Source organism: Peromyscus eremicus, chromosome 5 (genome assembly GCF_949786415.1).
Source record: "Peromyscus eremicus chromosome 5, PerEre_H2_v1, whole genome shotgun sequence".
Classification (NCBI taxonomy): Eukaryota; Metazoa; Chordata; class Mammalia; order Rodentia; family Cricetidae; genus Peromyscus; species Peromyscus eremicus.
In genome coordinates, this window is record NC_081420.1 from 76,736,178 (window position 1) to 76,808,089 (window position 71,912).

At 44.2% G+C, this 71,912-nt stretch overlaps 1 protein-coding gene across 4 annotated transcripts; it reads left to right on the forward strand.

The window, feature by feature from the left end:
• Positions 1-12,404: 12,404 nt before the first annotated feature.
• On the forward strand, positions 12,405-60,509 carry Ankrd26 (ankyrin repeat domain containing 26). 4 transcript variants are annotated; one of them, XM_059263746.1, is made up of 12 exons: positions 12,405-12,445; positions 15,483-15,572; positions 19,422-19,570; positions 21,894-22,103; positions 26,192-26,357; positions 32,693-32,751; positions 33,162-33,261; positions 39,122-39,330; positions 48,013-48,220; positions 48,718-48,830; positions 54,391-54,520; positions 60,161-60,509. In XM_059263746.1, exons 4-12 carry the CDS (start codon positions 21,913-21,915, stop codon positions 60,377-60,379), a joined length of 1,395 nt encoding a protein of 464 aa, XP_059119729.1. In that variant the 5' UTR covers positions 12,405-12,445; positions 15,483-15,572; positions 19,422-19,570; positions 21,894-21,912; the 3' UTR covers positions 60,380-60,509. The 4 variants fall into 4 exon arrangements, with proteins under 4 accessions (XP_059119729.1, XP_059119732.1, XP_059119731.1 ...); XM_059263749.1 differs by lacking the exon at positions 19,422-19,570 and having other exon boundaries at positions 12,408-12,445; XM_059263748.1 differs by lacking the exons at positions 12,405-12,445; positions 15,483-15,572 and adding an exon at positions 15,664-15,714.
• Positions 60,510-71,912: the final 11,403 nt, after the last annotated feature.

The following is a 71,912-nucleotide window of genomic DNA, read 5'->3' on the forward strand; positions in this document are numbered from 1 at the left end:
AATTATACACAGGAAACATTAGAGTATTTCCAAAATAAACTTAGGACTACATAAAGTATGTTAAAGAGACACTGTATTACACTGTTCACGCGATGAAAGTCTCAACTCTCTCCAATTGTCTGTATTGCCTTTGTGGGCATCATCGTGGATGGACCATGTACTTGCAAGAAGCAAATAAGGAAAACGGTGTCTTGGCTCTCAGCTTCAGAGGCCTCTGGTCATTTGGCCAGAAGGAAAGAAACTTGACCCAGGACAGCCAGGGCCAGTACCACACAGGCCAGTTCACCATGTCTTGGCTGTCAGCTTCAGAGGCCTCAGTCCATCATGACAAGGAGGGCAAGGTGCAGCTGAGCGGTTCACACCCCACTTGGTCCGGAAGTAGAAGAGAAGAGGGTGCTTGGCTGGCTTTGTTCTGTGATTCTGTCCACACCCCAGACCAAGGGATAGTGCTGAGCACATCCAGTGTGTGTGGGTGTGTGCCCTTGGTGAGGGGTGGGGCAAAGTCACGTATTTTTTTTTTTTTAAAAACGAAACTTACATATACATTGCTCACAAAGTCCCCCATGTTTCCTTAGATTTTCTTACTAGGACATGACTTATTGTTTTTCCAAGCGTTTTAACCATTTTATATTCACCAGCACATGTGAAGGATGGAATAGCCCCTTGCCTTGGTTCTATATTTTAACAACAACAAATTCTTCTTCTTCTTCTTCTTCTTCTTCTTCTTCTTCTTCTTCTTCTTCTTCTTCTTCTTCTTCTTCTTCTTCTTCGTCTCCTCTTCTTCCTCCTCCTCCTCCTCCTCCTCCTCCTCCTCCTCCCCCTCCTTCTCCTTCTTTTTTGCTTTTTTGAGACACAGTTTCTCTGTGTATCCCTGGCTGTCCTGGAACTCACTCTGTAGACCAGGCTGGCCTTGAACTCACAGAGATCTGCCTGCCTCCACCTCCCGAGTGCTGGGATTAAGGGCCTAAGGGCCCCCACCTCCCGGCTTTTAACTTCCCATTCTAATATGTGTGTGTGTTGCCTGAATTTGTGGGCTTATGAGGATTTCTCTAAAGCAGGATTATGACTGGTGTCTTTCCACCTGCTTATTTCCCATTTTTCTATGTTTGCTGAAACATCCTTTCAACTTCTTTGCTATTTACAATTATGTTGTTTGCTTTTGCTTAGGGTTAAGAGTTTGTTATATATTCTGGATGCCACAATTTTTTCTGAGTCTTTGGCTTAGGTTTGCATGCTCTTCAATAGTATCTCATGAAGAACCGCAGTTTAAAAATTAAATGTATTCCTATGAACTCTTTGAGAATTTAATACAATGTAATTCTTCATATTCACTTTCTACTCCTCCTAATTTCTCCAAGATCCACCCACAACTCCCTGGCCCCTCATGTTCTTGCCCTTTTAGAAGAATAACCCATCCTGTCCAATTTATGTTGCCCATCTGTTTCTAGGTGGAAATCCAGTCTGTTTGTGTTGCCCATACACTTCTGCATGTGAACCATCTGCTGGAGCACGGTTGACCTCCTAGTGACCACCTTCTTAAAGAACACTGACTCTGCTCCAAGCAGCAGTCACTGACAACTAGGGGCGGGACTCCAGGCCCACTTGCCCCTCCCACACTTGGATATTTGTCTGGTTGACTTTGTGAAGGTTTGTGCACGCCATTACAAAGGCTGTGAGTTTGTATGTGCAACTTCCCCGTTGTGTCTGGAAAACACTATCGATCTTTCTGCCCCCTCTTCTGAAATCATCCCTGACCTAAAAAGCGTGGGTGAGGTACAGGTTTCCCATTTAGGGCCGAGTACTTTCCAGTCATGTATTTCCTGCACTCAGACCAGTTGTGGGGTTCAGTGTTAATCATCATCCACTGCAAAAAGAATCTTCTCTAATGAGAGTTGAGAGATGCACTAATCTATGGTTATAGCATAACTCATTAGGAGTCAGTTGGATACTAAGTCCATTGAGCAGAAAATGGCAGTGGATGCTCCCCTTGGGTCCTCTAGCTATGCAGCCACATGTTCTTGTCATGGATAAAGGTGCTGGGCAAAGGTTCCAGTTAGAATGTGGTTGGTTACCCCCATACATCCATGTTTCTATTGCACCAGCCCACGAGTATTTGCAGGTCCATTATAACAGCATTTTTACATGTTTCTTCACTCATGAGGTTTGATGGTATATGTCAGGGTAAAGATTCCATCTGTTAACAAGCCACAAAGATATACATCCATGCTTTCCTGTAGAAGTTTGTTAGTTTTTGAGACAGGGTATTCTTTTGGGGCCCTAGCTGGCCTGGAACCCCGTATGTAGACCAGGCTGGCCTTACACTCACAGAGATCTGTCTGCTTTTGCCTCTCGAGTTCTTGGATTAAAATAATGCACCACCACATCCAGCTTTTCTAGAAGTTTTATGGTTGGGGTTTTACATTTGGATTTATGATCCATTCTGAGTTCCCTTTGTGTATGGTGTGGAGTACAGACCCATGTTCACTTTCTGATACAGATATGGGCTTCTTCACATGCTGACAGCCACATTGTTTTGATTATCATAGGTTTGTGTTTTCAAATCACTCCCCATTCCTAACTTGATTTTTTCAGGGCTATTTTGACAATTCTTGAACATGATCAGTTACTTATGATTTTTTTTTTTTTAATCTCTGGCCATCAAATACCTCCCCCTTTTTCATAGAAGTCAAGTGCTGTGGCACTGAGCTCAACTGGCAGATTTCCTTGGGAATACTGGAACCATTAGGGGGGGGGGGAAAGGCCAAGTATCCTGCTGTTAAATGGTTCTCTGGAGAATTGCCTCTTAATAACAAATATGTGAACTCTTGAATGAAGTCTCCCCATGTCTAAAGATTGTTCTATTTTCTGAAGAATCTTTTGTAGTTTTTAGATATTTTAATAGGTATTTCAGATAATTTGCCAAAGTTTTATCTTCTTTTGAAGTCCACTTACTGCTTATTCATCCACTTTTTCATACCTAGCTCTTATCCCAGTGAAATCTAGTCTTCAGATGTCGTTGGTAAAGTATTTACACTGCACTGAAGGTGACTTTTCCGTTATTCTCTTCTGCTGTGTGCTTTTCCTCCACATGGGGGCAGTGGTGAGGCTCAGCAGCTTTTGGAGAGCTGGGAAGTGGGGAGGAGCCGCTGAAGGCTCCAGGCCTTTTGTCTGGATCTCTCTCCAGTGTCTTTCCCTGTACTGTCTCTTGTGCAGGCACACTTCAGAATAAAGGAGATGACGTCAGCGATCCCTAGGTGCACAGAACTGAAGGAGTCTGTAACAGAAACTATGAACGCCTTGCAGAGACGAGTAAGGCAAGCAGGAACACAGCCGCGCTTCGTTTCGACAAATCACACAAGATTTTAAATCACTATAAAACTGCAACCGCTCTATAGTTCCTTGTGACACAAGCACACGAGGCTGACTCATCAGATCACTGGCTTGCTAAACATTGACCCAGATCCTCTTGGTGAATGAGTGGGCTGGCCGGGGTATGAACACGGAATGTCTCTGGAGCAGAGACCACTGGGAACACAGAAAAAGAGAAACACTGAGAAAAGAGGAAGAGATGAGGCACCAGGGAGCCAGGGAGGATGAGGAGCTAGAGAAGAGGTTGGCTGCCAGATAACACAGAACAGTGACAAGAGAGTGTGATGTTCGAGTTTCATTCTGTCGCTGGGACAAGCACCAGGACCAAAAGCAACTTAGGAAAGGAGAAGATTTATAGCAGGTGGCAGGTCACAGTCCGTCACTGAGGACAGTCAGGACAAGAACTCAAGCAGGAATCTGAAGCAGAAACAATGGAGGATGAGTGAGTCAGGGAGCAGTGTTGGGGGCCAGCGTCCATTGCGTAAGCTGTGGATGGGACTGAGCCGGTGTTTACTGAGGACTCCAACCCTCTGGGCTTGAGTCCTAAGATGATCATGATTACGGGATCTGGTTCTGGCAAAGACAATCTCTGTGTAGGAACAATGACATTGGGGGTCTGGTGGCTGGTTGTGTATATGTGCTCACATTTCACACAGAACACACACACACACAAAGTAGTCTAAAAGCAAGGCAACATGGCTAGTGTTTATGGCTGGCTAGGGCAACTAGGGTTGAGTTTAGGATCAGGGTAACAGATGCAGTTCAGCAAAAGGGACTCAGATTGCAAAACTGAGGGGCTGCCAGTACCCAGACACCCCTGGAAGCACTAAATGGGAAGCACCCGTGTAACTGTGTCCAGTAGTGAACCTGGGGAGTGGGAGGGGAGCAGGGGTCTTTGGGGAAAGCTCTATGCCAGGACGAGACTCAGAGGAGTGATCTCTAGGATGTGACCTCACTTCCTGGACAATGATGACCTAACAGTTCAGAATCCTGGTGCCCAGACAGCCAATTGCTGAGGGTCAGGCCAGCAGGGTCTTGTCCTTGAGACCTTAGAGAGAGCAGAAGGTTCTCTTGCTGTCTTCAGACTACTCAAGGCTCAGGCCTCAAGAAAGACAACAGTGAAGGCCGTGGCGGTGTCTGGAGACACAGGGTTCACTCTTGCCTCCAACGACTCTGGCCATTGCTCCGGAGGAAACACACTTGACCTAGGGCAGCCAGGGCCAGGACCACACCGACCAGGTAACCACTCTGAAATCTCAGAGCTTCCTCAAGTCTCACTTGGGGTGTTTGACGGTGTAATGGTCCAGGAAAACTTGGAATGATAATAGCCAATCAGAACGTTGCAGTCCTGTGCCTGTTTGGATCATCCACCTTGATCTCTCCTCAGGTTGAGAAGGAGTCTGTCCCAAAGGACATGAAGGAGTGCTGTAGAGAGTCCCAAATCAGTGCAGACACAGTGGAAAAGCTGATGGACCACTGGTGCCTTCCCTGCAGAGTGGGGACCCCTTCTTTGTCCCTGCCTTCCTGTATGTCTACCCAAGGTTTGCCACCACCCAGCAGGTGCTGGCCCTGCTGTTCAAGAGGTGAGGACCACCTCCAAGTCCAGAGGCCTCACAGATCCTCTTGTTGGTTCTGGGAAGCACTCTGCCTCTTTCTGAGCCTGCTTAATTTCTAGAATATTGTCAGGACCCAGCTGCACGGAGTCAGAAATTGCTTCCTATAGGCTTGGCCCTAGGGACTGGGGTGTCCAGAGCTGGAACCCTAATGAATGTGGCTGTCCCCTGCACATTGGAGAAACTCTCTTTTCCTGACCCAGTTTTTCATATGCCTTGGTCAAAGCACTTTTCCCATTTGTAAAGGAGGTTCCAGAACTCATATTGGAGTACTGATTTGAATGTGCTCCATGTGGAGACTCGTGGAGTATAATTTGAGGGACCCTCTGCCCCTTGAAATATCTGGATAGTGATGTTCATGTTCACCCACTGCACAAATGTTTTTGAAGCACCTACTGTATGCAGGTGAACTAATAATTCTGAGAGCAGACATAACTGTACTGCCATTCCACTCCAGGAATGATCCTAGCCCCTAGATGTCTTTTGGCTGGGAGACCTGAGACTTTACAGATGACATCATTCCTGGTCTCCTCTAGGTCTCCATACTTCTACCCTTTCTGTAAAGAGGATGAACAAGTAAAGAAATAAGTGGGCTTTGCAACAAGAGGAAGGCCTTGGCTCCCCACAGTGGGGTCATTTGGGTGCCAAGGGTTAGGGATGGCCAATGCTTGGGTCTCACACCTCTGGTTTCTACTCCTATACCGATGTCTAAGCCTTGCCTGCAGGGTGAGAAGAATTGCAGGGGCAAGGTCCTTCCTAGTGGAGAGATGGGGGAAACCTTCAGCCTCAGGTGCCCCCGTGAGACTCTACCCTCATCTCAGCCCATGCCAGGCCAGGTTTGCTCAGCTGTCCTCCATTAGAGCCTGAGAAAGGCTGTGTGGAGCTCCCAGTTCACATGGACCTCACAGCCCTACTCACTGTACTCACGTGCACAAGGGCTGAACATCTTCTACCTTGCAGTCCTCACTGTAGGGAGCCATGGGAAGGTTGGAAAAGGAAATTCCAGGCAATTAACTTTGTTGTCCTTCCCCTTCCCTAGTCCTTCCCCTTCCCTAGGACCATCTGTACCTTCCTGGACATGTGGATGAACAAGAGACCTGAGGAATTTTGCCACTCTTCAGCCCTGACCATTGTGAAACAGATGAAGAACAACTTGACTGTGAACGTGCCCTGCTCTGATCTTGTTGTTCGTGTCCATATGCTCCTGACCCATCTGGAGGAACAAGAAGCCACTGCATCAGAGGTCAAGGATGAAGAAGCCTCAGGTAGGTGTTTGACAACCCCGTGAGGTGTGTTTAGTACCTGGTGTGCTGGAAGAGGCTTGAGAGCCTCCTGTTTGCAGGAGCTGCTGCTGGACCCTAGCCTGGGCACATCTCCTTTTATAGGATAGGATACGGGATTCCCAACAAACATGGTCTCCTCTGTCTGTGAAAACGCTGTGAAGGAGATCTCATCTGGGGCCTACCTCCATTGTCACTTCCCCTTCTAGAGATGCCCATATCAGCAGCACATCTGTCTGCATCCTTAGATCTAGACAGCCAAACATTCTCAGATGCAGAGTGTGAAGTCTGTTAACCAGCAGAGAAACCAGCTGCTCTGGAGTAGGAAGCAGCTTGTGCACCAGAGCTGGAGAGCATAAAACTACCAGAAGATTCTTTGACCTCTCTGCTGTTGGAGCCAGATGTGACAGCAGCATTCCAGCCACCACACCTGTTAGCAGCTGTGGATCCTGTGGGTCTCACCACATCAGCAGACACAGTGCAACTTTACATATCTCACCTTTGCTGTAGTGGGTCTACCTCCCTAGGGAACGGCCCTGTCACCTCTTGTTGTCGGTCTATATTTGCTCTGCAGACAGCACCAGTTCAGGTCTCGGCAGAGTCACCCCCTGATTTCAGTCCAGCAGCAGTCCCAGCCCCACAGCCAGCTTCCCTCCTCTGAGGAATAGCTTTTGTACTCTTCTGGTTCATTTCAATGTTGTGTGAAAGTATTGGTTTTAATAGCTTGTTAGTGCCTGATTTTCATTGCCTTAATTATGGTTATAATGTCCACTTAGCATGCTTGTACAGGGAAGAGCAATGTCCCCAAGCAGATACCTGGAGGCCATACTGGAGAAAGGGAGGCTAAAACCCTTGCTTTGACAGAGACCAGGTGAACGCCCGAGAGTGGTGCTAGAAATACGGAGAATTGAGGCTGGCTGCTGTTTGCTGAGATCCTAATGACTTGGGTCACGTGCTTAGAGGTCAGGCTGTTCAGATACCCTTCAAATGGGTTTCTGCTGTAGTTCCAGGCTCCTTATATTGGGTAGCAGTACATTTCAGGGTCTGATAAGGACAAATTAAATGCCATGAGATCCCTGATTCCCATGAGCACAAGCTGGACACACACCCACCACTGCACATATTCAGAACACAGTTTGAATAGTGAATGGCCAGTGTTTTCAGGGATGTTTCAAGCTATTGATGATGTTTAAACCATGCTGATTTTCTTGAAGTATTGCCTAGCTTTTCCTCAATGCTGGGGACAGTCTGCGAGTGACAATGTCAAAGTTTTATTTGTATTTCCTCCTTGTGTTTGTGGATATGGCTGGAAACAAGCTAGCTACGCTCACCATGCTTTTGTGGCTCTCCTCAGGACAATTGCATTGGTGACTACCACCTATTGATGGCCCACATATGTGACCTTGGGCATCTAAGGGACTTGATTCTCCAGTGAGGTCAGTCAGATTGTGCAAGACTTCTAGGGGTCTCAGATCTGTTCATTACAGCTTCCTAGGAATGAAGGTACCCCACCCATCAGTCACCATGACATTTTCATGGGAAAAAAAATCCCACAAGTCTCAGTTGTCTAACACAAGCGTCCAGACATCAGGGAGTCCACATCATAGCTTGAGCTTGAGTTGAGCTTCAGTAAGGTCTGTGTAGGGTGAGATGTGGTGGGGGTATCTAGTTGTGCAGGAAGTCAGCTGAGAGATCCCCATCCTGCGTGGTTTAGAATCAGGCTTCCTGGTGAAATGGTCACAGCAGGGGCAGTGGGCTGGCTGTGACATGATAGTTCAGGAAATGCAAGATGGTGAAGATCTGTGGGTGTCCATACACAAACAGAATAGAAACTGCTCTTACGGGTTACAGATTACTTATATGGAAAATGGTGAGCCTCCATGAGATCTCATTAGAGCTAATAAGGGACTGCCAAGTCTTAAATGAATTATGGATAAAAACGAAATCTTCTGTTTTTATCATTGAAAGAGGTGAAAATGAAAACATTACAAAATTGGTATCAGTAAAATAGTACAAAAAATTTTATTTAAAATGTACACAAGTAAAAACCAGAACATTTCCAAAATACTTAGCACTATCTAACATGTAGGAAAGAGATACTTTATTACCCTGTTGATGGGTTGAAAGGCTCAACACTCTCCCCAAATTATCAGTATTGCTTTAGTTGAAAATGAAAATATCACAAAATTGATATCAGTAAAATAATACAAAAGATTATATTTTAAATGTACACAGTAAAAACCAGACATTTCCAAGACAAACTTTGGATGATGTAATCTCTAGTAAAGAGATCCTGTATTACTCTGTTCACGGATTGAAAGGCTCAATAATCTCTCCAAATGGTTGGTGTTGTTGTAGTTGACACCATTGCTGTGACTAAGTACTTCCCAGCAGCACAGGGAGGAAAACTGAGCTGTCTGTCAGCTTCAGAGGCCTCGGTCCATCATCACAAGGAGGGCAAGGTGCAGCTGAGAGGTTCACACCACACTTGGTCAGGAAGCAGAAGAGAATAGGGGTGCTTGGCTGCCTTTGTTCTGTGATTCTGTCCAGACCTCACACCGATGGGATAATGCTGTGCACCTCCAGTGTGGGAGTTCCCTCATCAGCGAATCCTCCTCAGAAAGGCCCCCACAGGACACAAACTCAGTTGCACCTCACCAATCTCCTGGTGTTCTTTACATCCACGAAAATCTACAGTACGTATTCTCACACTTACATGCATCAGTATAATCATTCAATGTGGAATTCTTGTAGTCAAACCCCCTGTGGTTTCTCCTTCCCAAATACTCAGGATCAAAGCAGCAAAATAGAGCAAAGCGCCTGTTTAACAGCTGGAGAGGGAAGGAACCTTGGAGACTTGGCTCTGAATGACCCACGGGGGCATCCTTGCTGTTCTTCAGCAGCAGCCTGACACAGGGCTGCCTACCCACTTTCAGAAAGAGGCTCCATGTTGCAGCTCTTGCCTAGCATGTGCAAGATTCTGCCATTAATCCCCATCATCTCAAGAAGAAATCTAGTTTTCAGACATGTGTCTGTCGCTTCCTACTTTTAGGCTTTATCTGTGGTAGATTCTTAGGCTAGAGACACTGACATTTACAATTCTATATTTTCATTTAGTAACTTGAAATGGTAAAAAGCACATGGTGAGTCATGTGGAGGACCTCTCTACAGTAAGAGCTTCCCCTGGGATTTTGACATTGTAGTTGTGCTTATAATGGACTTAGCATATTACAGAGGGATTTATTGTACCAGGAAGGTAGTTAGGAAAGAACTGTAACAGAATTGATTTGTAAATGATACATTCACACTAAGCAGAGTTCATTGTATTTCATACTTTTCTGTTGCTGTGATAAAACATCAGGACCAAGGCAACTTATAGAAGGAAGAGTCTACCTGGGTTAAGTTTCCGGAGGGAGATGAATCCATCCTGGTGTAGCTGAGGCATGGCAGCAGGAACAGGAAGCTGAGAGAGCAAACTGCAAGTGGTGAAGGCCTTTTCACCCCAAAGTCCTCTCCAGTGACTCCCTTCCTCCAGCAAGGCTGTACAGCTTGAAACTCCCCAAACAGCATCACCACCTGGGGACCAGGCGCTCAATACCTGCGACTATGGGGACAATCAACCACAGCTAGATAACGGTACAAACTGTATGAGTGAACAGATTAGAATCATCTCAACCAATAAGTGTTAGGGAATTGTCATCTCAGTCTGATAGGAACCTGGCTGTAACCGAATCTAACTCATGCTACCCTGATTAAGGTGAAGAATACTACGTGTAATAGCATCATCATAATCACCGACATTATCATCATCAACCTCATGATCATACATTTAGTTGAAATTTGATTGAATTCAGTTCATACACTGGTCTTTAATGTATGTTCCTGGCTCTTTAGTGTTGATCTCTGGTTGAATAGGGATGCTGGATTGTAGTATGTGGAATCAGGGAGCAGGTTCTTCGATGAGCAACAACCTTTCTTTGTTCCTCCCCCTCCCTAGCAGCTTGGTCAGTACCAAGTTGAAAGCAAGAGAGAACCAGAATATGAAGCTGAAATTCAATCCTAGCAGACCAAATCACATCTAACATTTGTGTTTTTTTCAAAATCATGTTCCCATACTTAGCTATAAACATGACACACACACAGCTCAGAGTTCTTTTTTTCCTAGTTAATCTTGTCATAGCCATTTTGCTCAAGTGCCGTGTAGTTGTCCAAATGGTGATAAAATTTGTTGTCTCAGTTTATACTTTTAATTGTTGAAGGTGTTTTCCATGTTTCTTTACAAATTGTACATCTGTTATATGGATGAGCTATTCACCTTTGGTCTATTTAACTAATAAAGCCTTAACTTTTGGCAATAAATTTGTTTCCACATTATGTTACAATACATCATATTTTGTGCTCTTAGCAATAAGACATTGTTCTTATTTCTGTGGCTTTTGCAACATGGAAAACTCCCAGGACAATAGACTACTTGTTTGTCTCAAAGACAGATTTCTTTATTTTCATTTATGTATATGAGTGTCTGCATGCATGTCTGTGCATTATGTGAGATCCTGGTGTCCACAGAGGCCAGAACTGGTATCAGGGCCCCTGGACCTGGAGGTACAGATGCTCGTGAGCTGCCATGTGCATGCTGGAAATTAAACCCTGGTCCTCTATCAGAGCAGTTAGTGGTCTTCACTGCCAAGCTGTCTCTCAAAAACTGACTGCTCACGGGAGTCACAGATCAAGATCACACTCTCCACTTCTGCAGCTAAAGTTCTTCAGCAGTGTCGTTGAGGTGAGTCCCATCCCCTTTGTTCTTAATCCCTCCAAATGATAGGGATGACAGGATGGGATTCAGAAGACGAATGTAACAGTATGAAGATCTGCCTATAAGCCAGAGACTGCCCATCTGCAGGCGTCAAGAGAGAAGAGCAAGATATGTAGCCCTTGTCTGACTGGCAGATGGTGCTCCTGGGGTCTGACATGCAGCCATACTAAGTTGGCCTCCTCCTTCCCATAGCTAGTTCTTTAGGGTGTTGTCACCACTGTGTGGTCCCCTGCAGTTCCTCTTGAGTCTGGGGAGTGGCAAGCTGCACATGGACACCCTCTGACTCAGATAGATGCCCAGTGAGTTGACTTCCATGGTTGCCACTCGGGAGGTGGGAGACTCCATCTGTCAGGGTGTGGATCCTAGGAGCAAAGATGAAGATGATGGAGACCCAGAGTGACGTCAGAATGGGCTGTAGAGGGCGGGGGATGATGACACTGTTTCCAGGAGTCCCGAGATTTGTGGTTGTGGGAGCTTGGGCTAGAGACAGCTTTAGAGATATCATCAGTGAAAGAAGGAGAGCAGGGTGACAAGGAGGCAAGGAGGCGGCGTCCTTGCCTGGACCGTGCTCAGGCTTTGATGCTGCCATTTGGCCTCTCAAAGCAACATTTTCACACAGGAAACTGATTTCCTGGGCAAGTAGATGCTTAGGAAATTATCTTACGTCATTGTCCAAGTTGAATAGAAGAAAATAAAAGTCACGAGAACGCCGGGGCGGTGGTGGTGCACGCCTTTAATCTCAGCACTCGGGAGGCAGAGACAGGCGGATCTCTGTGAGTTCGAGGCCAGCCTGGTCTACAGAGTGAGTTCCAGGAAAGGCACAAAGCTACACAGAGAAACCCTGTCAAAAAAAAAAAAAACCCAAAAAACCAAAAAAAACAAAAACAAAAAACAAACAAACAAACAAACAAACAAAAGTCATGATATAACGTGTGTTCAGGCTGAGGAGAGGGGAGGCCAGGAGGCAGGCACAGTGTTTTTGCCAGTGTCTGGGAGGCTGAGCTTAGTCTCTCTAGAGCTTGAGACAACAGTTCTTGTTACTGCAGCTCCAGTCAGCAAGACCTGCTCCCGCTGCTGCACCCATAGGGTGGAAGGGGCACCAGCTAGAGGAAGCTTTAGGGCATCAGGAGAGATATTTGGGGCTTCAGTGCCCTGAGGTCCCCTCTAGGTCAAGCCCCGTGCTGTCCAAAATCTGCTTCCCGTTGTGGTGTGAGTCTGCTTGGAACAAAGTACATGATCTGTGTTCAACTGCCGCCGGGATCTGACACTGTAAGAGGTCCCAGGCTTCCCCGTGAGCTCATGTGGCTGGTGGGATGTTTCACGTGTACAGCAAGCGCTGTCGGATAACGGTTCTGATCACGTGAGCGGAGGTATATCTGCAAACCCTTGTGGCTATCCGTGTTGTGGCTTTCAGACCCCGCACAAGAGAGCAATCCTGTGGGACTTGGTTGCGTGGTGTCTGATGCTTACCCTAAACTAAATAAGTCTGGCACTTAGGGTGGGGCTTATTCTAAGGCTTATTTATGTTGGGTAGGGAGAGGGGAGGGGCCATGTGGCCCGAGGCCTCCAGTTTGAAGTAGATCTGAGGCTCCTTGGCTTCCCATGGTGACCCTACTAGGAAGCAGGGCGGCAGCATCCTTACTGCTCAGACTGGTCCAGACTCTCAAAGGATACCGAGTCTTCAGAAAGCTCTAAGGCGGCCAGCATTATGTCACCAGAGTTCAGGGACAATTTGCACTCTGGAGAATTTGTGTGAGTGATAACAAGCACAACAGGTCAGGAAACCTGCGAATTGAGTGTGCTATGAGGGAGAATGGTGGCCTTCCATGGTGGCTTTAGGTCAAGAGATCCCAGAGATTGCTGGCTCTGCCTTCATCCAGGATGATGGTTCTTGGGCATCTGGGATCTCCACAGGTGGGCGGGGAGCCCATCCAAATACTGTGGTGAACAGCAACATAGTACCAGAGCTTCAACTGTTTCTGCTTCCTTTTGAGGATGTGTTTGTCGCCATGTAAAAGTGATTACAGGGGCTCAAGAAACTTTCCCAGTGGTTAGGAGCACTCTCCGCTCTTTCAGAGGACCTCAGGTTGCTCTAAGCACCCCGATGTGGGTGGTGCACGACCGCATATATAATGCTGGCTGCAGATCCTGTGACTTTTCTGGCTTTGAGGGGACCAACACTAGCAAGCGCACATGCGCAGACACATAATTTAAAAATAATTCAAAATGACATTTTAGTTTATTTCTTGTGGGTGTGCTTGTACCATAGTGCTTGCGTGGAAGTCAGAGGACAATTTAAAGGATCCAGATCTCTCCTACCATGTAGATCTCCATGAGCTTGTGGGGCTTGGTGGGAATACCTTACTCATGGAGCCATCTCACTGACCCTGACCCAGGCTGTGTTCTTTACTGAGGTACTTTCAGGAAACAGTGGAGTGGAGTGGCAGCTGGCTGTGAGTTTTCTTTTTTCTCCTCCTTATTTCACAGTATTTTATGCAGGGGTCCCTTTTTGCTGTTCAGTCTGTTTCTATCTTTCTCACATGCCCTTTCACCCATTATTTTGTTTGCTTCTGTGGGTTTACTCAGAAAGTACTTGACCCATCAACTCTCTTCATCATATGATTTGTTCACAAGACCCGGAGCCTCCTTAAATTTAGTAACATCCAACATGGCTCCCATTTACCAAGTTCCAAACACCTTGTCCTTTCCATTCTTTTCTCAACCTCAGGCAGACTATTGTCATTAATCTCAGGAAACTGGAGATTCCTGTGGTTGCCATACGACTTTCTGTTGCTCTCCATTCATGTGTTTTTGTTGAATTTTCACAGAAGAGCATTGCAAGTTCACACTACCAGCAGGCTCTGCCCTCAAGCCCAGAGGGCTGTGGGGAGACAGAGCCACAGTTGGGTTTACACTGTTGACATTGACCATCTGCTCTTGGCCAATGTCTCTTAGCCTTGGCTCCATGATTTGAATGAGGAGACTCCCTGTTTTCTCAACTCAGCTTTTTCTATACTGACTGATTTGATATAAATGAAAGTGGCTTTTACAGTAGTCCCTTTCTAATTCTTCAGTGAAATGTAATGAGCACACACTTGCTCCTAAAGGTATCAGAATATGCCTTTCATCATCACAGGTTAATTGCTTACTCACAGACAGACAACTATGTGAGACAGACTAGAAAATCCAAATATACATAAGGGTTTATAACTCAAGGCTGAGGATTTTTTCTATTCAGTAGGAAAAAAAAAAGAATTATTCAAGAAAGAAATGCCTTTTTAATTCTTCCTAGAAAAGTTACCTTTACATTTTTACATCACAAAATCAGTGCTGGGTGGAATTTTTAATAATATAAAAGTGAGAAATGTACCAGAAGAAAAAAACAAATTTTTTAAACAATGATTTATTTTTGATTTATGTGCATGTCTTTGTCTGTGTGTGCCACGTGTATGCAGGTGCCTGTGGAGGCTAGAGAGGGTGTCGGGTCCTATGGAGCTAGAGTTACAGTTGGTTGTAAGCTGCCTAGTGTGAGTTCTGAGGACTGAATTAACATCCTCTGTAAGAGCTTTAAGCTGCTGAGCCATCACGCCAGCCCCAGAAAAATCAAATTCTTAATCGTATAGTTTTTATTTTCAAATAATTGTCTAAGAATGACCTCAAAAGAACTTGTAGATTTTTAAAAACTGTGGTAACATTATTTATTTTGTTTAGATATTCTACCACAGTGAAATGAATAAATCCAAACAAAATCAAAACTAAAAGAAGGATGTTGAGAATTTCAGCCTAACAATCTACTCTGACAGATAAAGTAAGCAAATACATTCATGTATAAAGATCTTAAAAGTGATTATAATTAGATGAGTTAACAGTTATTTACTGAATTTCTTTTTTTTGTTATTCTATCTATCTATCTATCTATCTATCTATCTATCTATCTATCTATCTATCTCTATTTATTTTTGTTTTTAAACACTGACTGCAGTTTCCCTTCCCTCCTCTTCTCCCAGCCTCCTTCCCATCCACTCCTCCTCCTCTGTATCTTTTTAGAAAAGGGCAAACTTCTCATAGATATCAGCCAACCATGGCATATCAAGATGCAGTGAGACTAAGCAACTCCTCTTCTATTAGAGCTGGGCAAGGCAACCTATAGTATGAGGAACAGGGTCCTAAAAGCAGGTAACAGAGTCATAGACAGCCCCTGCTCTTACTGCTAGGAATTCCATAAGAAAACCAAGCTACATAATTGTAACATGTGCAGAGGGCCTAAGTCAGTCCCATGCAAGCTCCCTGGTTGTCACTTCAGTCCCTGTGAGCCCCTGTAAGCCCTGGTTAGTCGATTCTGTGGGTTTTCTCGTGGTGTCCTCGACCCCTCTGACTCCTATAATCCTTCCTCCCTCTCTTTCACAGGATTCCCTGAGCTCCACCTAATGTTTGGCTGTGGGTCTCTGCATCTGCCCCCATCAGTTGCTGGATGACACCTCTCTGATGACAACTGGGGTAGGCACCAATCTATGAGAATAGCAGAATGTCAATAGCAAACATTTCATTGTTTTTTTTTAAACACAAGTCTTGTTTGGTTCTATCCTAGATCTCTGGGTCATCCTGCCTCTAGGTTCTGACCCTCCAGGCAGTGTCAGGGGTAAGCTCTCTCTCATGGTATGGGTCTCAAGCTGGACCAGTCATTGCTTGGGCACTCCCACAAATTCTGTGCCATCTTTACCCCAACACATCTTGTAGGCAGGACAAATTGTAGGTCGAATTTGGGCTGCCTCAGAAGAACTTCTAGATAGTTTTGGTTGTTGTTATTATTGTTATTTAGGTGCTGGGGGTTGAACCCAGGGCCTGGGGCCTGCTAAGCACATATTCTGCCGTGAACTCCACCACCAGGCTAAATGCAATCATTGTGGAGGCCAGTTTGTTGAAATGAAGCAGAAAAATAGGCTGACAGAAGAAAGCCAACTCTCAGAATATTCACAACATGTTTGTCTCAGGTGAAAAACTTTTCCAAAAAATTCTTTTATATCACTAAGGAAATCTGAGGCTCTGTTTATTCGTCTGCGTTAGGAGTTAGCCCAGGGCCACAGGCCTCCCGAAACCACAGGAGTGTGCGACAATCCTTGCTGAAAGGGTACTGATGAAAACATGGTGGGCAGGCAAGGCACTGCTGCGGCCCACTGTGCCACGTCCACTGAAAACACCTCAGCGGTGGCCATGCTCCCCTCACACTGTGCAGACACAGAGAGAAGAACAAAGTACAGATGATAAAAATTTATTTCCAAAACACCTGAAGTGCCTTCGTATCAACAGTGACGTAAGTGGGTGCATTTGATCCTACAACAGCTCAAGCATCTTGAATAAAAATATTTTGAGGTAACTTGTCAAAGTTTCTCTGTATATTTTGATATCTTGAAGAAGTGGTAGAAGATATAACCTTCTCTTCCATGCACTCATGGTAAATATTTGAGAAAACTCTGAATCTGTTAAAAGTAAAACTCATGGTTTTCAAAACATTTTTTCTTTCTTTCTTTTTTTTGTTTTTTTGTTTTTTTGAGACAGGGTTTCTCTGTGTAGCTTTGCGCCTTTCCTGGAACTCACTTGGTAGCCCAGGCTGGCCTCGAACTCACAGAGATCTGCCTGCCTCTGCCTCCCGAGTGCTGGGATTAAAGGCGTGCACCACCACTGCCCAGCTTCAAAACATTTTTTCAATTAAGATTTTTAAAACAGGGAAACAAAATTGGACCTGGAAACAACCTTCATCATAAAGAAAACAAACGTATTTGTATTTTACAATAAATGGAAATCTTGATGCTGTGGAAAAATTATCAAAGTGATTTACATCTAGAGGTGAGGGTACAGCAAAAAGAAGAAGATGAAGAGGAGGAAAAGAAGGAGGAAAAGAAGAGAGAAGAGCAGGGACCCCAAGTGTGAAGGCCAATTTACAAATGAAGCTATCTAAGGACATTATCCCTATGCAATGTTAACTGAATATTCTAGATTCTGTGCATCAAAAGGAATTGGGGCTACCAGTCCTCATTACTGAGTTATGAAAATGTCTAAGATGAGTTCCAGTGGCCTCTGAGGAAGCAGCACAGGTATGACTGTGTGGAGACCAGAGCGAGGATCGGAAGCACACTGATCCATTGTCTTTTTTTTTTTCTTCCAGAAACAAGTCTTTAGGTAAGGGCTCAAATTCCGTTCTCAACTCTACAGTTTTGGTCCAGATTTTCATATGATGGGATCAAGTTGTATTTTGAATTTTCTGCCCCTATTCTGCCCCTAATCAGGGAATTAGTATTTTTAAAAGCAGGGGTGTCTGATCTCTCCATCTGGCCATATCCCCAGATGATAAGGGGACTAAATCGTGTGGATGAGAGACAAGACTGAGGAGATGCTTATTTGCTTTTCAATTAGACTGTCCATTACAGTGACCTGAGGAGAGTTTTGAACCATTACAAATCCAGGTTTCTCCCTAAGAGTCTGATTCAGAAGACCCCATATGTCTGGGACATGGATATTTCAGTGTTTCCTCAAGATTCTGACGACTCCTAATAAGAAAGAGTGTAACATGTGAACCCCAAGATCTCAAAAACTTGGGAGAATTCTTCCAGCATTGGAGTATGATTATATACTATGCAATCTCTTCTTTTCAATAATATTTGCCTAAAGTTCTTCTTTCTCGGCTTCCATTGGTTGGCAAGTTAAAAGAAACACTACTGGCCATGACTGATGACTCACAGAATAACATCACATTTGTTTACAATTGTCAATTAGCCATTTCACTTAGAAAGTCTTTAGAAAATGGCTTTCTTTCAGTAAGTAGAGGCTGCCTCTTAAAGATTTCTGTCTCCTTGTTCTCATTCATGTCCCCAGTCAACCAACATGAAGGGCAAGTGTAGTAGTCAGGGTTTTCCAGAGTAAAAGAACTTATAGAATCCAGGAGTTGCTCCGTCTACAAGGCTGGATACCTCAGCTGGTCTTCAGTGTAGGCTGGAATCCCAAAGAAGCAGGCTCTAATGCCGGTAAAGGAATGTTCTTGCTAGCAAGGTGAGAGCAAGCAGGCAAGGTGCAAACCTTCCTTCTTCCATGTCCTTGTGTAGACTTCCAACAGAAGGTGTGGCCCAGATTACAGGTGGGTTTTCCCAGTTAAATTATCTGGATTCAAGATGTGTCTTCCTACCTCCAGATCCAGACTAAAGGCATGTCTTTTCCTAGCTCAAATGATTTGGATTAAAAACATGTCTTCTTCTACCTCAAAAGTCTGAATTAGAAGTGGATCTTCCTGCTTGAAATGGAGGAAAATTCCCTCCCAGGTTTGCCCTTCATTTTTGGGCTTTAGTTCACTCCAGATATAGTCAAGTTGACAATCAAGAATACACATCCCAGCAAGCAAGCTTTTCTATACGAGAAGAGGAGTGCCAGATTCTGAAGGCAGAAGCCTGGACTTGAGGGTGCTAAAAGAATCTAATCAGCTCTCCTTTGTGTTCATGTGACCTTTTGTGCCTTTGCAGGGGGCATCACAGATGGTACATGAGGCCTCCTCCCCTCTGTGTTTTCATGTTACCTATGGTCATGTACTTTACCTATGCAATACAGAATATATTTTAGGTTTTCCAAAATTATATTAATTTATTATAATTATATATTTAATCTATAATATGTTTTTTAATTCACTCTGTTAGACATTTTCGAATGCTAAGAGTTGGGATTTTTTTTTGGGGGTGTGTTCTGAGACAGGGTTTCTCTGTGTAACAGTTCTGGCTGTCCTGGAACTTGCTTTGTAGACCAGGCTGGTCTCAAACTCATGGAGATCTGTCTGTCTCTACCTCTCTGAGTGCTGGGATTAAAGGTGTGCACCACTATGCCTGGCTAAGAGGTGGAATTTTTAAAAGCATTTCCTTAGTACTTTTAACTAGTCATATTCCCATTAGAGTACCTGGAAGCCTAATTGGGTTAATTGTGGTTTTCACTGGGGGAGTTATGCTTCTTGTAAACAAAATTACGTATTTCTCTTCAGCATTGTTCCTTAACAATGCAAGTGATTTAGTGGCTTTCATTTTGCTCAAGTTAATCTGTAAAGAGGTGTATTAGAGTTTTTGATGGTCTATTGTATTTTTATTTCTTATGTACTTTACCTAACATGAAAGATACCACGTGGTAACTAAAATAGAAACAGAAGAAACACTAGTTTGAAATAGTATATGTGTACTGGGGTCACAGGATTATCCTTCTGTGTGCAAATACAATTCTGTACTGATCATTCACACAACTAAAGAAAATGATCACTCAGTGAGAAGCAACCACAGCTGCTCTGCTGTGTGTCCTTTAACTCATGTCCCACTCTCTTAGTGACCCAGTCTGAACAGGAGTGTCTTCCGTTGTTATCTGGGTTCCTGACATCATAAATAGAAGAGAATCAAGTCTCTTCAGAATCTGGAGGAAGCACCCACATTCTTGGATACTACGTGCTGTATCCCCACAACTTGACTTCCTTAAATGTGAGTCTTTCTCACTACCACCCCCGCCCTGCCCTGCTGAATAGGAACTGAACAGAGTTAAAAGTGTTCCTTCATCTCGGACCTGCAGCACCTAGTGTTCTCCATTCCATCTTTCAGTCAGGTCAGCTGTTTCAGCATGACGGGGAACATGGTACGACCAGAGGGTTCCACAACCGTGGGTCCACTGTTGCACTTCCTGGCAGAAGCAGTACTGTGTGGAATACCATGACAGTGGATAAGGCATTCTGAATGTCTTCTACACATGGTAGTTTTGGAAAAAGCATTACATGTAGAAAAGGCAAATTCATAACCAGAATAAGTATCTACTCCAGTAAGGTTGAAGTGTTTTTTATATGGAGGAAGTAGTCCAGTGTAGTCAATTTGCCACCAGGTCACTGGCTGGTCACCCTGGGGAATGATGCCATATATGCTTAGTGCTGGTCTCTGCTGGTGGCAGACCTGGGACTCAGAAGCAGCTGTAGCCAGGTCAGCCTTGGTGAGTGGCGGTCCACGTTGTTGAGCCCATGTGTAACTTTCATCTCTGCCACCATGGTTGCTTTGATCATTGGTCCATGGGGCAGTGACAGGGAGAGCTGGGGAAAGAGGCTGACTGTCCCCAGAATGGGTCATCTTCTCTACTTGATTATTGAACTCCTCCCTCAGCTGAAGTCACTTTTTAGTGAGCACTTACATGGGACACAAGTACCTCCACATCCTTTGCCCATTTGGAGTGATCTATCCACATAGTTCTTCCCCAGATGTCTTTCTCACTAACTTTCCAATCATGCTCTTTCCAAGTCCCTGATCATCTAGCCAGCTCATTGCCAAAGCCCATGAACCAGTGATCAATTGCACAGCTGGCCATTTCTCCTTCCATAACAAAAGTGTGACCATGTGTACTGTTCAAAGTTCTGCCCGCTGTGAAGATTTCCTTGGACAGTATCTTCCAGGCTTCTCCTAGAGAGTTGTTATAATGCCGTGGCTGTCCCCCTCTGGGCAGTACCTATGCAGTGTGCAGAAACACCAGTAAAACAGGCCCTTGTCTCTTCCTCAGTCAACAGATAATAGGGCTCACCTCATGAAGCTACAGGCACATGCTTGGCAGAAGACAATATTGTAATAGTAGAAACCACAGGCATTTGGGCAACTTCTTCACGTGACTTGCCTGTGCCTTCAAGACCTGCTCAGGCCTTATCAACCATATGCCACTTCCATTAGTTAATAGGTTGCTGCTGTGAATGTCCTACTTAATGACTTGCTCAGGTTGCACGGTGGCTTGGTGGCCTGTTGTCAACCTTTAAGTTTCCGCTAATGCCCACTAAACATTGTGCTTTTTTCTTGGTGGTGTGAGGGGCCAGGTTCAATAACCTACCCTTCACCTTAGAAGGAATATCTCTGCATGCCCCGTACCACTGGACTTCTAAGAATTTCACTGAGGGAGAAGACCACCCTAAAGTCTTCCATTTAGCCTTTTCAAACATTATAGCCCTCACTCCACAGATCAGAGAACCAGTATGAGAATCCTGCCAACTTCTAAGTATATCTATCTCAATTATATATTCTGGAACTGGGGAAATAACCACAGGATAAGTTCGGGGACCTACTAGATCTACTGTGAGTTGGACTTCAGCCCAAACTCCACTACTCACCTGACCTCTGTAAGCCCCTACTTTAACTGGAGGGCCACAATGTGTTTTGGGGTCTCCTGGAATCAGTGTCAATTCAGAACCAGTATCCAATAGGCCCCCAAAAGTCTTATTGTTTCATCCCCCATTGTACAGTTACCCTTGTAAAAGACTGGAGGTCCCTCTGGGGAAGAACTGGAGAAAGGTCTTGGCTTAAGCCCACACTCTGCTTTATCTTGTCATCCAAATATCACACTGTAAACTTCTATCATAGCCATCATTATGTTTTACTCTCAAGCATCTATGTTAGGATATGTAAAATTTAGTCCCAGAAAGGGGGGAAAAGGCCCTACTTCCTATTTTGAGTGTAGGAGAAAAGATTTTAAACATGACTTTTTAGTTGTAGCATTTTGAGATCTTGCATTGAGAACATTGAGTATGAACTGGTAAGCCCTGATACAAAATAAAAAATAAAATAAAACCCCACAGACTCGCAAAGACACCTGTCAAACCATGTTCTTAAGCTAAATGGCTTTAAGTAAAGGAACATTCCTGGCGACCCCTAAAACATGCCAGGGCTTTATCTGCAGGACTTAGGAACTTGGTGTATGCTGGCTCAGTTATGACTTAGTAGATATGAAAACGGACTCTCCACTACACTCATGTGACTTTAGAAATGTGTTTTCTTCTTAATGCAGATCTGGAAGCCTTTTGGAAATGAAGGTTGTAGCTGACTCTAATGAAGGAGTAACGGAACTGGAACATCACCGTGATCTAGTTACAGAAAAAGACAAAAACGTGGACTATAAACTTAGTAGCCTCCAAGAGGAGCTGTCAGAAAAAAGAAATGCAAGGCCCAAGTCACAGCAGGAGAAAGTGAAGAGGGAAAAGTATTCCTACAACTTAAAGTATGCAGTGGCAGCTCTGCTGCACAAACGTAGGGGTGTCTCGTCATTGTAGACTAGTGCACAGAATTCTTCACGGGAGAGCATGGTCTTTTCGGTGTGGAATTCTTAGGAATAACCCAACACTTTGTCAGCCATGTGTAATTATAACGTAAAAGGTGTTCTTCCAAATCCCAGCTTAATGGCTGCCTAGACGCCCATTAGACTTTTCTAATAACCACATTCAGTGGTTTGAGGGCTGTGTCTTTTAATTAACGCTGCAAGGAGCACCACTTTTAAATCTTCGTTCTCTTCTTGTGGGTTTTTAGTGTGTGTCCATAGAATGTTATGCTTTTTTTTTTCATCCATCCACAGCCATTTCATCCATTGTATGTCTTTTCTGCATTCACATGGCAACCAAAAAAAAAAAAAAAGAGCTATATTTAAGTTAAACTAACTCCAAGGAGTCATATTTTATTCATCATTTTTTAATTTTTCTTTTAAAAAGTGTTTATTTTTTAAAAATTACCTTACAAAGTAGCGGGTTCCACGTGTGACTTACTTCATTTCGACTGACTTGCCCCTCTCCTCACCTCCCTGCTCTCCTTTCCTTGTGTCTTTGGCCTCCGGTATCCTCCCTTAACTTTCTTCTATCATTTCTCACCCCATTTTCTGAAGCCTCTTCCCCCTTATCTCATGGACCCCTTTCTGTTTTCTGTCTTTATATTTACCCCCACCCGAATCCATGTATTTAACAGAGGCTAGGATCTACGTGTAAGGTGGAATACACAGTATTTGTCTTTATGAGTCTAGGTTTCCTTGATATTATGTTTTCCAGTTCCATCTATTTTCTTGCAAATTTCACTTTTCTTTAGGGCTGACTAATATTCCATTGTACGTACGTACATTTCCATTGTCGGTCATCTGTTGATGTACATCTGGGTTGATTTAATTTTTTTTAGCTATTGTGCCTAGAGCGGCAATGGACATGGATGGGCAGATACCTTTGCGGTAGGATGCCTCTGGGTCGATGCCTTGGATTCTGCTGTATTTTTAGTGTTTTGAGAAGCTTCCACACTGGTTTCCCTATCTAGTCTTCTACTGTGTTCCATTAGTGCACATGTCTGTTTTGATGCGGATATCCAGATGGTTTTAACACAGAGGCTCCGTAGAATAGTTTGAGGTCGAAGTCTCCAGCTGTGTTTCTTTGGCCAGGAGTTTCTTTGGGTATCTGTGGTCTTTTGTGTTCCCACAGGAATTTTAGAATTTTTTCCCCTAGGTCTGTGAAGAACGTTACTGGCATTTTGACGAGGATTGCTTTGATCTGTAGGCTGCCTTTGGTAGCACAGATCTTTTTTTGACAGCTTCCCAATATAAGTTCGGTCACGCCGGGAGTCCAGACAGGCTTTCCAGCCTCTAGTCCCTTCTTCGTGTTCTTGTTTCAGTGTCCTGAAGATTTCCTTGTGGAAGTCTTCACCTGCCTGGTTAGGTCTATTCTTTTTTGTTTGTTTCTTTTAGTTTAGTTTTGTTTTTTCGAGACAAGAGTTTTTCTGTACAGTCCTGGCTGTCGTAGAACTCACTCCGCAGACCAGGCTGACCTCAAACTCAGAGAGATCCTCCTGCCTCTGCCTTCTGAGTGCTGGGATTAAAGGTGTGCACCACCACTGCCCAGCAGTTAGGTTTATCCTTATACTTTGTATAAGAACTTCTTATTTAAAAAAACATTTCATTAGTTATTTGATAGATTCAAGTTTTATGCAGTATGTTTTGATCACATTAGACCCCTAACTCTCTCAGTTCTGCTCTGCGCTCTCACTCACTTGTGTTAGGGTTACTATTGCTGTGATGGAACACCATGACCGAAAGCAAGTTGGGGAACAAAGGGTTTGTTTGGCTTACACGTCCATAGTACTGTTCATCAGCAAAGGAAGTCCGGACAGGAACCCAAACAGGGCTGGAGCTTGGAGGCAGAAGCTGATTCAGAGGCCGTGGAGGGATCCTACATACTGGCTTGCTCCTGAGGGCTTTCTCAGCCTACTTTCTTGTAGAACCCAGACTATCAGCCAGGAGGTGGTCCTACCCACAATGGGCTGGGACCTCTTCCATGAATCACTAATTAAGAAAATGCCTTACATCTGGATTATGAGGAGGCATTCTCTCAATTGAGGCCCCCTCCTCTCTGATGACTCTAGTTTGTGTCAAGTTGACATAAAACTAGCCAGTACACCACCCAACTTTGTGTCCTTTTAAACAAAACCAACCTACTAACCCCTTTCCCCCCCAAAAAAAAACCCCACCAAACCCCAAACCTTCAAGACAAATTTGTGCTAACCAAATATTCTTGGATGTGTGGGATTCCACGGGAGAGTGGTCCTCTTAGCAGGGGCTACACCCTTAGAGACAATGGACTCTTCCTCTCCCAGCAGCTAACATTTACCAGTTGTTTCATGGCTCATGGTGGGACTGTGTGCTCCTCTCCCGTCCCCGTGCTGGGATTTGGTCTTGGCTTGGGCTTGCACAGGCCTTGTCACATAGGCTGTCACAGCCTCCGTGAGTTCCTATGTGCAGCTGCTTCTCTGTGTCCAGGAGGTGTTTGTCATCACCCACCACCTCTGCTTCTTGGACACTTCCCGCCTCCTCTTACGTCTTGGGAGGGGTGAGGATGTGGTACACATGTTCCTTTGGGAGCTGAGCAGTCTACAGTCTCTAATTATCTGCATCTTGACCAGTGTGGGTCTCTGTGTAATCACCATCTACCACAAACAGAAGCTTCTCAGACGAGGGTTAAAAGATGCATTGATCTGTGCATATAATATAATAAAACATTATGAGACAATTTAATACCATGTCAGTTTAGCAGCATAATAGTAGTAGGTTCTCCACAGGGGCTGTGAGCTGTCTAGCCTCAGGTGCTTGGCCTGATAATGGTGCGAGGTGTGGGTTTCATCTTGTGGAGTGGTATTTCAATCCAATCAGAAAGGGGTTGGTTACTCCCATGACGTTTGTACCTCTATTGCACCAGTGGACATGTGCTGCCGGGACAGTCCTTACTGTAGCTTGCTCTGAGGCTACTCTGCATGGTCTATCTTTCCTGACTTTTCTTCTTAGTAAGTTTGTTTTCTTGAGCATATATAAAAGCTACTGATTTTGTACTCTGCTACTTTACTGAAGGTGTTATCGGAACCAGCGTGTTTCAGGCATTAGGGTCCTTTAAGTGTAGAGTGACATAGTTTGCAAGCAGGGATAGTTTAACATCTTCTTTTTTGAGTTCTATCCCATTTATTGCTTTCTCTTATTGCATTGCTCCATCAAAACTTAAGGACTATATTTAATAAGAGTAGAGAAAATGAGTACCCTTGTAGTTCCAGATTGAGAGGAAATGAGCTCTATTTTGCCCATTTAGTGTTATGCTGGCTAGGTTTACATAGTCTTTATTGTGTTGAGAAATGAGGGAACATTATTTTTGTAACTTTCTGGATTTTCATTTGCTCTGAATGAGTTCTTCAGCATAGAACTAAATGGTTAAGGGACTTAAAGAATGTGTTTAATCCAGGTGTAGTGGATCATGTCTTTTATCCTAGCACTCATGAAACAGAGGCAGGTAGGTGGATCTCTGTGAGTTCAAGGCCAGCCTGGTCTACACACCTATCCCCTTTTGCCAAGACACAAACGTCAGCCAATCAGGGGTCTTGAAATTTGGAAATCCCCTCACTCCAACCTCTAATATGATAAAAACCCAACCCCGACCGGGCTAGGAGCTCTCTGATTGTACCTCTGCGTTGGACAGGCGTATGGGCCATGCGCAAGCTTGAATAAAGCCTCTTTGCTTTTGTATGTGGGTTTGGTCTCCATGGTGATCTTTTAGGGGTCTCATTGATCTGGGCATAATAGAATGTGTAAAAAAGAACTTTCAAGTTGTCACTTTATTGGGAAATCCATAATATTAAGTAGAATTAGTTAGACGAGAAACTTAGCCATTGGCGGAATGCTTACATCTTTACCTCCCAAGCGTTAAGTTTTTTGGAAAAGTTCTAAGTGAGAAATGAACAAAATTGTACAGGGTAGTAATTAACATAAGAATACACAGATGATTTCAATAAAAGCATTTTCAGTTGTAGATTTGCCTCACAAGAACAGAAGACTATGATAAATGCACAGTTGCCCGATGGCAACATGGAAAATTCGAGAACTGAAAGAGAGCAACACCTTGAGAAACTTGACGTGACACACCCTGGAGTGTGTCCTTGGGCAGAAACTGAGGAAAACACTTGGAATGAGGTAAATTAATCTTTGGTAAAATCTCCTGTTTCTGACTTTGTTTCAGCAGTATAACATATAATACTCTCTCCCTTTGACGCATATAGTTGTATTTTGCCTATGGATATAGGATACAACCTGAGAAATGTGGTGTTTGGCAATTTCACTTGTGGAAACACCACAGTCCTATGCTCACTCACACAAACCCTGTGCTTGTATAATCCCTGTGTGCTACCATAGCACTATGTCCCGCAGTCTTGTGGGACCACTGTGTACATGTGGTCCATGGTGGACTGGAACATTCTGTGGCATGTGACATTTATTTAGACTTGAAACAAAATGTCATCTCATCCTAAAAGGAAATGACAAAGTTTTTGATTTCTGTTTGTTGTAAATCTTGGCAAATAGTAGATGCTCAGCATATATTTTTCTGAATAACGGCATGAAAGGTAAGCCAAGGGCAACCCCTAGGATAGATGTCAGTTTAGGCATTTTTTATCCTAAAATAGGGCTTACTTAGCTTTGAAATTATGATGATGTTAGTTAAACGTTCTGTAATGTAATGTTAATTCCTGGTACTGTCTCTACCTGCATTAAAGAACTTCTCTTGTTCTTTAATAAACTCAACTGTCATTCAAACAATTGAAATCTAAATAATTGTCTTAGGGTTTCTATTGCTGTGAAGAGAACACCATGACCATGGTGGGACATGACAGCATGCAGGCAGACATGGTGCTGCAGAAGAAACCGAGAGTCCTACATCTTGAAGGCAACAGGAAGTGGTCTGAGACACTGGGTGGTATCTTGAGCATATATGGGAACTCAGAGCCCATCTCCACAGTGACATACTTCCTCCAGTAGGATCAAATCTACTCCCAAAAGGCCATACCTCCTAATAGTGCCACTCTCTTTGGGGGCCATTTTCTTTCAAACCCCAAAGGCTTGTAGCCATATTGTAACTTCAAAGTCCCCATAGTCTATCACAGTCTCAAACTTATTTAAAAGTCTAAAGTGCAAAGTCTCTTCTGAGATTCATGCAATCTCTTAACTGTAATCCCTTGTAAAGCTAAAATAAAAACAAAAAGCAGATCATATACTTTCAATATATAATGGCACGTGAGATGTATTACCACTCCAAAACATAGAGAAGAGAGCATAGTGAAGAAATTCTGGACCAAAGCAAGATGACTGAAAACCTACTGGGCAAACTAAATGCTGCATCCCCATGTCTGAGGTCAAAGCACTCTTCAGATCTCCAACACCCTTCAGCTTTGTTGACTGCAACACACTTCTTTCTTCTGGGCTACTTCTACTCCCTGTGAGCACCTTTCTTGGGAGGTATCCCAGGGCTCTAGCATCTCTATCATCTTGGGATCTCCAAGGCAATCCAGGCTTCAACTTCATAGCTTCATTCAATGGCCTCTCTAGACCTCCATTCAGGGACACCCCTATAGACTGAAGTTTCTGGGTCCTGCCTGGTCCAGCCTAGTCCTGCCCAGGCAGAGCCATTTTTATAAAATAATCACTCAGAGGCTTAATATTAATTACAAACTGTTTAGTCTATGGCTCAAGCTTATTGCTAGCCAGCTCTAACATCTTAACTTAGCCCGTTTCTATTAATCTATGTATTGTCATGTGTCTCGTGGCTTTACCTGTGTTCTATTATATCTTGCTCCCCTGGCAGCTCGAAGTGTCTCCCCTGACTCTGCCTTTCTTCTCCCTGTATCTTTGCTTGGATTTCCTGCCTGGTGTTCCTTTTTTCCTGAAATATTTTTCCTTGATCAGCTTGCTTCTTTTCATTATATGTCTTCATCAGGGTTAGCACTAGTAACCACACAACAGAGTATATACTAGGCTATTTTGAGATTTCTTCTGCTAAGTGAATTAATCCAAAACTCTTCACTTTAGTTTCAGGAAAAGTTTTTGGACAAGGTCAAAAAGCAGCCACATTCCTCACCAAAATATCACAAGAATGATCTCTAGGCAATATACTAAAATTCTTCTCTGAAACTTCTTGAGCCAGCCCCCCACAGTTCAAATCACTCTTAGCACCACTGTTGTTGAGAACAAAGAGCCTTGTGCACACAGATAAGCACTAGAGAAGCCAGGAAAGTTAGACCTCTTCAAAGGTCAAAGAATGAGTGTGGAGATGCTCTTTTTGGAATGCTAGGAACGATGTCCTTTTACACCCTGATGAGCCTTTGCTGTCTGAGGAGACAGGCTCTGCGTTATCTCACGGAATTTATGTTTTTCCTTATCCAAGACCTTTCCCCTAAATCTTGAGCACTGCTCTCTTAGGAGAGATGTCACTTGTGCTTTACAACAGCCTAAGTGACTTCTGTGTTATCTTAGGACCAGGCCAATCCTGACTCCCACAGGCATTGTGTTTACCTCAGTCAAACTCCCTAGACCCTACATCTTGGGCACTATCTCTGAGTCAACAGTACCCATTCTTGTGAAAAAAGCCAGATGTACTTTGTAAGGAATCTCAATGTAAACGTGTCTTTATTTGTTGTGCACTTGGGACTGAGTTACTTGTTATCTGAATACCTTTTTCAAAAATTGTGCTGTGCTTAAATACAGCTGAAGTAAAATGATCTGGGCCAGATCTAGAAGTCCTGGTCTAGCACTGGTTATAATAAAATTGGGCTTAGCTGAGATTCTTTCTTGTCTCTTCATGGATCATTTTTTTCCTTGGCTGCTGTAAAGCCTGCAGGGGAATCACCACACACTGTCTTCCATGTCTCTACTGGTATGGCCCATTAAGCAGCGCTTAAAGCCTTCCACTGTAAGGCGCAAACCTACACAGAGAAACCCTGTCTCGAAAAACCAAAAAAAAAAAAAAAAAAAAAAGCCTTCCACTGCTTTCCTAACCCAAAGTACCAAAGCCCGAATTCCTCCAAACAGAAACATGATCAGGCCTGTTACACTAATGTCTTATTCCTGGTACCAACTTCTATCTTAGTTAGGGTTTCTCTTGCTGTGAAGAGACACCATGTCCGTGGCAACTCTTATGAAGGAAAAACATTTAATTGGGGTGGCTTGCTTACAGTTGAGAGGTTCAGTCCATTATCATCATGATGCGATATGGCAGTGTGCAGTCAGACATGGTGCTGGAGAAGTAGCTGAGAGTCTTACATCTTGCATGCATCAGGAAGCGGTCTGTTTCACTGGGCAGTATCTTGAGCATATATGAGAACTCAGAGCAAACCTCCATAGTGACACACTTCCTCCAATAAGACCACACCCACTCCAATAAGGCCACACCTCCTTATAGTGCCATTCCCTTTGGGGGCCATTTTTTTAAACCACTACAATAATATATGTGAGACTGTACTTGCTACTTAGTTTCAGCAAGGTTTTGTGTTTGTAGGTTGTGTTCTTGATTACGTATTTAGACCCCATTAGCCCCTTAGTCCCTCAACCTTCTTTATTCTTTGAAAATCACCAATCTGTACATTGTGAATTTAATTCCAGTGTTCTGAGTGTTTCATGTGGATAGAGTCATAAAATATCGAGACCATTACTTACTCCTTTTAGTTAGCACAGTACTTTTGGGATTCATCTTCATTTCTTTATGTCACTGTGTAGCGTCTTTTGTATGGCCAGGCATGGTGGCTCATATCTGTAATCCCAGCACTCAGGAGTCAGAAGAAGGAAGATAGGCTCAAGTTCAAAGCCAGTCTGGCATGCATAGTGAGTTCCTGGCCAGGGCTACCTAATGAGATCCTGTCTCAACACACAGACACAGACACAGACACAGAATCAGACGCAGACGCGCGCACACACACACACACACACACACACACACACACACACACACACCATTGTGTGGATGCACCGTGTGCCTGTTCCTTGATTGATGGATATTAGTTTGCTCCACTGTTCAGCTCCTGCTAATAATTCGGCTGTGAGCATTGCTCCACCAGTTCTGTAGACCTCTTCTTGTTTCCTTGCTACAGGGTTTTGCCCTCCCAGCCAGCTGAATTCATGGTGCCATCTAGCTGTCTTTCCTCTTGCTGTTCTTCCTGTCTTTTCTGTATTTACTCATTTGGCCTAATTTATTTAGGAGTGGCTCACCATTTTCTCTTCCACGAAGCCTTCTCCAGCTGGACTGATTATTCAAAGTCCATCTAGAACTTGTCTGTTCAGAGCAGTTTATCTTTCAACTTTACATTGATTTAATTATTTCTGCGTGAGAAAAAATATTGTCTAAGTATAAATTAACTTGGGAGGAATATCAGATGATATATGACACTTTTTCTTAAATAAACTAAAAACGTATTTGATTAAATTATAGGATAAAATCTATACCATACCTCTGTATCATACCAATAATTTTCCCTGAGAACAGGATATAGTGAAGCTTTTATTTTCAATATATTCTGAGAAGTTTAATATAAAATCAAATGCACTTAATGAATAGGACAGTGTTTAATTAAATGTTCCTGTTTGCCTCACAATGGGAAAATGTATACCTGCAGTCCTTCCTTCTGTAGCCAGAACTGGAGACTGCAGATGCTTAGCACATAACTGGTGGGTAAGCCCCTGCAGCAGCTTCTTTTATGCACTATTCCGCAACACCTTAACACCCATGGGGGTGGCAAAGCAGCCTCACATGACAATGGTTGGGACAGACTGATGAGGACCTTTGATTCTACAATAGCGTCCATCAGGGCTTTAGCTTACCTCTGGGTCATGTCACTTCCATGTCCCTATTGCAGCAGGTCCCATTGGCACTGCCCTACACTATCACAGCCTGCTGAGTAGTCCTAAGATCCTGGAGGCATGGGCTATTCTCAGTAGGCGGGAGTACTACTGTCCAGTTGCTGTGTGGCTTCTTCTGTGGAGCTGTGACTAAATGTCTATTCACACCAGATACAACAGCAATGGTATACCAAAAGAACAATGCTGCCCAAGATGGGTTGTAATCAACACTGAGTTTTGGCGATCGCTGAAGAAGCACGGGGGACTTGGGCAGCTGCATCCCCGAAAAGCCCACCCCAGCGTAGTGACAGCTCGGATGTTCCCTGCACAGCATCCAGGCAGCTCTGTGGAAGAGTCTTGTCTCCCCCAGGTATTGTTTGATCTCCTGGAGGGGCCCCCATGGGTCCTGTAAGTTTTGTGGGCATCCTGAGCCTAGTAATTTTCATGAGCCTTTAGAGTCTTGTGATCCCCATTCTCCTCCAGGAAAGAATGTTGCCATCCAGAGGAAACAGCTGCACAACACTGGTATAATTGGCCAAATTTCAAGAAGTACTAAGGATGCATTAGGAGTCTCATTCCTCATATGCTGCCACTTTCACTCAACTAAGAAAGGACTCACCAGGAAGAGCTCTCCCCTTGCATATTAGAATATAAAATGTAATCTTGATGCTAATGCCAGAATCAGATGTTATATGTAGCTTATAATATGCCATCTATATATCCCCCAACAATATCCTTGACAACCTAATGTAGTGGTTTCTATCAATATCTCCATATCACAGATGAAGCAACCAAGACAAAACATTAACTTTCTCAGGATCCCTCCCCTCATAACTGTTGAGTTGAGATGGAGACCCAGGCATTGTGGCATCTGTGTAGATACTGTCCCTGAAAATGATCCCATGAGACATTGTGGTGGTTTGAATGAGAATGGCCCCCACAGGTTCATATATTTGAATGCTCAGTCATCAGGGAGTTCACTATTTGAGAAGGATTAGGAGGTGTGGCCTTGTTGGAGGAGGTGTGATATTGGGAGTGGGCTTTGAGTTTCCCAAAGCCCATGCTAGGCCCAGTCTGTCATGCCTGCCATCATGTTCACTGCTGTGAGAATGGACTAAACCTCTGAAACTGCAAGCGAGCTCTCAGTTAAATGCTTTCTTTTATAAGAGTTGCTGTGGTCATGGTGTCTCTTCACAATAATAGAACAGTGACTAAGATGTCATCTAAGGAATGCATCATGTTAGCTTTTATCATCACTGATATGGCTTCTCAAATTATAGTGAGGAGATGTTTGGAAGTAAAAATACAGATATATTATTACCACATGGAATATACTCTATTTTACCAATTGTTTCAACTTGAGTATCTGATAAAATATAATTCGAAACTAATGATGTGTTTCAACATTAGTTCTGGGGTCATAAATATTTCTGGGAAAAGCCGATTAGTGTGATATTGGGCTCTACAGATCACCAGATCCATGTAGCAGTAGGTCTGCTAGCTCATCAATTATAGCACAGAGTAACTGTGGACGACATGCAGAGGAAGGGTCTGTCTGTGCTCCGATGAAATCTGAGAAGGGAACACGAACACGAGATGGACCAGCTTGTACGTGTCTAATTGTAGCTTCTCCCTGTTCTTTGTTCTAGTTGCAAGAAGCACTGGAGATACTAAAAGCTGCTAAGATGATCTGCCATAGGATTCAGAGGTATAACTGCATGCAGCTTGCAAAGACAGCTGGAGTGTTTATGAGGCAGACAGAGTAGTGTGAGCAACACATCCACGCGAGCAGAGGTGCATGTGTGTGAGGCCAGGGTAAATTTTCTGCTTCCAGTCCTTTGACTTGCATTACACACTTGCAAGGGGCGGGGAGGTAACTGAGTGGCAGAATGTATATTTGCATGCATAAGGCCCTTGTTTCATCCACATCCACAACAATAAAAGGAGAAAGCAGTTATCCACACGATCTCTAAACTTCACAGCACAGCTAGGAAAATGATTCATCTATCACATATCTTGTTTTTCAAAGAATTTGCAAAATTGCTTTTACGACAATTATTTAGAAATTATGTGGTATTTAAAATTCACCTGTGAGAACAATTCCTTTAAAATATTTAGGATTGAACTTGAAAATTCCAACTTAATTCTCACAACTGAAAAGCAAGCAAGAGAAATGGAAGCTCTCTGGGAAAAACCGTTAAGCGCGGGAGCCGATGCGGTGAGTCAGTTTCACTGGTTTCTCGTTAATGTCATTGGTATGGAAAGAGATGCTGTTCTTTCTTGAGTAGTTTTCCATAGGAGTATATTATTTGGTATGAAAAGGCGTATTGATAAAAATATTTGTTTTAATTATGTTGCTACTATTATTAGTAGCGGTGCAAGACCTCTGGCTTTACAGTAATTGACTGTAAATCAATAAAAGAAATGATTTTGGTGTAATTTTTAATAAGAAATAGTGATGGTCCTGTTTTATATATCCAGCCATTGATGGGCACACCCGCTGAGTTCCACATTTTGGTTGTTGTCCACAGTGCTGTTGGGACATTGTTGTGACTATGGCTGAGTCTCTGACAAAAGTTTTAAATAACTCTTACATTTAGTGGCGGCTAGATGGGGAATCCTGCGTTTCCCTTAGTGCCAGATTCTCACAGTTAGCTTCTGTACTAGCTTTGCTTCCTGTTGTTGATAAAACACAGATTGTGCCGGCGGGTTGTGCGTGTCAACTTGACACAAGCTGGAGTCATCAGAGGAAGGAGGCTCATTTGAGGAGAGGCCCCCATGAGATCCAGCTGTAAGGCATTTTCTCAATTAGTGATCAATGGGGGAGGGCCCAGGCCATGGTGGGTGGTGCCATCCCTGGGCTGGTGGTCCTGGGTTCTGTAAGAAAGCAGGCTGAGCAAGTCATGTTAAGCAAGTTAGTGAGCAGCGTCCTTCCGAGGCCTCTGCTCCTGCCCTCAGGCTCCAGCCCTGCTTGAGTTCCTTTTCTGACTTCCTCCAATCTGGAAGGATAAGCCAAATTAATCCTTTCCTCCCCAGCTTGCTTTTTGGTCATAGTGTTCCATCATAGCAATAGAAACCCTCACTGAGACATGGACCAAAGCCAACCTGGGGGAAAGCGTCTATTGTACCATAGAATTCCCAGTCACAGTCCATCACTGAGGGAAGTCAGGGCCAGAATTTAAGGCAGGAGCCTAAAGGCAGGAACTGAAGTAGAGGCATGGAGGAATGCTGCTTACTGATTGGCTCCCATGGCTTGCTCCGATACCTTTCTTAAGCAGCCCAGGCCCGCATGCCTAAGGGTGTTACACCCTCAGTTGGATGGGCCCACTTATGTCAATCGGCAATCAAGAAAATGCCCACAGACCTACCCCAAGCTAATCTGACTGTGAAATTCCTCTCTTGAAGTTTCGTCTTTCCAGATCTGTCAAGGTGACGACCGAAGCTAACTGTGACAGCTTTGGGGAATAAGTGACTTACGATTTCTACTCCTCATCAAGAACAAATACTAGGTCTTATAGAAGCCCTTTTTTTTGTGCCAGAGAATTGTCCTCCCCTCCTCTCCCCTCCCCATTTTGGGGTTTTAAAAAGGAAAGTTATGTCAGTAAAATAAAAAAATAGACTTGGTTTCTTGGTTGACTTGGACCTCATAGAGTAACCCAGTACTCCTAACGCGGACATTCATCTGTATCTGAGCTTCCTATCCATGTAACTGTCCACGTTCCGGAAAGGTGGATGTATTGTTAATCCCACCAGTTGAGAATAAGACCACTACCACAATTTAAAGCCAAATTTGAAGCAAGCTTTAATTAAATACTGGCCAGGTGGATGGACTCTACTGGGTTCATCTCCGGTTTCCCAGAAAAAAATGGCCCAGGTCACAGTTTGCAGCTGCTTAAGTATTTCCCATCAGGTCCAAGCAGGGGCAAGCATACATCCTGATGTGCCTCCAGCCTCCAGCCAATCAGGGACAAGTGTACATCCTGATGTATTTCCTGCCTGTGAACCTCCCGCCCACATGTGATCAAGCACATCTGGTGCAGATGGGTCAAACAAACTTGTTTAGGGAAGTGAAAACCTGTGACTTGTTGTCTCCCATAAACAACAGCCTCCAGCATTTCGGGAACTGTCTGTCCTTGGGCAGGGGGTTTGCAGATCAGAGGCATTTTTGTTTCATGGATCTCTTAGGCATAGTAATTAAAACTTAAAATGTAACTTTGGTTTCCACAGTATCACTAGGATTGAAATATGATTGCTATACAATGAAAACTGTGTATCTATACACCAAGCCGAGCAGCATCCTGGCATCCGTGTTTTTCTTCCTGGAAGCTGACCCCTGTTGCATTGTGAACACTGAGAGGGCCAGGCAAATATCATGACAGTCTGCCCTAATAATTCAGTTAAGAACTAGGCCTTGATCCCTGCTTTTTGGAACTGAACAAGCAGTTTCCAAAAAAAAAAAAAAAATCCACCAACATAGTGTAATATGGTGCAGGGGAGGGTTTGGCGGGTAGAGCCGAGATGCCCCTCAGCGGGTGAGTCAGCTACGCCATGCAGGTAGTGGTGACTGGAGTGGAAAGTCACTCACACCCCGAGCACTGCATCCACGTGGAGAGAGGGTTTATTACAATAAAAAGACAGACAGGGAAAGAGAAAAAGAGGGAAGGGAGGGAAAACGGGGGTGCGCACACCTCACGGTGGGGGAGGAGAGAAGGGGCAGAGAGAGCAAAGAGGGAGGCGTTTTCTTCTTAAAGGGAGTCAGGAGGACTGGGCAGGTCCCCCAGGGGGGCGGGTCAGAATACTAACACAAAGGGCAATCAATCACTGGTGCCCATGACACAGGGACAAGGGAGATAGGATGTAACAAGCCTGGGCCACTGAGCCAGCCCCCATAATCAACAGCTCGAGGTAATAACCAAATAAGGACAAAGTCTGGGACTTATCCAGACCTGCTCAAATATGGAAAACTGTAGCCCTGACCAACTCCCAACTAACCATAGCCAATTAGCAGTTACTAACACGACGGCAACTCTCATAAGCCAATCATATCTAAGATGAGCTTGCTTCCTTGGACACTCCCCTTAGTTAGGCTTAAAAGGAGCCCTCACTTCCCCGTCAGGGTCGTTGCCATCTTGTCTTTGTACGGGATGGTGTGAAGGCAGTGCAGACTCCATCTTAGGGAAGGGCCATCATCTCAGACCACCTGCTGTACTCAGTTCCAGGAAGGACCTCAGGAATGTGCCATGACAACTCGAACAGACACAGGGTAGTATGCTCCTGCAGACATTCTGTCTGCTGTTTATGGCCCTTGAAGATATCCAGATAATCCTGCTGAGCAGCCCAGATAATCCTGCTCAGCAAGTTGTGATTCCAGCCAAAAGTCCAACCGAAGAGTTTCAAATGTGGTTTTGCTGAAAGTCTAGACCAACAATTAAAAAAAAAAAAATCACCTTGCCCCATATCCCTTCTACCCGACCCCAAGATGCCAAAGCATGTAATTCCTGGCTTGTGGATTTTCCCTATAAAAACTCTCTACCCCTGGGCCCACTGCCACTGCCACATTTCCCTCCATCTGCCCTGTGGTGGCCCAGGTTCGAACCCAGAAAATAAAAGGACCCTTACGTGCTTGCATCAGAAACTGGCTCCTTGGTAGTCTCTGGGGGTTTCACCAAACGGGTACAACAGTGGAAGGTTGGATAAGAAACGCTTTTGCTGATTGTATACATGGATGGTGGTCTTTTGTGGGGCTTCTCCAGGACTTTAACAAGCACCACATTGGACTAATGAAGTAGTTGCTCTCTGTAGTGGTTAACATTGGTCGCCAACTTGATAGGCTCTTCAATGCCCTAAGAGACAAACCTCTATACATCCTGTGAGGCATTACGTTGATTAGGTTAATTGAAGTGGGAAGACCTGTCCTAAAAGGGGTCAGCACCCTTACAGGGGTGGGATCCTAGATTATATACAAAGGAAAGAGTGAGCTGGCCACCATTCTTGCTCCCTAACTATGGACACAATGTGACCAACGGCCTCAGGATCCTTACCCTGTCTTCCCTGACTTGATGGACAGAGCATTCAGAATGTAAGCTAGAATAAGTCCTTTTTCCTTTAAGTTGCCTTTGTCAGGACATTTTATAGTAGCAAGGGGGAAAGTAACTAATACACCCTCACTATTTTATTTAAGTTTTAATAGCTAGAAATATCCAGACCCATTATACAGACCCATCAGTGGAGGGACATTTGTGTCGACTGTTCCTGATGTTCTTGTGGGGTTCCTGGGCTGGAACTCAGGTCGTCAGGCTTGGGGGCAAACACTTACCTGCTGAGCCATCTCTTCAGCTGTTTCCTTCCCTTCCCCTCCCCTTCCAACCCCTCCCCCCACTTTCAAAACAATAGCCTATTTTTGTACCTGAGTTCTTTTCTCCGCCCACTCCCACACTGGAGAACTCCCAATACCCAAAGCCCTCTCTTATTTTCCTGGGTCTCTCTCAACCCAGACCAGCAGCCTACGGTATGCTTGCTAAGCTGGTTCTTTTAAGGACTTTGGCTGTCCCATGAAAAATCGGGTTCTGTGCAACCTGAAAAGCTACATTTGCAAATCCTTTAGAGGTGAACTTCGCCTCTTGAGCCTCCTAGGAAGTGGTTCTAGAACATCGCTGTGAGAATTCTGAAACCCCAGAACCGTCATGGATTAAGGAACACTCTAAATCCTTAAGATTTAGCTATGAGAGGTTTTGTAGTCACTATCACAGTTTCATCTTTAGACCCCATGTTCCCGGGATTGGGTGTTATCTCAGAAGCCATTTATTTTAGCTTTGTGTGTCAGTTGACATGTGGGGAGGACAAACAAGAAACAGGTATTTGAGTCAGCAAGACCAGGCTCTTCGCTCAATCATCGCTCTTCAGCTCAGTTTGCATGTGGATTTGCTCTCAGCGCTGTGTAGCAAGATCATCCCTTAGTCAGCCTTCCAGCCCTTCTAGTCAATCTCCTGATGCACCAGCCGGCATCCGCTCTCATCCCTGAAACCCCTGTGGCTTCCATCCTTCTTTCGTCCCAAGGTATACCACACTTAGCCTGTTTTTTTTTTTAATTTTCTAAAATTATTTTTGTAATTTCTCACATGGATACATTGCATAGTGACCACTCTGACCCTCACCTCTCTCCCCATCCACTCTTCTCCCTCCCTACAAATCTCCTTCTCACATTCCTGTATGTCCATTTGTTTTATGACTCTGTAAGATTAACTAGGGCCATTTGTGACCATGAGTTGGAACCTGGTGGGCTCAGCAAGTTGCAGTGTTTGTGATTAAAATTTCTGGATTGACAGACTGCAACCCACAGAACCAGGGAGGCTATATAGCAGGGGTGGACCCTAGGATGACTGTGGCTTATAGTAAGTTTTGGTTTTACTCAATTACTGGGCAAGCCTCAACGAAACATTTCACTATTAGGATAAGCATTTATACTGTATCAAGCTGATAATAGAAAATTAAATTTAAAAAAAATTCTGGATTGATTTTATTATTTTTGGAACTATGAAATTACACAGGAGCTAACACAAGGCAATTTATGGCTGAAGATGCAACTCAGTTCATCTAGTTTGTGCCAAGGTCAGTTTTCAAAGCACAGCAACCCACACCCCCACAGAAACCACACACACACACACACACACACACACACACACACACACACAGATGGTGTGCATGTGCAAAGAATGCAGCACAGATATTTATTAGTCATATTTAATACAGTTGATACTGAAGAAAAGTATTTTAAACTCCAGTAGTGTTTTTCTTTGAGTTATTTTTTTAGTAGCATTCAGAGAACCTGTGACATTTTCACATACATATGTCATTATCTGTTATTGCTATTTCTCCAAATCCCACTGCCTTCCCTGTGTCCCTTTAAACCTTTTTGCTGGCCATTTTATTTTCTTCAGAGTGTATCTTTTCAAAATGTATGTTCCATTTCTGTCATACTTATAGCTGCTGAGTCATGAGTCTACACTGAAAACAATTCAAGTTCACAGTAGCTACTTGCATTCTGATTTGTAAAAGTCCACCTTTGTGATGTGTCTTAGGTGGAGGCGGCACCCAAAGGCGATCCAGGGAAGAGGAGGGAGGATGCTGCTGTGATGGGGAATCAGGTGGAGCTGACGAAGCTCACATCTGAGCTCTCGGAAGTGAGAATGCAGGACGATTCTTGCAAAATGGAAGTGGAAAAGTACAAGGAACTGTATCTAAAAGAACTAAGAAGTAATAACGCCTTACTCTCACTTCTTCCGAGTAGGTGAGTGGGAGAGAGAAATGCCGAGGAGAAACCAGTCTCAAGGCCTGGTCACTAAAGCATAAGTCTTAGTGAACTGGGTTCCTGGGTTTGTGGATTGTGAAAGCTAAGTAGATATTGTAGTTCTGGGAAGTCATGTTGGCAAATGACCTGACTTTGAAATGTTAATCCAGGACACTTCTTACTCCTCTATTCTTCGTTCTGCGTCTATTTTCCACCTTAGTATTCCCACCTAGTTGATTTAATCTACTGATTTTTAGGTAAGTGTTTATGAAAATTCTCTAGTTACCACAGTTGTTATTATGATTTGATTATCAGTGTTCATATAAATATTAAAGGCTTAATGATCTTTGGAGGATTATAACCTAAACCCAAGCTGTCAAGTGCTGCTGGCACTACTCCTGGGCACATTCCGGCATTGATAATTTAACTTTCCTGTGGTTCAGCATCACCACTAGAGGGAGCTGCAGAGTTGCTGCTCTTCAGCATTTTTCTCTCCCTAACTGCATTATTGGGATACAAGAAAAGACCAACTCTGAACTGAAGGGTGCTGTTGGTTTTTTTTTTGTTGCTCTTTTGAGGGAGTCTGCCACCCAGTTCGCAAATAAATCACCACACGGAGGCTTATTATTACTTATAAATACTCGGCCTTAGGTTGGTTTGTTTCTTACCAACTTTCCTTAACTTATCCCATCTACCTTTTGCCTCGGGCCTTTTCCCATTCTTTTACTTCTATAAATCTTACTCTTACTCCATGGCTGGCTGTGTAGCTGGATGGTTGGCCCCTGATGGCCTCCTCTTTCCTCTCTCCTTCTTTGATCTTTTGTCCTCCCAGATTTCTCCTTCTATATATTCTCTCTGCCTGCCAGCCTTGCTGTTGGCCATTCAGCTCTTTATTAGACCATCAGGTGTTTTAGACAGGCACAGTAACACAATTTCAGAGAGTTAAACAAATGCAACATAAACAAAAGTAACACACTTAAAATAATATTCTACAACAGAAGGGAAGTGGCAGTCCCAGCTGGTTAGACTAATTCCTTGTTCTGTGTGGGCAGGAGTGTAAGGTGGACAGAAAATGCAGCCCCACCTCCACACCTTGGTAAGAATGTTCTGAACTAACTGCCTGGGCTGCTTCAGTTTCTTATTTTATCTGCATCTTGGCCTCCCTTAGACTCTGAATTCCTCCTCAGTGGAAAAGGCTTGATTTCTTCATATGGGAGCAGCGTACAGAGGGCAGAAGCAAATGCTTCTGGGTGTCTTGTCTTTTTTTTTCCCTCAAAATTGTAACCCACCAAGTCTAATTTTGTTGCCCGTATACTCATGGGATTGGGGCCATCCGCTGGAGAATTGGTCCACCTACCAGGGGCCACAGCCTTAAAGAAAACCGATTCACCCTCAGAGCCGTAACTATCAATAGCACCTCTGGTGTGGGACCTTGAAAACCCCTCTCCCACGCACGCTGGGATGTGACTGGCTTGGTCTTGTGCAGGCTGCTGCAAGTTCAGGAAGGCAGCAATCCTATTGTGCCTAGAAGATACTGTTTGCCTTAGTCCTCCCTGACCTCTGGCTCTTATGCTCTGTCTTCCTCATTTGTTCTGAGATGGTCTCTGAGCCTTGTGGGGAGAGGTTGATAAGGGCTTAGCACTCCATTGACTCATTTTCTGTACTTTGGCCAATTGTGAGTTTCTGCATTAACCACTGTCTTATGAACATAGAAATTTCTCCAGTGAGGTCTGAGAGTTGCACTAATCTATACAAATTTAGAATGCAGTTTTGTACTATGTCCATTTGGCAAAATAATAGTAGGGGTTTTACTTCTTGGGGCCTATGAGCTCCCCAACCATAAGTTTCTTGATCAGACTCGTAGCATCACATGTTTGTTTTTCTCTTGTGAAGCGGACCTGATGTCCAATCAGAAAGTGGTTGGTTACCCCCATAATTTATGCCACTATTGTCTCCATGGGCACATCTTTTGCCATGCTGATCATTAATGTGGCTTGCAGGATTCACAGCTGGGTAAGACAGTTGATGACTTTTCTTCCCAATCAACCTGCACAGCACCTTCTGGTGCCATGAAAGCTAGCCGGTGGGAGGAAGCTTCCTGGCAGTACCAGCTTGATTTCTCAATGCTTGTGTGAATGGGATAGTTTCCCTGATCTCTTCCTCAGCCTGTTTGTCTTTGGTGTGTAGGAAAACCACTGGTGTGAGCTTTGTAACCGGCCACAATGCTGAAAGTATTCACTAGCTCTAGAAGTTTCCTGGTGGGGTCTTTGGGGTCTGTCATGTGTAGAATCATGTCATCTGCAAACAGGAATACCTTGACAGCGTCCTTACCTATGTGTGTCCCTCTCATTTCCTTCTCTTGTCCTGTTGCTCGAGTTGAGATTCCAGGCACTGTTAAACAGGAGAGGCAAAAGCAGACACCCACAGCCTTGTCTTGTTCTGTGGGAGTGCTTCAGGTTTTTCTCCACTCCCTAGGATCATGGCTATTGGTTTGCCATACTTAGCCTATATTTTTTCCGCATGTATTTTCTCCATCCCTGTCTCTCCAGGGTTAATCATAAAGGATGTTGGATTTTGTGAAAGGTCTTTAATGCACCTAATAAGATGATCATGTAGTTTCTGTCCTTGGACATATTTGTGTGGTAAATTCCATTTAATGGTTTACATATGTTGAACCATCTCTGCATCCTCCGAGCGAAGCCTACTGGAGCCATCTCTCCAGCCCTACTCGGGAGATGTGTGTGTGTGTGTGTGTGTGTGTGTGTGTGTGTGTGTGTGTATTCAGATAGATAGTATCTTCAGTGTAAGTTTCTTTTTAACTTGTGTTGATTTTTTGTGGATTTCACATCATGCATTCCAATCCCACTTATCTCCCCAGCCCTCACGTCTACCATCTTTCTTTGCCAACTTCCCTCCCCCCAAACAAAACCAAATTTAAAGGAAAAACCAAACCAACCAAACAGAGAGAGAGGTGGGCGGGGGAGAAGAGTCTTGTCCTGGAAGCTGTGCTGTGGCCCTTTGAGTCACACAGTTTACCCTTTAGTCCATTCATCATTACTTGCAAATGTGCATTGCCAGGAGTCTGGCTCCAGGTCTCTGGCTTCTGCTAAGCCACAGATAATGGGCTCTCACTGGGGCTTCTGCTGTCATCCTGTGTCATGGAGATCTGTAGGTTTGTCCCCTACACCTGCTCCAGTAGTTCATAGGTGAGGTGGATGTTGGGGTGGGCCAACTCATAGCCCTGGTTCTGGGCCTGGGTAGAGGAGAGCTCGCCAGCGCTGCCTCGGCTAGCTCACCCAATGCAGCCTGCAGCAAGGAACCAGGCCAGTTCCCCGGCTCTCAGGTCCCCAGATCCAGGTCACCCACACTCACACCACCAAGGGCCAGCTCTACTGTTTTGCCCAGACAAGGTGCAGAGCCCTCTCTCCCGATTGCTGTAGGGGGCAGATGAGGTGTGTGGGGGTCACCTCTCCTGCTCTCACGCCCTCGGGGCTGGCTCGCCTGCACACCGGACACAGGGTCAGCTCTAATGTGCTGTCTAGGTGGGGTGCAGGTCCTGCTCTCCTGTGTGCTACAGCCAGGGAGGGTCAGGGTTAGCTCTTCCACTCTTGTAACCCCTGGGCCAGTTCTCTCTCCTATCACAGGTGGTAATGTGTGTGTGTGTGGGGGGGGAGGGCATCTTTCTCTCTCACCCACACTACCACATGGCAGATGGGGTGGTGGGGTCAGCTCTCCTGCTCACATATCTTCAGGGTCTTCTCACCCACATCTGAAACCACAGGGTCAGCTCTAGTGTGCTGCTCAGGTGAGCTGCACACCTGTGGTGATGGGTAGGCCATCTTTCCCTGGGGGCCATCTCTCCTACTGCAGTATCCAGCAAGGGGCAGGACCAGCTATCCCATGGCCAGTGAAGGGTGGGTGTGGCTCAGCATATCACGGTTCCAATGACTCCCTGTGCCAACATGAGCCATGGACATCATCATAGACCCCAGCTACAGAAGGACCATGGACCCAGACATGGCCCTTGGCAGCAACTTGGGCCCAGACATCACCATGGTCCTGGCAGCAGCATGGCCATAGGGCACCAATATGGTCTCTGACCAGACCCTGGGCATCTGCAGAGCCCTCAGCAGTAACAGGAGCCATGGACATTACCCAAGATCCTGGCCACTGTAGGGCTGTGGACCCAAACATGGCCCTAGGCAGTGGCCTGGGCCTGGATGACTTCATGGCCCCAGGTGGCAGCACCTGCCATCCAAGCTGACCAGACTTCAGTCATCTGCATGGCCCTTGATGGTAATAGGAGCCACAGACATCAACTCAGACCCTAGCTGTTGCAGAGCCACAGACCCAGACATGGCCCTTGACAGCAGCCCTGGCCTGGACAATATCATGGCCCTTGGACACCCTCATGGCCATAGGTTGTGGCCCAGACCCCAGGGAATCTGTGTGTTTTTTGGTGGCAACATGGACCATGGACCTCAATTCAGACCCTGGCTGCGGTAGGACCGAGGACCTAGATAAGGTCCTAGGGAGCAGCCTGGGCCTTGATGTCACTATGGTCCCAGGTAGCAGTGCAGGCCACCCAGACTGGCATGGCCCCTATGGTAGCATGGCCCCCAGACACCAATATGGCCCCAGGTGGCAGCCCAGACCCCTGGCACCAGCACACCGTTCGATGGTCTCAGGAGCTACAGACATCAACATAGACCCTGGCTATTCAGGGCCAAAGACCCAGATATGGCCCTCCACAGCAGTCCTGGTCTGGATGACACCATGGCCCCAGGTGACAGCACTGACCACTCAAACTGGCTTTGCCCCAGCAGCGGCAACACAGCCCTTGGACACCAACATCATCATAGGTTGCAGCCTAGACCCTGGGCATTTGTGTGGCCCCAGGTGGCATCCACAGGCCAGGGACATCAACTCAGAACCCGGCTGTGGTAGAACCACAGACCCAGACATGATCCTTGGCATCAGTCTGGGCCAGGATGTTACCGTGACCCCATGAGGCAGTACAGGCCACCGAGACTGGCTTGGCCTCTGTAGCAACATGGCCATCAGACACCAACATGGTCCCAAGTGGTGGCCTAGACCACAGGCCTTCACACTGCCTTCAGTGACAATAGGAGCCACAGACATCAACATAGCCCTCTTTGGCTACTTCGGGGCCTCAGACAAAGACCTGGCCCTTGGCAATAATCCAGGCCCAGACATCACCTTGAACTCAGGTGGCTTGCAAGCCATTCACATTAGCTCGTTCCTAATCACCCCTACCTCTTCAGATCTGCCTCTCTCCCCAGCCCATGAACCCTTCCGGCTCTCTCTCTTTTCCATTCCCCCACCCTGCACTCGCTCACTATAATGGTGTCCAACCGCCCGGCACCAGGGCTCTTGGTTGGGTCACAGGTGGCGCTTGATGGAGTCCTGCCTGCCCCAGCCACAAGGCATGGTGTGAAGCTGTAGCTTTTCATCTCTCATGTGCCCAGGCCTAGAAACCTCAGGGAGTTTGGTTTGGTATGATGGTGACCAAGAAGTCTGGGGCGGGGTGGGTAGGGTGGGGGTGAGTGGGTGGGGGTTGGGCATCTGTGTCTTCCACTGGCTAAGGCCTTCAGAAGACCAGACCCAGCTAATTTTGATCGATTGTGCAGGCTGCACCCTTCCCCCTTCTCCAAAACCAAGAAGTCTGGGCAATAGGGTAGCCATCTGTGTTCTCTGCCGGCTCAGGCCTGCTTGGGAATTTTTTTTTTTTAGGTTTGCAACTATTTTAATTTCATTTTTTTCTTTAATTAAGAATTTTTTTATTCATTTTACATACCAACCACAGATTCCCCTCTCTTCCCTCCTCCCAACCCCCCAGCCTTCCACCTCAACCCACCCTCCATGCCCTCCTCCTAAAAGGTAAGGCCTCCCATTGGGAGTCAACAGAGACTGGTACATTCAGTTGAGGTAGGTTCAAGCCCCTCCCCCTGCATCAAGGCTGTGCAAGGTGTCACACCATAGGTAGTAGGCTCCAAATAGCCAGTTCATGAACCAGGGATGGATCCTGATCCTACTGCCAGAGGGCTCCTTAAGCAGATCAAGCTACACAACTGTCTCGATTATGCAAAGGGCCTAGTCCAGTCCCATAGAGGCTCCACAGCTGTTGGTCTAAAGTTCATGAGTTCCCACTAGCTTGGTTTGGTTGTCTCTGTAGGTTTCCCCATCATGATCTTGATGCCCCTTGCTCATAGAATCCCTCTTCCCTCTCTTCAACTGGACTCCTGGAGCTCGGCCTGGTGTTTGGTTGTGGATCTTTGTATCTCTTTCTACCAGTTACTGGATGAAGGCTCTATAATGGCAGAGTATTTGTGGAGACCCACAAAGGCTTCCTAGTGAGATCTGAGCTTCCTTTACCCAGCAGAGCTGTATTAGAGGACTGCTTGACTATGTGCATAGTCACTAGGTGATTGGAAGGGTCTACACTTGGCTGAGCTAGGGGGAGGTCTTTTGCTCCACCCCTTGGCATTCCTATAAATAGCCCTTTAGAAGAGACAGAAGGGGCTGGTGGAGAATGATCCAGGCCCTCCCAAGGCTCTCCTGTGTTTCTGTTTCTCTCCTCTCTGTCCTTCTATCTAAATCTCTTATCCCTCACTCCTCAAGAGTTCCCTGGGGTAAAATGTGGGAGCCCGTCTCCAAGCTGGGCTCCCACAGGTATTAACTGATCTGATTACTGGGGCAAGTCAGATCAGGCACCCTCTCCACTATTGCTAGTAGTCTAAGCTGGGATCAACCTTGTGGATTCCTGGGAACTTTCCTAGCACCCAGTTTCTCCCTATCCCCATGATGTCCCCTCTATTATGGTATCTCTTTCATTGCTCTCCCACTCCATCCCTGTTCTGGCTCAACTATCCCCTTCCCTTACATTCTCATCCCCCATCCCCTACCCTCTGTTGCCCCCCCCCCCAGTATACTCATGAAGATCTAATCTATTTCCCCTTCCCAGGATGATCTGCATGGGAGATTTTTAACTACTGGTTCTGTCTCATTGGTAGTTTTGTATCTGTTTAAATATTTGCTTTATCTTGTTTTAATTGTGGTAGGTCAAATACATCTAGAAATTCACTCAATTCTTCCAGATTTTTCCAATTTAGTGGAATATAAAATTTTTATACTACATTCTCATGATCCTCTGAATTTCCTCTGTGTCTATTGCAATCTCTCCCTTTTCACTCCTAATTATATTATATTGACTCTTCTTTGTATCTTTTGGTTAAATTGGTTAAATATTTATTAATTTTGTTTATCTTTTCACAGACCCAGGTCTTTGTTTCATTGATTCTCTTTACTGTTTTTGATTCATTTCGACTTCATTAATTTCTGTCCTGATCTTAGTTATTTCCATCAGTCTGATTCTCTGGGTATTGGTTTATTCTTTTTCCAGTTCCTTAATGTTTGTCTATTAAGATCTTTGATTTTTGAAATGTAGGCACTTAGATTTGTAAGCGTCCTTCTTAATAAGACTGCCTTCATTGTGTTCCACAGGTCCGGGTACATTGTTTTCATTTTCATTTAATTCTAGGATTTAAAATTTTTTCTTCTCAGTTTCTTCAAAGACCCACTCATAATTCAATAGTGTGTTGCTACATGAGTTTGTGTATTTTCTGTAGTTTTCCCAGCTATTGATTTACAGTTCTATGTCATCATGATCAGGTAGAAAGTGAGACACTGTTTCAGTTTTCCTGTATTTGTTGAGACTTGTTTTATGTCTTAATATATGACTTATTTTAGAGGAAGTTCAATGAGCTACTAAGAAAAATGTCTATAATTTGGTGTTTGGGTGGAATGTGCTATGAATATCTCCTAGGTCCATTTCACCTATGATACCATTTAATTCCTGTTTCTTGATTCACTTTTTGTATGGATGATATGTGTAATGGACATATTTCCCTCCCCCCTTTTTTTAGAAAGACAGTTTTTTGTGTAACAGCCTTGGCTGTTCTGGAACTCTCTTTGTAGACCAGGCTGGCTTAGAACTCATGGAGATCCTCTTGCCTCTTCCTCCCAAGTGCTGGATTAAGGGTGTTGTGCCACCACACCTGCCTCAAGTGTTCTTAACTTTTATTAGTTGTATATATTTTAGAAGTACAGCGTGATATTTAAATATGTTCATATGCAATGGAATTATTATAATTATCAAGTATGCCATTATCTTGCAGAGTTACCCTTTAGAAATATAAATCTTCAGAGGCGCATTAAAACAATTTTAGCTGTTAAGCCACGTATCGTTGGTGGTGATTTTTCATCCTATACTGTTTGATTCACTAGTTGCTTCAGCATGTCCCTAGAAATAGACATACTGTGTTTTGTTTGCTTGTTGTCTTTTGAGACAAAGTCTCACTCTGTAGATGAGGCTGGCCTAGAACTCAGTACATAGTCCAGTCTTGCCCTAAACTCAGTCCTCCTGTATCCACTTCCTAAGTGCTAAGGTTACAGCAATGTGCTTCTATGCGTAGCTGTGTTTCTTGAGAACAATCCTAAACCAATAATTGTATGCGGTCGGTGTCCTGTCCCAGTTTCAGTGTTAATGTACCATTCTACTCTGATGTCACCGTTCTCCAAGAAGCAAGCTGTGTAAGAACCCTGCAGTCTTTTGGGGGAGCATGAGACACATTCAGTGTTTACATTTTTCAATCTGTGCAGGACTTGCAAGCGTCCAAAGGGGTTGAGTGCAAATCTTGAGGAAGAGATGAGGCAGAACACCTCTGCAATGGTGACTCCTGTAGGACCTCACCCCAAGTGCCCTCAAGTGGCAAATCTAACCAGCAGCGGCATGGAGTCACAAGGAAGTGTGCTCCACACCTCTCAAAGCCCAGAAGGCAGCTGTGAATTCACGGAAAATCCTAGCTTGGTGAGTTAAGTAATCATTCTTCTTTTGACTTTTAACTTCCTGGCATCACTTAGTGCTTAATTTGGGTGAACTACTGAGTTATTTAGTTGACTTCTGCTTAATAAGACAAGGTCACAATAATGTGCATAAGGAAAAGAGAAAATTTATAATTAAAAAAATCCAGAGGAGGAGTTCATCTGGGGGGAGAAAAGAAGTGGGGGTGGTGGAAGGAGTGGAGGGAGGGGAAACTGCAGTTGGGATGTAATGTGTGATTGAAGAATAAAAGTCAAACAAACAAACAAAACTTACCCCAAGCTCTCATTTTCAGTAGATACTGCTCGTTGTTTGTGTTAATACTTGTAAACAGATGGACACAGATTGGCTTTCTTAAACTCTACCCTTACAGTAGGAGATAGAAATGCCTGTGAGTGGGGTTACAGGAGTCCTGACGTGTTTTAACAAAGATGTGCAAGTCTTCTTATTTAAAAAAATAACTTTCTACTAATTTCTTTCCAAAGTCTGAGGATCAGGAAAAAGCAAGGAGAAAACTGATCAGCTCAGTACATTCTCTGCTCCGTGCTTTGCGCCGAGAAGCAAGGAGGACTACAGTGTTAGAGAAAGAGCTAACTGAGTAAGCTTTTGCATTTCAGTTCTCTTCAACCATTCTTTGACCTGACTATAATTGCATGAAAACCTCTCCACAAATTCATACTGAAAGTACAGCCCTGTACCATGGACCCCAGGTACCCGCGGTGCATCCTAAACCTTTTTGAATGTCAAAATCTTACATTTATACTTTAATGATTTTAAAAAACAGTAAGAATGATGCCAACTGCACTCTTCTTCATCTACCTTGAATTTTTATTTCTGCGGATTTTATCATCCATTTCCTTTATTTAATGCTAATAACAACTTGATTCAAAAGAAAAGAGGGTCAAGTTGGTTTCACATGGATTTCCATTATCGATAATTAGTACAAAAAGAGGGAACATATACTACAATTATATCACGCAAAAAGATTTTTATTATTAAAATTTTTATTGTTGAAGGTATCATATATACACATATGTTTTGATCAGATCCACCTCCATATCCCTCCCTCCATCGTCTCCCTGTGCCTCTTCCATCACGTCTTCCTCTACACTTCATGTACTTTTTTTTTTAAGACATGCCAAGTCTCTTAGTGATGCTTGTATGGGAATGGGTGTAAGACCATCTTCTGAAGTATGGCTAGCCTTTCAACAACTGCATCCCTAAAGAAAACTGAGTCTCCTTCCCCCAGCAGCCATTAATTACCAATAGCTCCTCATCTGGGCATAGAAGTCTGTGAGCCCCTGTGCTGGAGAGTTTCATGTCAGCTTGACACAAGCTAAAGTCATCTGAGAGGAGAAAACCTCCATTAAGAAAATGCCTCCAGAAGATCAGGCTGTGGGCAAACTTGCAGGACATTTTCTTAGTTAGTGTTTGATGGGGGAGGGCCCAGCCCTTGTGAGTGGGGCCACGCCTGGGCTGGTGGTCTTTGAGCTCTGTAAGAAAGCAGGCCGAACAAGCCATGGGGAACAAACCAATAATCAGCACCCCTCTATGGCTTCTGCATCAGCTCCTGCCTCCAGGTTCCTGCCTTGTTCCTATCCTGGAAGTATAAGCTGAATAAATGCTTTCCTCTCCAACTTGCTTTTTGGTCATGGTGTTTCATCACGAGGATAGAAACACTACCTAGGACAGCCCCCTCTCCTGTTCTTGCTGGGACTTGGACGGGCTTGATCGTGTGCAGGCCTTGTGCATGTCATCACTGCTGCTTTGAGTTCATGTGTGCAGTGGTCCTGTTGTGTCCAGAAAACACTGTTTTGCTGCGTGCAGATGTCCACTACTATGGCTCTTGCAATCTTTCCTCTTTCTCTTCTGCAGTGGTCCCCAAGCCTTGGAGAGGAGAGAATGTGGTATATATGTCTCAGTTAGAGCTGAGCACTCACAGTTGCTTATGCTTTGCATCTTGGCCACTGTAGTCACTGTATTCATCACCATCTACTGCAAAAGAAGTTTCTCTGATGAGAGTTGAGAGGGGGTGGGGGGTGGGGGTGCCGGGGGGTGGGGGAGTGGTGGGGCAAGGAGAGAGACAGAGGGAGAGGGAGGGAGGGAGGGAGGGAGGGAGAGAGAGAGAGAGAGAGAGAGAGAGAGAGAGAGAGAGAGAGAGAGAGGTCCTGGCATGGGCTTTTGAAACCCCAAGTGAAATACTCTTCCAACAATGCCACAGCTACTAATCCTTCTCAAATAGTGCCACTCCCTGATGACTAAGCGTTCAAATATATGAGCCTATGGGGGCCACTCTCACTCAGGCCACCCCATTCTACTCTCTGACCCTCATAGACTTATAGTCATGTCATAATGCATAATGCATTTAGTTCCACTTCAAACGTCCCCAGAGTCTTTCAGTCTCACTCACTTGGCCCCAGCTTAATTGTTTGCATCAGCTTTCTGTTGTTGATGGTTTCGTGCTGTTTTTGATTGGGTTGTTTGTTTTCTAGGTGTTCAAGGTTTTTTTTGTATGTGTGTGTGTTCAGTTTTTTTTTTTTAATGCTCTTTGTAAATTCTGCATAGCTGATAAATAGTTTTCCCACTCTGTAGGCTGCCTCTTCACTTGGCTGATAGTCTTCTTTGCTATACAGGAGTTTTTAGTTTCACAGGGTTCCATTTATTAATTGTTGATCTGAATGCCTGCACTTGTAGATGAATTCCTGAATGGTCTTATTAAATAAAAAACACGGAACCAGATATAGGGGTGAAAGCCTGAGAGAGATCAGGGAATTAGGGAAAACCACAGCTAACCTTATCTCACCAACTCGACAGTTTCCAAATGTGAGTTACTTCCTATCTACCCACGCCTATATGATTTGCTCTCTCTGTCCAGCTACATCACTTCCTCTTCCTGCCCAGCTCTGTCACTTCCTATCTGTCTGTGCAGACCTCCAGACCTCCATGGTTAACTAGTGTTGGAATTTAAGGCGTGTGCCACCACACCTGGCTCTGTTTCCAGTGTGGCCTTGAACTCATAGAGATCCAGACAGATTCCTGCCTGCCAAGTGATAGGATTAAAGGCATGTGCTACCATTGCCTGACTTCTTTGTTTACTATAATGGCTATTCCTATTCCTCTGATCTCCAGGCAAGCTTTATTTATTAAAGTGCAAATAAAATATCACCACATGCACTATTGGAGTCCTGCTCAGAAAGTGCTTCCCTGTTCCAATGAGTTCAAGAGTATTCCCCTACTTTCTCCTCTCTCTGCTTGTATACCTGTGTATCACATGGGTGCCTGCTGCCCTTGGAGGCCAGAAGAGGGCATTGGATTCCCTGGGACTGGAATTACAGATAGTTGTGAGCTCCATGTGGGTGCTGAGAATTGAACCCAGGTCCTTTAGAAGGCAGGGAGTGCTCTCAACCACTGGGCCATCCCTCCAGTCTCAGGATGTTATTTTTGTAACCTGCCACAATGCTGAAAGTGTTCACTAGCTCTAGGAGTTTCCTGGTGGGGTCTTTGGGGTCTGCCATGTGTAGAATCATGTCACTTGCAAACGGGAATACCTTGACAGCCTCCTTTCCTGTGTGTGTCCCTCTTATTTCCTTCTCTTGTCCTGTTGCCCGAGCTGCGATTCCAGGTGCTGTTGAACCCACAGCCTTGTCTCGTTCTGTGGGAGTGCTTCAGGTTTTTCTCCACTCCCTAGGATCGTGGCTATTGGTTTGCCATACTTAGCCTTTATTATGTTGGCATTTTATGTTGGTGTTTCCTCCATCCCCATTCTTTTCAGGGTATCATGAAGGGATGTTGTATTTTGTCAAAGACTCTTTTCAGCATCCATGGACATGATCATGTGATTTCTGTCCATGAGTCCATGTGTGTGGAGAATTACATTTTTTAAAAGATTTATTTATTTATTTATTATGTATACAGTGTTCTGTCTGCTTGTACGCCTGCAGGCCAGAGGAGGGCACCAGATCTCATTACAGATGGTTGTGAGCCACCATGTGGTTGCTGGGAATTCAACTCAGGACTTCTGGAAGAATAGCCAGTGCTCTTAACCTCTGAGCCATCTCTCCAGCCCGAGAATTACATTTATTGAGTGCTCTAGTTTTTTTTTTTTTTTTTTTTTAAACCTTCTCTTCCCACTGCTTTCCAGTTTTCTACAGGTTCCATTTTGCTGGTGAGCCTTTCCATTGAAGTCTTATCTGGCTTATTGAGTTTTTCATTTCCAGGATCATTTTAGTTTGGGTTCTCCAGCAGTTTTCTTTGCTCAGTTCTATTTTGTGTTTGGTTTGGCATCTGCATTTCATTCATTACTTTGCTTTTTATTTCTTGGAGTATGTTCATATCTTCTTCGAGCTGTTTGGACATAGTTATAATAATTCTTTTATCTGAAAGTTCTTCCAGGCTATTCTCATTGGGTTCCATTATTATAGGATTGGCAATTTGTGGAACAGACATGTCTTGGATTTTTCTAAGTTTCTTCTTTGGGGATGGTACTCTATATCTGTATTTGTTGGTTGGGTGAGAGTGTGGGCCTGAGGTGATGGTCTGGGGATGGCTTACCTGTCAATATGGGAGCTAGGGGACCTAAGTTCTATCCCCAGAAACCACTAGGAAAAGAGAGAATTGAGTCCAGAAAGTTATCCTCTGACCTCCACACATGTGTGTCTTCCAACAATAAATACAATATTAAAAAACTTTTAAAGAATCTTCAAATCTATTTTTCTAAAAAAGACACTTACCTGTAATTCTGTGTGGTGTAGAGAATTAGAAGAAAGGGGCTGTAGATGTCAGTACAGATGTGTTTCTCTCAAGTATTTTCAGTCTGCATTTGACCTCGGTCAGAGAGCTTGTAGACACAGAAGGCTGAATTGTGTATGGGGCCATATGTACAAAAGCTCATGTATGACCTGAACACAAAGAATGATACAATCTCATGCTTCCCCTACCAGACCAAAACTGAAGTGTTTTCTGGGATCTCTGCTGCCCCCACACATGGTTGCCATTATACCCCCTCTCTGAGTAGTTGAGTTTGTTTGCTGAGTGTAATTAATATTCTCCTCCCACTTAACTATTTCTGTACATGGTTTTTATTTCATGTGTTTAGTCAATATTGTGTTAGTAAAGCTATGTAGTTTAAAAAAGTCACAATTCTTAATTCATTCTTTCTCTGTGGCCTTCCTCCCTTCCAAGCTTTTTTTTGTCTTACTTCCCCTCCCTATAGAAATTTTGAGGACCCTTTCTGTTTATTTTCAACCATGAATGTTCTTGATGACTTGTGTTTTGTGCTGGGACTGTGCTTAGAATGTGGCTTAGAAACACAGCCTCTAGCACTGTTCTATGTCTCCCAGCCTCCCTGATGCTTTCTTGTGTGTACTTTCTTTCCTTCTTATAGACATTTTCTATAATTACCAAAGCATGTTTTTATACATATTTTGAAAACATTATATAGAAGTATATACTTATCATCTTCATCTTGGCTACTGACTTCTGGGTTCTAGCTAATAGTTAATGTTCTATGTTAACTCACTGAAATGGATAGTAATTATTATAAAATTCCGTATGTAGTTATAACATTAACCATGCATATCAATTGTCCTGGCTAGTCTTCTGTCAACTGGGCACAAACTAAGAGGAGGGAACCTCAATTGAATACTGCCTCCGTGAGATCCAGCTGTGGCAGGCAAGCCTGTCAGGCATTTTCTTAAACTAGTGACTTATGGCCAGCCCACTGTGGGCAGTGTCACCCCTGGGCTGGTGGTCCCAGATTCTGTAAGAACGCAGGCTGAACAAGCCAGGAAGAAGAAGCCAGTAAGCAGCATTCCTCCATGGCCCCTCATCAGCTCCTGCCTCCAGGCTCCTGCCTTGTTTGAATGTCTGTCTTGGTTTTCTGGCTTCCCTTGATGGACTGTGATTCAAGATAGACATGCAAAATAAATCCTTTTCTCCCGAAGTTGCTTTTGGTCATAGTGTGTCACCACACAATAGCAACTAACTAAAACATCACTTATCTAAGATTATAATGTAATCCAAATGGTTTAAAATAAAGTTGCTTTGAGACAGAATTGTGATTTACAGATGTTTCCTATATACAATAGGGTATAATATTTATTTAAACAATTACTAAGTATTTACTCATTAAAAAACTTTCTTCCTTTGCCGTCTTGCAGAATAAAGAAGATCTTGAATACGCTCCCAAAGGAAGAACACAAGTGTGACGGCAGAAGAGAGAGTTTTCGCGAAGTTTCAAAAGCCAGTCAAGCTGAAATGAATAGTCCAGTTGGCGTGCTAAGACTTGAGGTAATCTGTAACCAGTCGTGGGATCAAAATCACTTAACCCTGGGAAAAACAAATGTCTGAAAACTTGTAACAGGCAATGAAGACTGAGCTATAGTATTACATACATGATATCAGGGAAACATGTCTTTTTTCTTTTTTATTAGAAAGGCACAGTATTGATTTTCTTGTCTTAAAATTGGCTTCTAGATAGAGCTAAGCAGCACACCACGATATTGTTAAGATTCACAAGTAGGAAGTCAAGCTTTCTGGTAACAGCTTTTTGGGGTCATAGTTAACATGCCATGAAATGTAAGCACTTAGATTACAGAATTAATAGCTGTTAGTGCATGCATAATTAAACAATCCTCACCTTCCACATTCTCTAATTTGAGGGGACATTCTGGAGACACACTGGTCTCATTGTAAGAATTTACAAAGGAAGGATGCTGTTTAAAACCTTTCGTGTAGTTGTAGAGAGATTTCCTGGGCTTTTGTGCTTCTCATCAGCATCGTTTAATGATGTTTAATCAGGGCTGTCTCGGTGTTTTCCAGTTCTTTAAGGAACCCTGACTTCTATGGTGGAAGTCACTCTCTTACTGAGTCTTTTTCAAACCAATCTTTCCCTTTTTCCTTTTAAACTACTCGATTTGGTGGCTTCAGACATTTATTTCCTTTCTGAATCTGTGGTTTGGGAAACTCTGGAGCGCTATCTGTCTGTGCCTCTCAGCTGACGTTGGAACAGTGTGGTGCCTAGGGTGCTGGGGCCATCTCTGGTTGCTGGAGATGTTGCTGTTATCTGAGGGCTCCTCTTTTGCCTAGGGAGGCAGCCAGAACTCCAGTGCAGAAACACTTGGGCTGGAAGGCCATATGGGGTGGCAGCTGGAATCTCTTCCCCTTCCCCACACTGTAACACCTGGGCTAGCTCTGTGGCTTCGTGTCCTCACAGGGTAGGGTGGAATCCCAGGGCAGCATTCTGAGACTGTTTCCTAATTTAATGTTGAAAGTTGTATAAAATCCTTTAATCGTTCTCTATTCTCTGTGGAATGACCGCGAAAGGATGGTCTGTCCAAAGCCAGTGCGCTCTGCTCTTTATCTGCAGTGGCTTACATCTCCCACTTGACAGTTTCAGTAGCTGCCACTGTTGAGTTGTTGTGACTTCATGATAACTCGAAGCACAGGGTCCTATCAGTATTATCAGGTCCAGGAGGGGCTAAGGCCCCTGGGCTGTGGTTACTGGGAGGGGTTAAGGTCCCTGGGCTGTGGTTACTGGGAGGGGCTAAGGTCCCTGGGCTGTGGTTACTGGGAGGGGTTAAGGTCCCTGGGCTGTGGTTACTGGGAGGGGCTAAGGTCCCTGGGCTGTGGTTACTAAGAGTACTGTTCTCTGAAACAATTTCTCTCTACGCGGGGACTTCAGAGCTCAGGGGATCAGCCGGCATCACCCACACACTATATTCTGCTAACCCATCACACCCTTCCCACCTCACAGACGGAAATGGGAGATATATAGGAGGTACTACCCACATGAGACTTCCATGAGAAATCAGCCCTCAGTGTGGGGATGATTCTCCAGGGCTCTTTGCTGAATCCTCCGGGCACTTTCTCCTCTTCCTCCTCCTCCTCCTCCTCCTCCTCCTCCTCCTCCTCCTCCTCCTCCTTCCTTTTTTCCCCTAGAAAGAGAAATTGCCAATGTTTGTATCTAAGTACAGAGAACTTCTAACGTCCAGGGACCTCATTCACTTTTACCGCTTTCTCTGTCTCTGTCTCTCCATCTTCCACACACGTGTGTGTTTCATTCATTTTTACGGCTCTCTCTCTCACACTCTCTAATAAATATGTGTGTATATGTTCAATTATACATATATGTATAATTAAAACTGTTTTGGTTGCTATTAATCCAAGTGAATGAGCAGTATTTTGTTACTTCACTTTTTTCAAGAGCTTGAGTCTTCTTGATTTTTATTGGGATTCATGACACTATAAAGCCACTTTTGCAAATCTCTCTGAGTTAAAGCTTCTCACCTTGGAATGCCTGGGACATTCTACCCGCACAATGCCGCTAAGACTTTTGTAACCTTATGGTTTATCTATGAACTACAGTACCAGTTTACATGTTTCTGAAGTCTTAGCATGTAGTCATAGTCGTGGTCATGGGTGGGTCTTCACACCATGTGTTCTCAGCAGCAGCCTGGGTTTGATGTCATTTCAGGAGACACTGATTTTTGAATTATGTGGTGGTTTGGCTTGTGTGGAGCTTACAAACAGGAAGCAAGTATTTGAGCCGGTGTCTGCTGGTCCCTTTATGTTTCCTCTCTCCTTATTTCTCACACCAGTTCCACGCCTGGCTGCCCTTGGCTGAGGCCTGGCTCTGCCAGACTTTGTTATCATTTTCCCACTGGCCTTGAAGTCCTTATCAGTTCAGTTCTATTTTTTCTAGGCCTAGGGACTACCACACTCATACCTTGCTCTTTTTTATTATTATTAAATACATTTATTTATTTATTTATTTTACATCCCATCCACAATTTCCCCTTCCCTCCTTTCCTCCTAATCTCTCCCCTTATCCCCCCCCCCACACCACCACCACTCTGTTCCCATTCCCAAATCCACTCTGCTTGCATTTCTGTTTACGAAAGGGCAGGTCTTCCATGAGCATCAACAAAACATGGCATATCAAATTGCAGTAAGACTAAGCACCTCCCCATGTATTAAGACTGGGCAAGGTGACCCAGTATGAGGAGTAGGATCCCAAAAGCCTGTAAAATAGACAGCCCCTGTTCCCACTGTCAGGAGTCCCACAAGAGGACCAAGCTACACAACTAACTGTAACATATATGCAGAGTGCCTAGGTCAGTCCCATGCAGGCTCCCTGGATATTGGTTCAGTCCCTGTGAGCCCCCATGAACCCAGGTTAGTGGATTCTGTGAGTTTTCTTGTGGTGTCCTTGACCCCTCTGTACAATCCTTTCTCCTCCTTCTGCAGGATTCACCTAGTGTTTGCCTGTGGGTCTGCATCTGTTTCTATCAGTTGCTGGATGAAGCCTCTCTGAGGACAATTGGGCTAGGCATCCATCTGGTCACAGGAGATAGCCAGTTCAGGCTATGTGTCTGCTATTGCTAGGAGTCTAAGCTGGGGTCATCCTTGCAGATTCCTGGGAGATTCTCTTGTGTTAGGTTTTTACCTGACCTCGAAGTGCGCCCCCTCTCCAGTAATCTCTTCCAGTACTCTCCCCCCTCATCCCCCCAACTTGATTGATCATGTTCCCTTCCCCACCCGCCCTCAGTCCTGCTGTGGGATGTTCTGTATGGCAAATGTGTTGCTAATTAGTCAATAAATAAAACACTGATTGGCCATTGGCTAGGCAGGAAGTGTAGGCGGGACAAGGAGGAGAATAAAGCTGGGAAGTGGAAGGCTGAGTCAGAGAGACACTGCCAGCTGCCACGATGAGAAACAGCATGTGAAGATGCCGGTAAGCCACGAGCCACGTGGCAAGGTATAGATTTATAGAAATGGATTAATTTAAGCTGTAAGAACAGTTAGCAAGAAGCCTGCCATGGCCATACAGTTTGTAACCAATTTAAGTCTCTGTGTTTACTTGGTCGGGTCTGAGGCTGTGGGACTGGCAGGTGATAGAGATTTGTCCTGACTGTGGGCCAGGCAGGAAAACTCAAGCTACACAGTCCCCTCATGAAATCTCATCTATTTCCCCTTTCCAGGGAGATCTGGGTGTCCCCACATGAGCCCTACATGTTACCCAGCCTCTCTGGGGCTGTGGATTGTAGCATGGTTATTCTTTATTTTATAGCTAATATCTACTTAGAAATGAGTACATATCATGTTTATCTTTCTGGGTCTGGGTTACCTCACTCAGGATGATGTTTTCTAGTTCCATCCATTTGCACTAAAATTTCTTGGTGTCCTTGTTTTTGACAACTGAATAATACTCCATTGTGTAAATGTACCACATTTTCTTTGTCCATTCTTCGGTTGAGGGACATCTAGGTTGTTTCCAGGTTTTGGCTACTACAAATAAAGCTGCTGTGAACATAGTTGAGCAAGTGTCCTTGTGGTATGATTGAGCATCCTTTGGGTATACACCCAAGATCGGTACAGCTGGGTCTTGTGGTAGGTTGATTCCCAGTTTTCTGAGAAACCTCCACACTGACTTCCAAAGTAGCTGTAGAAATTTGCACTCCCACCAGCAGTGGAGGAGTGTTCCCCTTGCTCCAAATCCTCCCCAGCATGAGCTGTCACTTGCATTTTTTTTTAATCTTAGCCATCCTGACAGGTGTAAGATGGAATCTCAAAGTCCTCAAATCCAAAGGAACACCTGTCTATTTTTTTTATTTGCATTTCCTTTATGGCTGATGATGTTGGACATCTCCTTAAATGTTTCTTGGGCATTTGAGATTCTTATGTCGAGAATTCTCTGTTTAGATCTGTACCCCATTTCTAATTGGATTATTTGGTTTGTTGATATTTAGTTTCTTGAGTTCTTTATATATTTTGGAAATCAGCACTCTGTCGGATGTGGGGTTGGTAAAGACCTTTTCCCATTCTGTAGGTGCCATTTTGTCCTATTGATGGTGTCTTTTGCTTTACAGAAGCTTTTCAATTTCATGAGGTCCCATTTATTAAATGTCAGTCTTAGTGCCTGTGCTATTGGTGTTTTGTTCAGGAAGTTGTCTCCTGTGCCAATGTGTTCAAGATTATTCCCCACTTTCTCTTCTATTAGATTCAGTGTATCTAGATTTATGTTGAGGTCTTTGATCCACTTGGACTTGAGTTTTGTGCAGGGTGATAGGTATGGATCTATTTGCATTCTTCTACATGTTGACATCCAGTTATGCCAGCACCATTTGTTGAATATGCTTTCCTTTTTTCATTGTATATTTTCAGCTTCTTTGTTGAAAATAAGGTGTTCTTAGGTGTGCGGATTAATGTCTGGGTCTTCCATTCAATCCTATTGATCCACCTGTCTGTTTTTATGCCAATACCATGTGATTTTTATTACTATAGCTCTGTAGTAGAGCTTGAAATCAGGGATGGTAATACCTCCTGAAGTTTTTTTATTGTCGTACCTTCTTAAATTACACCGTTCACTATTAAAAATCTCAAACTCCTTCTTATTAATTTTTGTATATGTTACACAAATTCTTACACAAGTGTAAATGGATTTGAAGATGTGGAATGGGAGAGGGATTGCCTAGTATGTGCCAGGACCTGCTTCCAAACCCCACAGCAAGAGGATGAATCTAAATAGTTTATAACTTTAATTTATTTTACTTTAAAATAATGCACATGTGACTGAATGTGGGTATGTGCATGGAAATGATGGTACCCTTTGAGGCCAGAAGAGGGTGTTGTATCCTCTGGAATCAGATTTACAGGAGGTTGCGAAGCTGCCAACCAAACACTGGGAACCGAACTTGGTCCCACAGAACAGCAGAAAGTGCTCTTAACCTCCCCCGCCCCAGCCATCTCTCCAGCCCTATAAATACAAACCCTTTAATAGTTGTTGCTGACTTCACATGTTCAAAGCTGCAGCATACTTTCTCATGCACTTAAATTTTTCTGAGTTACTGATGCAAAACTAGAGTATTCAACTCAGAATGGGTCATTGGATTCGGACTTCAAATAACACACTCCTTTCATTTGTTTCAGGGAGAAGCAGCAGCAAAAGAAAACTTAGTGCATGTTGGAGAGAATCCAAGCGCCGCAGTCCTAACTCAGATGGAACTTGAAATGAAAGAGGTCGAAGCTGCCATCTCTGAAGAGAACACCCAAGAGCTCTTGGTTAAAAGAGAACTGGAAGTCTGGAAGAAGCTCTATCGAGGAGAGATAGATCGTATAGATGGCATGCCATTGGAGCAGAGGGTGTAAGCTCCTGGCTCGCCATGAAAGCACAAAAATGCTCAGGGAACCCGTTCGTGAGATTTGTAGACTGTGAAAGCTATCTAGACAGTGTAATTCTGGAAAATGTGTGGATAAATGAGCCTCCTTTAAAACGTTAGTCCCAAACAGTTTTTATTTCTCCGTTTTTCATTACATGTGGCCTGTCCTACTTTACTATTCTCACAGAGTTGATTTAATCAATTTGATCTTTAATTGTTTATGAAAATCTCTGGGTGACAGTTTGTATTATTGTAAGTTGTATGATTATAGCTTAATTTTCCAGAGTTTCCATAAATATAAACATCAAAAGTTTAACTGTTTTTGGAAGATTATAACCCAAGCCTCCATAGGCTACTGACACTCCTCTGGGCACATTCTGGCATTGGTTAATTTAACGTTCCTGTGATTTTCATTGTGACCACTAGAGGGAGCGTGCAGAATGGCTGCATGAGTCCCCGAGAATACATTGTTGGACTACAGGAAGGACCAACACAGAGCCAAAGGGAAGCAGATACCCCAGAGTGGGTAGAGCAATTCCTTGTTCTTTACCGGCAGGAGTGGGTGGCCAACAACCAGTCACTGTTTTGGACCTCAACTTCATGTTGCTGTTCCTGAGACCCAAACACTTCCAGCCTAGGAGTAGATGAACAGATGAAGAAAACTGATTATTTTCCTTGGGGAGTTCTAAAAATATCTGCAGATTAGTTTAATAAATACAAATATTCTTGCCTGTTTTCCCAGTTTAGTTTTATCAATTTTATGTATTTAAGGAGTAAAAATGATTCATTAATAAACTTACGCCTAATGAAATGCCTACTATAAGGAAATTAACACACCTTCACCTTACATACTTCTAAGTACAAGTACTTTCTTTTTTATTAAGTTAGTTCTTGGACAACTTCATACATGAATGTAATACATTCTGGTTACTCTATCCTGCCATCATCCCTTACCTCCCCCTCACCCCTACCAACCTTACCTCCCTCTCACCCCTACCAACCTTACCTCCCCCTCACCCCTACCAACCTTACCTCCCCCTCACCCCTACCAACCTTACCTCCCCCTCACCCCTACCAACCTTACCTCCCTCTCACCCCTACCAACCTTACCTCCCCCTCACCCCTACCAACCTTACCTCCCCCTCACCCCTACCAACCTTACCTCCCCCTCACCCCTACCAACCTCCTTTCTTCCCTACTTGTCCTTTTCCCCGAATTCATAACTGGGTTTGTTTTGTGACCCATTTAGTTGAACCAGGGCCTTCTATGTGACCACTGGGTTTGGAGCCTGGTGGTGTCATGAATGGGCACACGGGGCACACAACTAAAGTCAAGGATTCCTGATTTCCCTAAATAGTTCAGCAGTGGGGGAGGGGGTGGGGCCCCCTGAACCTCTCAGGTATCATTCTTTTTTTTTTTTTTTTTAATTTTTTTTCGTTTGTACATTGGTGTCTTGCCTACATGGTATCGGATCTTGGAGCTACAGACAGTTGTAAGCTGTCATGTGGATTCTGGGAATTGAACCTGGGGCCTTTGGAAAGGCAGTCTGTGCTCTTAACCACTGAGCCATCTCCTCTCCAGCCCCAGGTGTCCCATTCTTGGGCGGACCTGGTGCAGGCATCTGCAGTTGTTGGGAGTGCATGACTGCGATGTTTGTCCTGTTCAGAAGACAGCATTTCGGAGCCTTTCTTCCTGATTTCTGTTTGCAGTGTTTCCCCAAGCCTTGGAGAGAGATGGCAAAAATGTTGTGTTTAGGACGGGGCAGACAGCCATCACTTCCTCTCAGCACGGTAGGTACAGTGCTCCCAGTGACGCTCTGAAGGGTCTTCTCTGCAGACCCTTCCACAGGCTGCAGGGCTCCTCCTAACGTGTTCCACTTCCCGTTTCATTCTGGAACCCCCTCAGAACTGTATAGGCCTCTTCAGAATGATTTTGAACCTACAGCTGTTTACAGTCAGTATGTTCCGATAGGTTTTCAGTGTTGAGACATCATTACTCAATGAGACACCACACTTCTTATGGCGATTAAAATCTGTTCCTTTAGGAAAAAATGAGATTCTCAGTTTCTGCCCGTGGCAACCTCACAGCTCTGTTCAAAGCAAACCTCCGGGGCATTGTGAAGCACGGGTCTGAACTGCTCCAGCAGAGCCCAGCCTTCAGCTCTCTCCCACTGAAATGTTCCGAAGTGTGTGGGAGTCCGTGGAATTTTCCTGCCAAGAGAAAACCCCTGATGATACCAGCTGCAAATTCAGGGGAGCTGGGGACATTCCTGACAGGGCTTAGGGTTTTTCCTCTGGGTTTCAGCTTTCTGGTATGATTCTTATTTTTAATTTATTGAAATACTGACCTGTTTAATGGACGTGTGTTTGATTGGGTATGATCGCAATAATGGGTATTAATTACAAAAGAAAACAAAGTTTGAAATTTACTGAACAGGGCCTGGGGCTCTCACTGTCATGAGATGTACCGTTCTTAATTTAATAAAAAAATTTTAAAGGATACATTTAACTTTCTTTTTACTCTGCACTTACATTAGGTTTTAGAAAATGCTATCTGTAACCACAGGCATGCCTGAAGTGTCCTGGCTCAGCTTCTCAGAGGCATCAGGCTGGCTGTATATCATAACTGTCTTAGAGTTTGCCCGTACCTTTCCAAGTTCACTACCCCAAGTCATAACTGAATGCTTGACAGAAAGACACATAACCCGGTATGGATATTTGTGTTTAAAGGAATTTGAGATGGATGCTTTTTCTGAATTAAGTAAAATTACAATACTAAAAAGACTAACTTTTTTTGCCATCTTTCCTAAATTAAAAATATTTCAATTGCTATTTACTGATCACATCTTTGCTTATATAAAATATTTTATTGCTGCATACTTTATATTAAATACTTTATAATATAAATACTTTTGATACTAATTATATTTATAATTGATAAATACTTTTCTATTAAATACTTTTTAAATACTTTAAGCAAATAGTTGAAGTTTCAAGATGAAGTTTATGTAATGTCTATCTTGCTTTCACTTGAATGAACAATGACTCAGGTAGCTGTGACACCAAGAACCTTTAAACAGCAGCTAGTGCAAGAAGCGGATCACTGCTCTCTACCCAGTGAGCCCTACAAGCCTGTACATAGCCCCCATTTCCCTGGGAGCAGACTGGGAAGCTCCCCATCCAACCTTACAGCAGCTGTATGTGTCATTCTTCATAGTCAACGTGTGTTGTAGGATATTATTTTAAGGTGTGTTACTTTCGCTTATGCTCTGGAACATTTATTTAATGATGTAAAGATGTGTTTGATTAAATAAAATTCACCTGCAGTCAGGAGGCTGAGTCAGCAACTAGCTGACAGGAAGTGATAGGGAGGAGCCTACCCTATCACTTTTTAAGTGGAGGCGAGGAGAAGCACAAGGGCTTTTTGGAGGACATGAGCAAGGAGAGGAGGTGAGCTACTTGCTATTTGTTATGCCCAGATATCGGGACTCCCCCCCCCCCCCAAAAAAAAAACACCATGGAGACCAAATCCCATATGCAAAAGCAAAGAGCCTTTATTTCAAGCTCAGAGCTTGGACTCTTTGTCTGAAGCATCAGTGAGAGCAGAGTCCAGTCAGGGTGGAGTTTTTATCATAGCAGAGGTTGGGAGGAGGGGATTTCCAGGGTTCAGGACCCTGATTGGCTGACATTTGTCTAGGGGTATAGGGAATGTTTGAAATGCCAGGTATTTCCCCTTAGATGCAGGCCCTCCCTGGGTGGGGTCAGCTCATGGCTTCTCCTGGATCTAGGTGTTGCTTGCCAGTAAGCCTGTCACAGAAGATGTGTCTGGGCCTCTAAGCCTGTCATGGCAGCTGTGTGGTCAAGCTGTTTTGGGCCTCCTCACATTATTCAGCCTATCTGAGGAGCAGATTCTACCTTAACCTTTGATTCTTGAGTTCTTTAGAGGGACAGAGATTTAGTTAAGTTCCCTTCATAACTTCGGCTCTTGCAGCCTAACCACTGCTGGTAGCTGAGGAGTTGCAGTTGCTGATTCAGACAGTTGTGACTTAAAAGGCAGCAACAATTTAAAACAAGAAAAGGACAGCATTAGTGTTTGACCGATTTTTGACCTAGAGAAAAATTTCATAAAACATTTCAATAAAGTACAAAAATGCTGTGGGTGATTTTTTACTCTTTGTGGTTATTATTAGATTATCTGTTTCTGTGTGCATTGGCTCACAGCTTTGGTAGCATTTTATCTTAATGCCCAGAACAGCAGTACAGGCCTTTGTTAAATGAGGCCTCAAAATCACAGACTTCAGAATGTAAGCTTCCTTGAATGGTTTTACATTCAAGTAACTGAAAGGGGAACAAACAAATGATGTTTTCATTCATAAATCACGGGAGCCCAGGGAACTAGTTTAATTACTGTTTTATGACATAAATGATGAAATCCTAGCTAGATGACAATTGTCATGTTTTGTTAGCATCATTTCTTATTTTCTGGGGACAAAAAAAGAGGATCAGGGTCTAAGGGCTTCAAAGCTGTGAATCTGGACTGCTCCATGCAAAAAGAGAAAAAAAACATCAGGAATTGAGTATGACATAAATGTGAAATGCCCTCCATAGCTCCTAGCAGAGAAATCAGAGACATGTGCGTTGCTTTATAAGGTGATAGTACTGTCTTTGTTAAAAGCACAACAAGGTCCCTGTTGTAATTTAGACAGAGTTTGGAGTTGGGATGGGGGGTTGGAGGGAGAAAATAATTCTGTAGTCAGAGAACACCTTTTTGGATGTGAGTTTGTCTATCAACTAAAGGATGAGGAGGAGCCAGACACATGGCATTCTGGATGAGGAGGATAGTGGCCACGCCTCTTCATCAGTTAATCTTCACGTCCTGCAATAGCCAATAAAGGGAAGTATACTGCCTTAGTTAGGGTTTCTATTGTTGTGAAGAGACACTGTGACCCTGGCAACTCTTATAAAGGAAAGCATTTAATTAGGGCTGCCTACAGTTTCAAAGGTTTAGTCTCTTATCATGGTGGGGCATGTTGGTGTGCAGGCAGACATGGTGCTGCAGAAGGAGCTGAGAATTCTACATCTTGACCTGCTGGCAGCAGGAGACAGTGCCACACTGGGTGTAGCTTGAGCATAGGAGACCTCAAAGCCCGCCCCCACAGTGACACACTTCCTCTAACAAGGTCACACCTACTCCATCAAGGCCGTACTTCCTAATGCTATTCCTTATGGGCTAAGCATTCAAACACATGAGTCTGTGGGGGCCACACCTATTCAAACCACCACATTTGCTAACTAACCATCATTTTTATTCTGGTAAAATACAGACGATGTGCAGGTATAACTTTAATAAACGAATCTTCCCTTACAAAGGCTTGGCATTCTTTTAAGAAGTTTTCTATTAGTTGAGAATTACACCCTAATTTGTGAATGCTTTCACTTAAACATGACCTAGAGAACAGTTTTTCTGGGCTGGAGAGATGGCTGAGTAGTCAAGAGTACTGACTGCTCTTCCAGAGGACCCAGGTTGGATTCCCAGCACCCACATGGCAGGTCACAACAATTTGTAACTCCAGTCCTAGGGGATCAGATACCCTCTTCTAGCCTCTTTGTGCACTGAACATATGTAGTGCACAGACATACATCTAGGAAGCACCCAAAGAATAAAAATTTAGAAAATGTTTCTTATGGTCATTTTGTTTAAACATTTTTTCCAATTAGTAAGTAAGTATAAGCCTTTGTTCTTAAATGAAACCAATTTTTAAATTTTTCTTTAATGATGATGGTGCACACCTTTAATCCTATCACCCAGGAGGCCGAGACAGGTGGATTTCTTTGGGTTAGAGGCCAGCCTGATCTACAGAGCCAGTTACAGGACAGCCAAAGCAACACAAAGAAACCATGTCTTAAAAATTCAAAAAGGAAAAACAAAGATGTTCTTTTGTTTCTACTTGACACAGAATATTCTTTATTCTCTCTTCCAGCCAACTATCATGCTAACACTAAACTAGCTCCTGTCACTGGAAATAGTTTAGGTGTTTAATGGTCTGTTGTAGTAACAGTACTCACCCGAGCTCGCTCAGATATTTAGTTTTTAGAGACACTGTCTCCATTTGGGTGTAGGAAGTCAGAGTTAGGCAAAGATGGACAAGAACACTCAAGCACCGTCTTCTAGAAGTTCCAAAGAATGAGCTTGGGAACGTTGTAAAACGTATTTGGAGAGGTGTGGTTAGCAGCACATAGAGAAACCATGAAACAGAACGGGTAGGAACATTTGTAGTCCCCCCTAGAGGAACTGGCTTGCCTGCCCATTGGTTATTTTTCTAAATTCTAATAAAATCGTTCTTGTGTTTTCATTTGAGTCTGTCCTTAAATTCTTATATTAATGAGACTAAGAATTCCAAAGGGAGACCCTGATTTCCCCTTTATCATAAACTGGGGTGTGTGTGTGTGGGGGGGTCTTGGCTCCTGAAGACCCACATGCAGTGGTGGAACGTGTGTAATGTGAGAGTAGAAAGTGCTGAGTCAGGGCCTGCAGGACCTCTGGTCCCTTCATATCTCATGTTCAGTTGTTCATAACCAATGTCTGTTGTAGAGAACTTAATTTCTGCACAGCCACTGCCCCGACAAACGGCTGACACAATGTAAGACCTGTGCCTGCAGTATCATCTGGAGGTTTCCCCTTCAAAATTCAGGTGATGGGGGGCTGGAGAGATGGCTGAGCAGTTAAGAGCACTGGCTGCTCTTCCAGAGGTCCTGAGTTCAATTCCCAGCAACCACATGGTGGCTCACAACCATCTGTAATGAGATCTGGTGCCCTCTTGTGTGCAGGCATACATGCAGACAGAACACTGTACACATGATAAATATATTAAAAAAATCAGGTGATGAAACATAATGGCCAGTTGGATGGCTTTAAGAGTCTGGGAGTCGGCAAACCAACACCAGATGTAGCTCGGGTAATTCAGCTTTCAGAGTCCAAATCCCCGCTGTCCCTAAGTGCCACCATTGGCAGGGAACCCCAGGCCCCAGACACACAGTGCCTCATGGGCAGACACCGCTGTCTTGTCGCTCAGTGATTTCACCTTTGTTCCTTCCTTGGACATCATGTGATGTTGGCTGCAACAGGGTTGAACCTTGGTCGACCTGCTGCCTGTGGTGGGAGGTGACGACCTGGCTAGAAGACAGCCACTGGGAGCCGTGGGTGGCTTTGGTAGATCCTATGAACAGGTCTGTGTGGCAGAGGCATGCAACTTTCTATGCTCGCTCAGTTATTTGGGTCATTAAAGAGTGAGACAGGCGATTCACCAGGGAACAGATAAAATTCCCAAGGTCCTGAAGGAGCTGCGTACGAAGATTGTGAGAACCCGGTGAGGTTGTTAGCAATGGTCCTGCATAACCACAAGATGGCGCCAACTTTCCACTGTAAACATTTCACACCTTCAGTTTCATTGTTTTCACAAGATTGTAATTGTTGGGTGGTTTGGTTACAATCTTCCCTAGAATATAGATGTGTCCATTATAGCAATTTTGTTCACAAAGTACAGAGTGTCACACTCAAACCCAGAGATAGGCAATTTTTGAGGCTTCTTCCCTCCGTGCAATCCTTTGGGTTAATTTTATTTTTACAAAACGGAGGAGCCACCTGACGGCAGTTCTCAGCGTGCCCGTGAGCAAAGGCCGTGGCTCCGTGCTGTTTACTTTCCCGAGCGTTTGTGAGTTCTGATGCCGAGATCAACGATCGCCGCGGGTTGCTTCTCAGTACTCTTGTATTACTTTGTCTTGATTATTCCATAAATGGAATTCGGATTCCTGAAATTGTCTACAAAATGGAATTTGGCTGATCGTCCTCTGATCATACTGTGATGTCGGATTTTAAAGCGACTTGAGTCCTTCAAACCCTGCTGTATGCATGTCTTGATCCTGGGGCTCAAACCCTGCTGAGGTTGGGATGGGCCTGGAATCGAGGAGATGGTTTCGGATTAAGCATGTCCTGCTATGTTTCCTTCCTTCTTCTTCTTTTTCCTTCCTTTCCTTGTGTTAATTTACAAGCGTTAGCACATCTGCTCAAAGGGCTCGGCCGAAGATGCCTTTATTTTTTTTTTTTTCACTCATCGGCAAAGGTCCACAGGTAATCTGGCATCCGGCACAGTGGGGCTCTGGCTTTGATGTCATTAGGGGCTTGATGACTTTTCCCTGTGTCCTCCTCCGCTCCCACTGCCTTGGCTTTGTGTTCAAGCTGCTCATTAGATCTTCCAAGACTTCAAAGCTGTTTCTTCGAGGCCAGCAGATGACTGAGGAAGTTCTAGTCTCCGAGGAGACCAGTGACGGTCTACTGGGATAGGCCACCACTCAGATGCACACCCGTGAGCCCAGCCCTTGGGCCAGGAGGACGTGCGCACTCATTAGCCCCTGCCTGTGTGGCTTGGTCCACCCTCGAAGTAGTGAGAGAGTTCACCAAGCACATGGGGTTGGATTGAAGGAGCACTCTCCGAGTTAAAATGGGGCGGGTGTGGGGGCTGATGTGAGAACTGGGGTGTCAAAGGATCTTGCTTCAGGAAACTTGACCGTAGCCCTGAACCTCAGAATGAAAAGTACTAGGTTCAGAGGAGCTGTTTACAATCCCAAAAATATTATTTTCGTATTTTTAAAGCTTTGGAAACCGACCAAGCTAGCACATGTGTGGCTGACTGCATCATCTCCTGAGGCTGACTTGGGGAACGGAGGTAAGCCTCAGGAGCTGGGGGGGGGGGGTGTCTTTGTGGCACCCTCCTATGTTTTCCCTCCCGGCTCTCACCATTGAGAGCATAGCTCTCCAGTTCTTCATCGAGGTCACTCGGTGTTCCAGAACTTTCTTACACTCCCTGACCTCTGGTGTGCTTGCTGTGATTGAAGTGCTGACTATTGCCTTTGAGACTTTCTGCACTTTAACTGGAAGAATAACTTGATAATGTTGACGGGTTCTGTGTCTGCTGATCATGGGGAACTCATGGATGGCTTGTGGGAAGCACATGGATGTGGCTGTCTTCCTCAGCCCTGTGATGGGTGCTTAGCTCTCACTAGATTTTTATAAAAAGAATGAGCGCAGGGCAGAAATTGGAATCTCGGGCACACAGGAGGAGCATATTGGTGTTTTCTGATTCTTACCAAGGATCCCAACCTAATTGCCTAATCTGTACTCTAGACCATTGGTGACGGGTGTGGCAGTCCTGCAGCCCTGTGGCAGAGCGGTACCAAGTGTCCTGTTCTAGCGCTTCTCAAGCTGCAGCTGACCATCTGCCTTTAAAGCCTCTGTCCACTTTTTAGAGGGTAAGGGGAGCAGCAGTAGCTGCTCATAAGAATGATCTGATGCAGAGGCGTTTGCCAAGACAAGGAAGTGCTCAGGCAGAATGCAGTTAACTGAGATTCTAATTAAGGTGAGTGTGAGGAGGCCTGCGCATGGTTTAGAGAACAGAGAGCGAGTAAGACTGGACTAATGAGGAGGCATCTGAGTTCATTGGGTCCTAGTCATTCATGCAGATGTTTTGATCTACTTGTGTGTGCTCACAATGGCAGTGCACATCTCATAGAATATTCCCCTGTTACATGCTGATAAAATGCTTGGACTCCCAATGGGAGAGGAGGGTATATATATGTGTATATATATATATATATATGTGTGTGTGTGTGTGTATATATATATATATATGTGTGTGTGTGTGTGTGTGTATGTATATATATGTATGTATGTATATTTTCTCTTATTCTTCTGGACCCCTTGTCAAGAAATGAATACAGATGTCTGAGAAACTTTTAAAAAAAATGTTCAACAACCTTAGCCACCAGCAAAATGCAAATGAATTACTTAGAGATTTCATCTTACTCCTGTCAGAATGGGTAAGATTTAAAAAACCAAAAACAAAAAATAAAACCAAATTCCAATAAATGCCGTCATGGTTGTGGGTAAAGGAGAACACGTTCATTGCTGAAGCAGCAGCAGAACAGGAGAGTAAACAGGTACCATAGAGGGAAGAGCACTGGAGTGGGGAATAGCAGGATACGGTGATACAAAGAGAGAAATGGGGAACGTGGAGGGCTTCAGTTGGGGTATAAGGAGTTGAAAGATGAGGCAGAAGGAGAAGGAGGAAGGTGTGGGCAAAAGAACACTAAAAAAAGCCATAAAGAATCATATTATTTTTATTTACCTAAAATTACATAAAATACATAATCACATATATAATCATATAGAATTATATATAAACACAAACATTATTTATATAACATAAATATTTGTGTTTATATATTTTAATGAAGTTCTATCACTTGGGCTAACACTCTCCCTTCAAGAGCTAACAAAACCCCAGTACCAGGCATGAGAAACTCCCGTTTGAATTGTTGTCTAGAGGGGTCCAAGAGAGTCTCTAAACAATATAAGCTGTTTCTGTACCCTTTGTTTCCTCTCAGAGGCTGAACGTACATCTCCAATGCTGCAGACACCACGCACTTAGGACACAAGGCTTGGAGCGTCTGACCCAAAAGCCTCCTCACTAAGGACTGGAAAGGGCTAAGCAGGCCTGCCAGGGGAGGAAAGCCACCAATAGTCCTACCCAGTTATGATGCCCAAGAACCACAACAGTGAGCAGTGTGACAAGATGTCCCTAAGGAGGCAATAGCGGTACTTATATTTTGGTGGTAACCAACCTGGACTTACAGCTCTGTGGTAGTTTGACTGAGAATGGCCCCATGCTTGGTTTCCAGTTGGTGGAACTATTTGGGAAGGATTAGGAGGTGTGGTCTTGTTGGAGGAGGTGTATTACTAAGGGTGAGCTTTGAGGTTTCAAAAGCCCACACCAGTCCCAGTTAGCTCTCTCTGCCTCAAGTTGTTGTCTCAACACGTAAGCTCTCATCTGCTGCTCCAGCGCCCTGCCTGCCTGCTGCTATGTTTCCAGTTCTGATGGTCGTTGACACCCTCTGAAATGGTAAGCCCAATAAGCTTGCTTTTTAATTTGCCTTGGCCATGGTGTCTTAGCACATCAATAAAAAAGTAATGAAGATAGGCTTACTCATCGGGAGGGAAGTCATGCCTGGTACTGGAAACCCAGCCAACTATCTGGGGGTAGGATGGCTAATGAGGAGAACCAACTATTGCCATTTTCCTAAACTAGCCCAGTTCCTAACTTCATTCTAAATACTTACCCTTAAATAAGTATAGCTCTCACTCCTCATCAAGGAAGCTTCTCTTTGCAATAAACAGAGGTCCTTAGAGAAAACTACAGCCAGTAAGAATGCAGAGAACAAGGGGGTTGGGAATTTAGCTCAGTGGTAGAGCGCTTGCCTAGCAAGCACAAGGCCCTGGGTTCAGTCTTCAGCTCTGACCAAAAAAAAAAAAATGCAGAGAACAACTGGTCCTGGGGTACCCAGGCCCAACTGATATGTCTACGACACAGTTCCTTTACCTAAGTCTCAAGGAACATGGAGGAAGAGGGAGTGGAAGATTGTAGCGGTCAACAGACAGGAAATCTGCTGTGAGATTGTGTCTCCTAGAAG

Coding starts and splice junctions, on each gene's coding strand:
- Ankrd26 (XM_059263746.1), top strand. CDS start 21,913: ATGAAGGTTGTAGCTGACTCTAATGAAGGAGTAACGGAACTGGAACAT. Junction 32,752..33,161: donor ATCTGCCATAGGATTCAGAG/GTATAACTGCAT, acceptor TAAAATATTTAG/GATTGAACTTGAAAATTCCA. Junction 54,521..60,160: donor TTGGCGTGCTAAGACTTGAG/GTAATCTGTAAC, acceptor CATTTGTTTCAG/GGAGAAGCAGCAGCAAAAGA.